Below are 70,161 nucleotides of genomic sequence, written 5' to 3'. Positions count from 1 at the left end.
AAAGTTTATAAACCAAAAAATATTTCACTGTGTATATGAAGGTTTTCTTTTCTTTGTATTTGTAGTTTTTTTTTACCATTAATCACCTGCATTTAATTATGTGATAAAATGGGAATGTCGTCATTAGCTTTACCTTTGCTTCACTGCAGGCTTTTCAGACACCACCTGTTGGCTTCTGAAAATGGCCTCTCAAAGGTCGCTTTCGATAAGAGTCCCTCCCCTTCACCACACCCACCGTGGGTCTGGGCAAAAAAGCCGGCTATGGCTGCGTGGTTAATTCTCACACTGTTGCAACCCTGAGATTATGAGGACTAATAGTCGTGATCTTGTTTGGTCACTGAGAAAGCTTTCATCGGCTTTCCTGCCTGAGATGGGAGCCTAATAGTTCTTGACCTTCTTAAAATGACGCTCGGGTTGGGAGAAGACTGGGTCTCATTGGACACGCCAGTAAAATGAATACAGCCTGTAATGTTGAATAATTGATGGGAACCGGTCATGAAGACATAGACTTGATCATAATATATAATTCATATGCGATTTCCTCAGGCAGTTCTGCGGATTCGCTGTAATTAAAGGGCAGGAACTAGGGAGGTATGTATTTTGTAGGATAATCCTTAAATTATGTTATATAGCCATGCCATTTAAGAGTCTTGATTTGGTCATGTGATCATCTTTTTCTGGGTGGAACATGGTCAGAGTGAGTGCCCGCCCTGCCAGTTTGATTCATATGCTGCTCCGCTGTGTCTAAAAATAAAGCTTCAGTAGAACCAGATGTGAGGTGGGCAGAGGGACGTGGGGAATGACGTTACCTCTACATGGAAGTGGTCTGATTATGTTTCTTAATTTTTTCTTTGTGCATTTTACTCATAAGCTTTAAATTATTTAGTTTTTACACTCATTGTGAAATGTTGATTCATTAATTTTTTTATTAGCATATTCTATTAGTTTGTTTTTAATACTATCTGGGAAAACAGTGTTTGGAGACCACAAGGGGGCGATATACAATCTTCCTCTCTGGTTTTAAAGCTCCATGTGCCATGTCAGTGACCCGGGCAGCTTCAAGTTCATTTACACCTCATTTACATACAAAATCAAGGACATTGGCACCGGTTGAAATGTTTGTGCATAGTCCAAAGAGTAGAGTTTGAAGTTCCCGACCTTCCCACGACAGCAGACATGGTGATAGTGGAGCAGGTCGGAATCACGTATTTATTAAAAAAGACTTTATGTTGGTTATTTCTTGAGCTGTTGGCCTTGCTGATGCTGCGCTTGTGATAGTTTTCCAAACGCTTGGCTGTATAAGATGAATTCAGGGTATGAAAAGTAGAAAACTAGTAAAGCGTGACCAGTTACCAGGGTTACGGCTGATAAACGACTTTTCAGGTCATTCTGCGTGGACAGCAAATGACCGTCCCAGCCTATTATCGTTACGGATGGAACGCGGTATGCAAATTGGCAGCGTTCACCAAATGTTTGTTAGTATCAGCAACACTGGTTCTCATCCTTCACGTTTCGGTATTGATTGATTTGCAGCCTCCACATGATTTAATTTCCCAGTTTTGTGAGAAGTGGGCTGTGGGTTGTGGAACGTCTGGCCCTCCCAGGGCGCCGCTTGTTAGAGGCGTCCGGCGCCATGACAGACGAACTTTGCCGGACTCTGTGCTCGGGCCTCCCCGGTAGAATAACACTTAGCCCTGCCAATACGCAGCCGGCTCACCGCCACTTAATCCCGCCAGCGGCTCAAGCACCCAGAAAATCCCATTAGGAGGCGTTCCATCAGCGGAGCGCCATCGGATCGGCTGGCTCTGTGTATTAGCTTACACATCTCATTATGTCAGCGCCGCGGGTCGGAGGCGCCCAGTGTGTGTGTGTGTGTGTGTGTGTGTGTGTGTGTGTGTGTGTGTGTGTGCGAGTGATACAGAGAGAGATTATCTGAGTGTGTATGTAAGAGAGAGTATTAGAGTGTGTGAGAGCTTGTGTGTCCAGTAGAGTGTGTGTGTTTTTTCACACTCCGTGTGTGTGTGTGTGTGTGTGTGTGTGTGTGTGCGAGTTATATAGAGAGAGATTATCGGAGTGTGTATGTAAGAGAGAGTATTAGAGTGTGTGTGTGTGTGTGTGTGTGAGCTTGTAAGTGTGTCCAGTAGAGTCTGTGTGTGTGTTTTTTACACTCCGTGTGTGTGTGTGTGCGAGTGTGTGTGTGAGCTTGTGTGTCCAGTAGAGTGTGTGTGTGTGTTTGTGTTTTTTACACTCCGTGTGTGTGTGTGTGTGTGTGTGTGTGTGTGCGAGTGATACAGAGAGAGATTATCTGAGTGTGTATGTAAGAGAGAGTATTAGAGTGTGTGTGTGAGAGCTTGTAAGTGTGTCCAGTAGAGTGTGTGTGTGTGTTTTTTCACGCTCCGTGTGTGTGTGTGTGTGTGTGTGTGTGTGTGTGTGTGCGAGTGATACAGAGAGAGATTATCAGAGTGTGTATGTAATAGAGAGTATTAGAGTGTGTGTGTATGAGCTTGTAAATGTGTCCAGTACAGTGTGTGTGTTTTTTTTTTTCCAGTCTGTGTGTGTGTGTGTGTGTGTGTGTGTGTGTGTGTGTGTGGCAGTCTTGCAGTGTTCTCTAATTAACTCCCCATCTCTTGCTGCCTCTGCAGGAACATGTAACCTTGTACTCACTGACACACTACACACACACACACACACACACACACACACACACACACACACAGACGTACTCCATACATGTAACCAGCCGTGTTCCCAGGTGCTGTGTCCGTGTGCTCACTGTACCACACACATTGGGGGGGTGGGGGCGTGTCCTCTGTCAGGCCGCGGCGCCGTAGTGATTTTTATGAAGATCAGCTTCTGCGCTTGTTTCCACACACACATCTTCATTCACGTCGCCTGCGTCCCGTCCTTTATTTATGGGACGCGGCGCTCCGCGGTGCTGGTTTGGGGGGGGCAAAGGAACAGATACGGCAGGTTGATTCGACCCACCGCATTCCTCACATACCCAACCACCGGGCAAATTACACATAATGGCCCCACAGGAAGCGCTGCTGCAGATGGTAAGATGAGCCGTGCGAGTTCCGCACGTGAACTACATCCCGGCCTGGTGTTCTGTCGCAGAACGTGTTCGATAACGCCGACTTCTGAGGGGGGAAGTGGACCAGCTTGTATCTGCCAAGTGAGAGGAAGGAGAGACGGAGCAGAAACATCAAGAGACAATCCTGGATAATGCAGAAACGGATCGATATAATTAAAGTAAAATGTAAGAAAGTCAGAGGAAGTTTTATGAAATGTAACTAATATGAAGTTCTGTGTGAAGGTTGGAGGTTGGATACGTGTGGAGCTGACAGGTGAGCTTCCAGGTTCACACATAACCTGGGGCCTAACGCTCCAGCTGATCCCAGGTCAGTCTCATGCCGCGGCTCACCCTGCAGGTCGGCGGATCGTTCGAAATGTGAAAATTTAAGGCTGTTAGTTCCGAACTGGTCGGGTTGTGAAGAGCTCCCTCTGCTGAAACTCCAGCTGGGAGCCTGGGCAGCACTATTAAAATAAACGGAACTGGAGACGGCCAGTCGGTTGTCCTCGACCATGGATTCGGGTCATTAAAATCCAGGAATCATAAACAGATCAGCTGATTGGATGTAAAATCTCACAATGTTATCGCTTGTGTTATTAACAAATCTGGCGTGCAGTTTCCTGTTAGGAACTCTTTCGGAAGAGCGGAACACAATGTTTTCTTATCCGGGCGGGGAAATGGGGGCTTGCTTATGCTCCAAAAATATGTCCCAAGCAATGAATTTTTCTAGAAAAATCTGAACACGACCAGTTAAAAGTATTCATTGGACCGGCTGCACCACACAAGTCACAAATTTCCAAAATCCCTCCAAATCTTTGAACGCTTGACCCCTGGGAATCACGGAAACCGCGCTGCTTCCTGGTTTTTGCTCCAGCGCTTTCTTCGCGTTTCCTGTACGTTCGGATGAAGGACGAGGGACACCGACTCGAGACGACAGGAATGTTTTAGGAGCTGAGCAGAGAACTGCGGGGGACCAAATTGGCACTTTGGGACCCTCCCCCTCGACCTTGCGCCAAATGGCCGACTCAATGTCCTGTTCTCCTGCCCGCGCTGGCACCTTCGCGGCTCGTGTTGTGCTCGCCTGTGTGTCACAGCGGCAGACACATCCCTCATTGATGTTCCAGGGTTATTTTTAGCTTGCCTTTATGGATCCCTTAATATGCATCTAATAGTTTTGTTATTATATATTGTTTCGTGTGGTTCCTGTCTGTGTTACTTGCTGCAGTGCAATTTTACCTTTAATGTTCTTTAATTGTTTCAGACAACGTTCTTAGATCTTTTGGTGAGAGCCGGAGGACCGGATCTTGCGTCTTAGGTCAAAACAGAAGGAATGCCGTTGTCTAGAGCCCCGAATTCTCTAGATTTCTACTTAAAAGTGTCCTGAAACAGCATTAGACGATTCAGCGTCCATCTCCTTCCTTTCTCCTCCGTCCCCCTCCATCCTTTACACTGCTTGCACACAGGGTATGTCAGTGGACATCACAAACGTGACATCTCAGGACCGAGTCCACTGCCAACACCGACAAACAGATTATCACATCTTTTAATGTGTTGGTGAGAAAATACAGCCCCCTACATTACAGATGAATTTATGTAAAAATCTGAGGCTTTCTACCCTTCAGGCCTGGCCACTGTTAAGATATGAAGTTTTGCTAGGCCTGTCTTAATTTTAGTTTTAGTGTAGTCTTTGCGCCATTTTAGTTTTTACTGGTCTTAGTCACGTCCATACTCATTTTCATCTGAAACTCATCTGAAAGTTTCAGTTGACTAAAAGTCTTGAGTCTTATTTTAGTCAGAATTATCCATTACTGTTTTAGTCTAGTTTTAGTCAATGAAATGTTTTTTAGTTGTAATACATTTCTATTTAACCCAATATAGTACAAGTACCTAGTAAAACAGACAATTTATTCAAACCTATTTTATAATTAAAACAAGGTTATCTTCTTATTATATTATTGTTACATCATAGACTAGAGAATACACTACATCCCATAGTCAAATTTTTCCATGTTTTTTGACCACATATTCTGTTTTCTAAAGAACGTAGAATCTAAAGAACACGTGAAGAGGAATTGAGGAAGTAACGTCATGTTCACAATCAAATGGGAGACACAGGAAACAGAAATACCAAATAATAATAATTATTATAAAAATAAGCGTCATTTTAGTATAGTTTACATATTTAGCCTTGTTTTCATTTGTCAACGATATTATATGATATATGATGTATGAGTAATTGTCACGTCTCATCTTGTATCGTCTTGTTTCCTTCATGTCATAACGGTTCATTGATGAAGATATTTCGTCCAAAATTTTGACGACGAAAACAACAGTAATTTGAAGCCCAGCAGTTGCTCAGCAGTTCACGTTCTTGACCCTTGTGACCTTTGGTGGACTTGTTTGTGTTTATGGGCCATCCAGTAGAACCGCAGTCCTAGTGCCAGGTAAACAGGACCATGTCTGTCAACCGACTGCGACTGCCGCGATTTCTTTTAAACAATCTATTGCCCTCTACCGTGGTTCAGTTCTCATGAAGAACGCGATAATTCAGGGTTACATACCGTTAAAATTAAACAATCCGTCTCTCACCACTAAATTCTACTTTTAGAGTAAATATTTCAGGTGACGTCTGGGAACTCTTTATTACCCTGCATGCCTTAATGGGCACACACACTTTCGAGTGTGTACTTCGCTGCGTGTGTGTCGCCTCTGCGAGCTGATTGACCGCATTGGCTCTTTAATACCGGTGACAGTTAATACACTGCTAAATGATCAGGTATTATGTGCGGGTCCCTGACTCGGGGCGCCCCGCTGTTTGTAAAGGTCATCCCTCTGTCTCCTGTATCGATCGGCAGCTCGCGCTCCCTGGGTCTTAGAGAGCGCGGGGGCCGGGGAGGACGCCGCGCCGCCGCCTTTCTCACGGGAGACGCTTTTAAAAGCCTTTTTTTTTTGCCTCACTGCCATTCAGCACAGAAACGGCACATAAACGCACAAAACCGGCAGTGCTGATGGGCATTGTGCACTCGTCAATATGACTTCATAAATCACATAAATCGTGTTCAGAATAAATAGCTACCACCGATGTCCTGCTGTTTTCCATTATTCACATCCACAAGATGTCATATTCCATACCCACACTTGATGTGTGACTTTTAACAAGAATCACACTAAACCGTTTGAAAATGTGAAAAAGAATCGATGTTATTTAACTAAGATTAATTATCATGCATTTATTATGTTTTGTGGTGTTTTTTTAATGTGATGAAATCTGCAGAAGGAAAGAGCATTACTCTTCGTCCAATTAAATAGTTGGATGGTGTGAGTGGTGCAGTGATAATTTACACAGACCACCTTGGTGTAAGAACAGCGATATTAGGACAGTTCACTCACCATATTCACACTGATGATAACATATGAAAAGAAAGTCGTTTGCATCGGGAACTTAGAACACGATGAAAGTATTTTGATGAGGGGTAAAGCACCGGTCCCTGACAAACCATGTTGCCATCTTGTTTGTGCAGCTGTACGAGTTGGACGATGACGAGAAAGAAAGGAGTTTCTCGACGACCTCTTCAGCTTCATGCAGAAAAGAGGTGAGTGCCACTCTCTGTTCTTTACATTCTTTTACAGATTCATCTATAGTTTCTCAAGGTGATAGCAACTCAAATCACAAGTTTCAGAATCAAGAACCATGATAAACTAACAACTAAACCATGTATCATATTTATTTTTAGTTAGAGACAAAGAGATGCATTGAATTGGATTGTTCACTCAACTGTTGACTTTGTCTGTATTATTTCACAGCGGTTCAGTTAATGCCTAATCTGACCCCCTCGCCTTTCCTTTAGGTCCATGTGGTTTTAAGATATACAGTTTCTAAATGCATCAGGGACGTCTTGAGATTCTACATTAACCGGTGCTCCAGACAAAATTTCTTAACATAGATTTTAATCATAATTATTAACACTCACACATTAATGGATGTACATAGAAAATGATTTCTAATTACTATGTATTCTGGTAATGAGGTTCAAACACCTCTCGTGGATGGTGTGTTGGGGGGCATCCTCCTGCCTCCAGGTTATTGGGGAAGTGGACGGTCCTTGTGCAATGCGAGGAAGCGGTGGGTCTAAGCTGAGAACTCTGGACTGACGTGACTGTTGTTTTTTTGATGATCCTGTGAGGTTTTGTAACATGCTGCCCCGCCCTGAAGGAGCTACCTAACTTTTGGAAGACATCAAGTCGTGCTTGTTTAGCTATATGAAATATCAAGGACATCGAGCATCGGCGCTGACATTGACAGGCTAAAGGTCACGTGGACAATGTGTCCAGTGGGATTCCAGTCGATGTGCACAGCTTCCGATTATCAATCTTCACCCTGACCTGCCCGTTCACTCAACACCAGCGCACTCCTCTATACTTTACTTTCCGCACATCCAGCGCAACACACCAATCCGCTCTCTCCAGCCTGTGGGATCTGATGCATTCTGGGAGTTGGTGGTCTTTAATGGGGCTGATTTATTAGCCACCCGCGCCTCTCCGGTCAGACCCCGGGCGGCTCTGTCACATCTTGTAAAGATTTCTGATCGCTGGAATGCAGCCCTGTTTTATCACGAAAAGCCATGTTGTTGTTTCACCGTCAGCTAATCCGCCAGAGACGCCCGCGGGGGAGACGCACTGTCTGTGACGCAACGGCCTAAATATGCAGGCGGGAGCACGAGCCCGGCTCGCCACCGCCACCCCGCCACCGCACAGGGGTTTGCTTCCAGTTTATAATTATTCGTTTTCACCGCCGCGAGGCCCGGATGGATTAAGGGTCTCTTCATTAAATAATGAGGCATGAGAACCTGCGCAGGCCTGGACATGAAATGAAAACCACCCTCATATTTTACCACACGTTACCACACCGTGGGCGCAACAGATCGAGGCTGAATGCAAGCTGTTAAATACCGTTTGTGTGTGTGTGTGTGTGTGTGTGTGTGAGAGACAGACAAGAGAGAGAGAGAGAGAGAGAGAGATGCATGGCGTTGGATTGTTGACTTAACCTCTCAAACGGCCATATTTTTCTGTTAATATATGATCCATCCCCCTCGCCTTTCCTTTCGGTCCTCCAGTCAAAATAAATATCAACAAATTGTCCGTTCAGTTTTAAGAAACATGCTTTAAAAATGCATCGGGGACGATCTGAGATTATGACAATAATAACAGCGCTCTGTTGGACATTTACCATATTTCAAAACATTATATTGTTCCTAATTATAAACATATTATTAACACTAGCTGTAGTCATTGCTAATAACTGTTATATGTGCAATATTCTCAAACTGGTACACTGAGTCGAGCTTTAGTGTTAGACATTCTAACCATACTGTTATGGATGTTCATATTTCAGTGGTGATATTTAATTGACATACATTCTCATTTATCAGTGTCATGGGGCACTAAACCATCATTGAACGTTGTGGTAAATGTGTTTTAGTTATGACGATTTTTTTTTTTATAATGAATTGCTTTTGTTTGAAATAAATGACCTGAGAAATCCATATATTTAAAATGAATGTTATTCTTTTCGATGACAGGTATTCAGAAGTGCTGAAATCTGCCTTCATACGGAGTGATTCATAATCTTGACCTTTCCCAGCCACGAATCATTGTATTTTCCTGCCTGCAGCGGGCTGTACCTCCGCCATGCGCGATTTTATGAAACCGAGCGTAGGTTCTGCTTTGTTGATATGTTTTATTTGATTGACAGTTCCCATGTCTGCATATTCGGCTGCTCCCGTGTCTGAGTGTCGTCTTTGTCACATTCTGATCGTGTGACTCTGCCTGTGCCCGCCAGCCTGTCGTGTCTCTGATTTGAATGTAACAGATGAAACAAAAGGTGATGTGACACTGACCTGTAATAGAAACCAGCGCACAGGGAGACGCGATACGCTGAACTCCTCACCCCTTGTTAGGGGTTTATTTAACATTTATTTTAAGACAATAATCCAGTGCCTTTGGGACTCAGAATCATGTAGAGGCAGCATATTGCTGATTTCATCAAGTGAAAAGTGCACAACGAAATGTGTCCTCTGCATTTAACCATCACCCTTGGCGAGCAGTGGGCAGCCATGACAGTCACCCGGGGAGCGGCGTGTGGGCACAGTACCTTCTGATTACGGGTCCGCTTCCTTACCCGTTAGGCCACCGCTGCCCCAATGACTTATTATGACATATATCGTCATATTATCCGGCAGTAAATTCTATATTGGTCTTGTGTGATGGGTCAGCTTGAGGTGCCACCCTTCTTTCCACTGTCACATTCGCTCTAATTTAAGCAAGCTTGCAGATGAAAGGTCACTTATCATAGATTCTTCCGGGGATTTTATTTATAACGTGAGAAGCCGAGATCTGACATGTGTCTGGGGTCCCTTGGTACGTGTGATGGGTAGAGGGCCCATTTTTTGAATGGATCAAGGAGAAATAAAATCTAAAAATCCGCTGTTAACACGCATCGTGAATGATATAATTGCCACAGCATTAACAATGATAACAGTTCCTTTATCAATGTAGCGCCCAGCCCGGAACAGAGGCATTAATGACTCAGCAATTACCGCATTAGTCTTATTTTACACTGACGAGGGGAGGACAGTTCACCTTTACACCCTTCACTCCTTTATTAACAGGATTATTTCTGTTTGTGCTGCGGATGCACGCAGAGTAACAGGTTTCAGGACCGGGACTGTCGGCCCCCTCCACAGCGATTAAACTGGTTCCAACAGGCCAGATAGGCCACATGCTGGTGGAGAGAACTGGAGATGTCACGCTATTGTGATAAAGGGCCATTTGGGCCCCGGGGCCCTCTCAGGGTTGAAGGCGCTGCAGAAATTCATACGCGGCCACACCCCGCCATTTCACTGATAAAGATGGAACAATTAGGAGGATAATCTTTCTCCCTGAGACGGGCGGGGCGATAATGCCACTTTGTGGTAGATTCAGGGTCGGGTTACGGGCCCTGGATGTGCTGCTTGTATCACTGAGCCCTTTGTCCTCCTGCTCCGGATTTACACTAAGCCGGACAATAACAGCCGCCTTGTTAGCAGCGGCGCATCAGCTGCCGACGGAGTTTATGGTGTTTTCTGGAGAAACCGGAGGATGTTATTTTTAGTTTTTCCTCACGCGTGCCCACCCACAGAGGGGCTTTACTGGCTGGACCACCAGTTTGCGCCTGGTTACGAGGCTCAGCAGGTACTAAATGTAGCCATATAGTGCAGTAGATCAGGTGACCTCGTAGGCAGTCGTTACCTGATAGGGTTCCACACTGAGCTCTATTTACAGAATTGTTCAGTCGTGACAGACGCGGAGACGTGACGTCGTCATGAACCAGCGTCTCCTCCCCGTACTACAGAGTTGCTGAGCGAAAATCTGAACATTTTTCTGATGAGTCGGGATTATTAGATAAATAAAAGGCCATAAATAAATAGAAGACTTTATTCAGTGTCATGTAAGGAAGCACCACTAGATGGCTCTGCCACGCGCAAGCAAGTTGTCACGTGACCATTGTAACTAGGTATGCAAGGCCTGTGGATTTTATAAATAACATTAAATGGACAGACAGACAACTGATTGGACATGAAAGTGTTCATATTACAGCAATGTTTCAACAGTGGACAGATTTAAACCCTCCTCCTCTTTTGCCAGCTTTCAGTCTTGCACTTCTACCCGTTCAGTGGTAGAAGTGGCTGTTGTCAACAAGCAATTGAAATATGTCTTCCCTTCCTCCCGTTTGCTCCCAGTAGGCCTTAATCACATAACCAACACTGTCTCTGTAGTAGTCAGCTCTGGACTACATCCGCTAATCATGCAGCTTGACTTGCAGATTTATTCTCATTGTCAAGGTGTGACATTGTCAGCTGTCCCACACATACAGCCCAACAAAATATTCCACTTAATCACTATTTCAAATGAATATTCTGTCACCATAGCAACCGAAAGAAAGAAATGATCCCTTTACATTTAAAAACGAAACGTGAGTCGCACCGATCAGAAACATGACGGTTATCACTTTTGTCATCATGGTACTGCTTTGGTGACGAGGGGGTTATTTCATTTCCTGCAGCTGCCGCTCGCTCACCGCGCTCCGCCCGAAAGTGAATTTGTGTGAAGGCTCGGCCGTCCCTGCAGACCTGCCCGGGCCTGAGGGTCGCGACCTTTCTCCCGTGTCCTGCCCTCCGCGATCATTAATCATTCTTTGCCAAGCCGGCACCGTTCGCCACAGGCTTCTTCTTGGGTAGGCCCATAAGAAGGAAAGAAAACAGAAGGCGAGAAAGAAAGAAAGAAAGAAAGAAAGAAAGAAAGAAAGAAAGAGCGACTCGGTGACTCTCAGCAGATTCTGTTCAGTTATTTACTGAAGTGTTTAGTGGGCCCGGTATGGCTTCACCAATAACCGAGATAATTATCTCCCGGTGCTTCCACGTAATTGGGTTCCGCTCCAGCGCCGGGCGCGCTGATTGGCTGACGCCCGGCGCGGAGGGCGGGGCGACAGGAGCCCGCTATCTCCCCATTTAACAAACTGTCTCCCGGAAAGGTGAAGTGACACGCGGGGAGAATTACCATACGGCGAGCGTGAATGGAGTCCCGGGGACTTTAATAGCGCGGCCCTGGCGGCCTTTGTGCGCTGATAAATCTCCCGTTTGATTTATGATTTCCACCCGGCCCGGGCGATAAATTGATTAGCGTCCGGCGGCCGGTCAGCACTTTTCCCGGATCCAGGCAACTTTTGTTCTGGCTTAATTAGCGGCTGGAATAGTGATGAGCGGAGTGAAAGGCTCGTCCGTCACACCTTCTTCACTAAAACACCTCCCCCGGCCCCCCTGCGCCAGCCGTTCAAGTTTTAACGCGAGTTTTTTTTTTTTTTTTTCACGACGATCACGTGACCGGCGCTGCCGTTTCTTTTTACGAATACGATATAATCCTCGTCTGATCTAGATTGACGTGGAAGGCTCTCTGGTGGAACGACTTGCCCTGCTCCATTCGACTAGCCGGGACTACCACCACCTTTAAGAAACATTTGTAAACTCACTTGTTTAAAAAGTATTTCAATTCCCTAGCATGTTCTTTTTCTTGACAAGTTAGGCCTCATCATGGCTCTTAGTAACTCACAATTTATGGAAACCGAATGGGGATTGCTGGTGTCTTCTCCTTGTAAGTCGCTTTGGATGAAAGTAAAGTTAAGGCGCGGACCTGGAGACCCACTGCTCTCCAGCTGCTCCGATTTTGGGGGGGTCTTTTTCACGAATAAACGAAGGACCCCTCCTTCGTCTCACGGTTTGAAAGTCGGAGCGGGCGAGGAGGACCGCCGGTGGCCGCCGGTGGCCGCGCACCGTCCATTACGCGCGCCGTTACGCGCGATCGCTCATTGTCATAATGATCCACGACCCGATCCGACGGGCTCTGGCCACAATGCGGCCTTTATTCCGAATATCTCTTTCACCCGATCGCACGGACAAATCTATCACCGCGGCCATCGTGAGCGCATAAATCTCGCTTTACAGGAACGTGTCCGGGTCCGTGGGCCGAGCTTTATTTATCGCCTCCAGCTCGTTTTCAAGCCTTTGTGCGTCCGGATAAATAGAGCAGACTATGTACAGTCGGTGCACTTTCTTCTTTTTCTATCAACACACAAAAAAGGGATTGAAAAGAAGCGGCCTTTCCTTTCCACGTTACAGTATTAATAACCGACAATATCCACGAAAGACGTCCTCCGTAATGTCGTAAAGCTAGGGTGCTTTTAAACACGCCACGGCATATTATATCACATTTTATAGTTGTATTATATTACGGATTGAACTACTGCGCAGTAATAACAAATAGCAGTAACGTATTTAATCTCAGTTCATTCTCGCAGTAACAGTAAAAAAAAACCCAATAAACTGTCGTATTTGATCAGATGCGAACACGGACGCTGAATTTTAAAAAACGCGCTCACTTTCAGGATCCGCGTTAATTTACCCGGGGGGCCAGAATGCGTAAAGGCGGAGGCCGGTCCCGCGGAGTCGGTGGCGCGCCTGATGGCGATAAATCTCCGCGTTTTAATCGCGCCTCTTGGTGCACATGCCACGCCGCGCAAATGAAGCTGTAATTACGGGACTTAATGCGTGTGTGTGTGTGTGTGTGTGTGTGTGTGCGTGTTGTCGCCTTTCACTGTACCGCGCCGTACTGTCGATTGCTATTATGGCAAATCCGATGGCGCACAATGGAAGTCTATCCGCGAAAACGCGGGTTAATTATCTCAGGGTCAGGCAGGCCGGAACCCACACAAAGACTCGCAGTAAACTGCCGGCGCAAATCGCTCCTTTCTCCTTTTCTCTTTCGGTGATCATTACTCGTGTGAATTAAGGGCTCTTTCCATATTCTGCCCTGTAATAACTTTAATCACCCGCAGCGTGATTTATCAAGTTATTATGCGGGCTTTTTTGTGTTGTGGGAAGGGGGTGGGGAAGTAATATCTGTTTTTCCTGAAGTGGCATGCTGTCAGGCGTTTAACTTATTCCAGATAGATTGGCCTTATAAGCGCCGGAGAAGCCCATCGACGCGCCGCGGCTAATGCCATTGATCGTGGATATTGTGTTTGCTCCTGCAGGAACTCCGGTGAATCGGATTCCTATCATGGCCAAGCAGGTGCTGGATCTGTACACTCTCTACAAGCTCGTCACCGAAAAAGGGGGCTTAGTGGAGGTCATCAATAAGAAAATATGGCGCGAGATCACCAAAGGCCTGAACCTCCCGACCTCCATCACCAGCGCAGCCTTCACCCTGAGGACGCAGTGAGTCTCCCTCGTAGCCGAACTCTTGTCTAATTACGCCACTGATTGGCAGCCTGCCGGTTCGGGCCTGTGAGGCGGAATCTGCGTTTGACCCCGGTCCGACCCCAGTCCGTGTGTCTCCCGCCGCAGGTATATGAAGTACCTGTACCCGTACGAATGTGAAAAGAGGGGGCTGAGCTCCCCCAGCGAGCTCCAGGCAGCTATCGACAGCAACCGCCGCGAGGGGCGGAGGCAGAGCTACGGCTCCGCCCTCTTCAACTACTCTCCCGTGGGCACGCCCACCCTGCTCTCGTCTCCCAAGATACCCATGCCTCACATCGCCATGCCGACCCCGAACGGAGGACACTTGACTCCGGTCCCGGTCATTAAGAAAGGTGAGGGGTTCATTTGCGCTCTTTATGCAAATTAGCATCGTAAACGAGCAGAGATGACGTGATGATGAGCCCGTCACGCAGGGTTTAAAAATACCTCGGCACATGGCTTTATATGGACAGCTATGTGCGAGTATGCGATATTAATAGCAGAATAAGTTCCAGCGGCGGGTCAGGCACGAGAGGAAGCATCTTGCAGGACTTCCTCAATGCCGTCCTGCTTCCTCGGCTGAGGCGGTCTGGAATGTGGCACGGGGAGCCACATAAATTCATAAGATTATTCGCAGATTATGCTTGTGTGCTTGTTTATCATCATGCTGGTCAAATGGCCTTAAATATCACAACATGTTCTGTACCTCATCGTTTATCACTTAACCATTAAATTCATGTGTTTAATGAGCAAGTCTTGTCTAATAATGTTGACAACCCCCCCCCCTTTCAAGACTATAATGTAGGTTGTTGTTTTTAACATAATTTAAATGAAATCAATTTTCTATTTCGTTCACTTTTAGACTAATTTGTCACGTTTAAATTAAGCAACATACATGAATGTGTATTTCATTTATAAAAATCAATATCTGGCACTGGTACGCAAATTATAAGTGAAGTACTTTATTATATACGCATCAATAGGATGTTACACAACGCATCAATAATTTGCTGTATTTCTTCTCTTATTAAACATGTAGCATCAAAACCCTAATAATAATAATTAACTTTTTTTTGCAATCTGATTTATTTAAGAAAAGCTACAACAGAGTGCATAGTGCATGATTTTATTCATATTTGGCATCCTAGTGAACCACAACTGATATATTATTTTCACTAATATGAAGTCGCTCTGGACAAGGGCATCTGCCAAATGGCGTAAATGTAAAAATTGTGGAGACCAGCCAGTAAAGGTCAACAGTTATGACAGTGGTGCTCATACGGGTGACAGTGTGGTCATTTGGTTAGTAGATGAGGTTGTTGACCTTTGACCTACCACCACTTTTCCCTTCCCAGAGGAATCCATGTTGTCCAGCTGTCTGACCAATCGCATGGGGATCCCCGTGTCCCTCCCAGGGCACCATGGGGCGGCGGTGCAGGCCGTGGCGGCTCAGGCCGCCGCAGCCGTGCAGGCAGCCGCCCTGGAGCAGCTGAGGGAGAAGCTGGAGTCGGGCGAGCCGCCGGAGAAGAAGATGATGATGATGGCCGAGGAGCAGCAGAGGCTGATGCAGCACGCGCTCCAGCAGAACCTCTTCGCCATGGCAACGCAGCTGCCTGTCAACATCAAACTCGGCAACAGAGGTGATCATAAATTCAGTTACGATCAAACTCATCTAGACATGGTTGTCCAGAATAAATGTAATTTAAAATGCCTGGACTTCCATCTCTTTTCTGAAATGACGCAGAAGCAGCACCGTTTCTGCTGATAATGATGTCAGCACTGTCATGTTCCCTAATAGAAATGACAGCGTAATACTACCGAATCCTACCGTGAGTCTCACATCCAGGTCAATGTGGTGATTACTGATAATTAGATTGTAGTGAAGAGTGTTGATGACCTCTCCACTGCTTCCGTTTCACCACTTAATAACATGTCTGACCAGGACAGTGAAGGGCTCCGCCTAGTTTTCCATGTATCGGTCATGGAAAATGCAGCACAATGCAGGGATGTGGCTCAGAGGTGATGATGAAAACGTGACCACAGAACCTCAGAACTTTAGAATCTTGTTTGTGTTCAGTCCTTGATTTCCACTGTTCTTTATCCCAGTGGTTCTCCACTGGTTCTGTTGCAGGGGGCAAATTTCAACCCCCGACATCAACTCGCAACAAGCAGCGCTACTATTATAACATATAGTGTGTGTGCGTGTGTGTGTGTGTGTGTGTGTGTGTGTGTATATTCGATTTTCTCAGCCCTGCCATACACTTCGACCCAATCAGAGCCGCCCTGCAGCCCTCCAACAGAGAAGCACTGTAACTGTTGTACACATTGTGTATGTGTGAAAGTCGCTGAAAGAGTGTGTGTAAGTGTGTGATAGCGGAAGAGAACAAATGGATGCTACATCTTTTGACAGTTCCTTTTGCCTTTGAACTCTTTAATAAAGCGGCCATTACCCTGTCACTCCTGAGCGATTGGCGCTGCTCGGCTGCGCCCGCTCACGCTGCCGCCTGCACTCCCTTTATAAATGCTCATATTGAGTTTTTTCTCTCTCTCGCTCTCTGCCTCCTCTCTTGACAGAAGATAGACAAGAGGCCGCATTGAACCTGTCTACCAACGGCATTAGCAGCATCAACATGTCAATAGAAATAAATGGAGTTGTCTACACAGGTAAATAGAGGGCCGTTTGCTGATGTAATTGCAGGCAGGAAATTCAATAAGTTATAGCGCTGCCCCTGCACTTGGTTCTCCACGCAATTTGATGTCTTTGCTATAAAATCCATCGTAATGAAGTGGCAGTCCAATAGAGTTAAAAAAGTTAAATATCTCAAAATTGGGCCTGGTGATTTGAGGTCGATGGGACTTATTGTCTTACGTGTCCGATAGAACGGCCGCCCGCTTTAGCCGGATACAGTGGATGTGCTGGCGAGCGGGATGCCATAATTACCTCTTTTCACCCGAGCACTCGGCACAAAGTTTCTGCCTGTCGCATTTATGAGGGAGAACCAGGGCAGATCAGCGGCTTTTCTCGGACTTTGCGCTCCAGGCAAAATTCAATCAAGCAATTTAGCTGCCAGATACAAGCAGCTAAGTTGTAGAATCATCTGTAGAGTCTTTATGATCAACATTATTATTGTTATATACTTAAAAAAAAAAATTTATACCACTATTTGAGCTACCTTTGTAAATTAGAGTTTGTCTAAACATCAAATGATTACTATTTGAATACCTGGGTTCCTACACATATTATTAAGACTTTTTGATTGTCAGATATTAATGTATTTTTGTAAGTGTGTATAAAGCACAATCATTATAAAAATATTGTTAAACTAGTGTTAATTACCATGTCATATATAACCTTTTCTTAATCTTCATTTCATTCTTTATTATATAAGTATGCATTGTAACATAATATGTTAAGCCACAATAATTAGTTCATATTTTGTAATGTTTTTATTTTAAAAAAATTATATAATTATATTATACCATAGATGATTATTATTAGTAGTAGTTATTAGTATATTATTATTATTATTATTAAACAGATACTAAAAAGAATAATAATGATAAATATGATTAATAGGATGTTTTAAATGGCCTCTGCAGTGAAGAGCAACGCAGATCTCTTATCAGACCCTCGGCCTGGTGGTCTCTCTGTATCAGAAGTGTAATCTGGGATTACAGTTAATGTGTGTTTTGAGGAACCGCCTGTTGCCCAGAGGCTTTGAAGATCTGCGATTCTCAGCGCTGCAGAAATAGAATTCTCCCCTCTGACGTGTGTGTTCTGTCCTCTGCCTTCAGGGGTCCTGTTTGCCAGGAAACCCCCCATCGCCGCGGTGCCTGGGGGGTTCAGGGCCGGCCAGCACGGCTCTCAGGGAAAGGCCAGCCCTGGCCAGCCTGCACACCCGCCCTCTTCATCTTCCTCATCCTCCTCTTCCTCAGCCCACGGCCACGCGTCGGGTGACTCGTCCCCCTGAGTCGAGGCCACGCCCGCCCTCTCTACAGATGTATCATTGGTGGACAGAAGGACTGTGTGTGCAGGTTGCTTCCCTCTCTTTTCTAAACCCCGTTGTCCTAGTGACCCAGTCAGATGCCGTCAGGACATTCTAGAGAAACAGGTCAGTACCCCGGCAGACCAGCTGAGAACCACCCGCTCTGGGAAGGACTTTCGGGCATTCCGGGGACCTTTCTCTGTCGGTATTGATGTCTTCTCCAACCATGCGACAGACAGCTTTACACCAAAGATCTGCAGGAACCAGCAGGTTTCACAATCCCGGGCCTTCCTACATTCATGAAATTCGTTTCGTTTTCTAAAGAACATTACCTTCATGGTGCGACCCGTATCACGATCAAATCAATAACTGCTGTGTGAACCGCGACTCGGAGCCATGTGTGATGATGATAGCCGGTCGGACGATGGCGGGAACCCCATTTACCAAAAAAAAGGCATATTTACAAAAAACTTCAGCAGGAAAGAATGCAAGAGATCCGCAGGGATTCGCAGAACATCTGGAGAACCATCATCATTTTTTTTATCATGCACTTGCATTGAAGAGTTGTCCTCTCTTCCTCCTCCTAATCTTTTACCTATTCTCTTCTCTTCCTTTCTTTTGCTTTTTTATGAGGGAAATGGGTAAAGCAGTTGGAAGATATCTCTGTGTAAATTTTTACGTTTGTTTAACATAGTTTTCCTATTTTATTTATTTTTATCATTAATTTTTTTTTTTTATCTCATGTCAACTCTTGGGCTGTAATGTTGCTTTAAGCTGCACCACTCTGAACTCTGAAGCCAGATACCTCACAAAACTGTACATACATAGATGATGAATATATACCAAAATATACCTCATATTTCATTCTCTCCTTCCTTTTTTTCATGAAGCCACTTGAAAGAGAAAAAAAAATAATGGAAGAAGTCGATGCTTTTGTTTCAACAGATCACTGGATTTTTGTTTTTCCATATTTTGTATTGTTCTACCAAAGAAGGGAATATTTTATGAAGACACATCTACCTCATTTATTATAGACTGTGCCAACGACCACTACCACCAATGCCAGTTTGTACAGTTTAGTCGCCTTTGGGTCCGGTGGACCACGGGCCGGAAGGGATGATGACTGTGTTTGTGTCCTTCGCCCGTTGGTCCTGCATGAACCCAAAAATCCAGCAGGCAGCACCGGCCCAATCGATTCTGTACTTTTTATCGTTTACTTGAACGGCGTTTAGATCTGTTTCCCAGCTGGACCAGTCAGCTGGGATCATATTGTAATTTCTCTCAGTCCACCTCCCAGAGTTCCTTTCGGGAAGAGCGGTGGACGCCGCAGCCGCACCGCTGTCCGGCTGAATAATGATGCAGAGAAAGACAGTCTGCAGCGCGAAGCTCGGTTATCAACATCATCACCATTGTCGTCGTCGTCGTCGTCTTCATCGTATCACACGTCCTGCCGCACGGGACCTTCTCCTGCAGAGCCGCACACCGACATCACGTCCCTCCCTCACTCCTGAGTTCAGCCGTCACGGGCGGACAGAGATGCCAAGCAACAGTGTTTTCTGACTGTGAAAGGAGAACATGGAATCGCTGTCGCTCCTGTAACCAAAGACTGGAGAACCGCGGTTCTCCGGCTCACTGTTGGCATGATGACAATGTTGTTGACAAGAAGCATTAACTAAAGAAACGACTCTTTTACTGAAACCATGTTGTTTACCTTGTTTTTAATGAATTTGCTATGCTATGCCGGTAGAGTTTAGATCTTATTAAGGCTTTATTCGTGGTGTATGAAGCTGAGAACATTTCTATTCATTCTTTTTTGTTTGTTTTGTTCAATTTGGATAAATCCAGTGCATTATGAAAAATCTGGATTGTGGTGCTCAGGGGATTAAAAAAAAGAAAGAAAAAAAACAGGCGAAAAAAAAAAACAGTTTTATTTCCTTCATTTTGCCATTGACTCGTAGTATTTAGAAATAAATTACTGCTCTAAAGATCAGACATCTCTTGTGGTTTTTGAATCCTTGTGAGTGATTGTTGGGACCCAAACAGCATTTCAGCACTTTTTCACAGCCACTGAATCAACTGGTTAGAGTCACTGAATCAACTGTAAATTTGAAGTTGTAAATCTCAAATAATTTTTACTGCTTCTGAATTTTGACTATATTAAAGAATTATGGTTTAATCATGAATTACAATTAACTGTGAATCAGGACTGAATTAAGACTGAATCATGACTTGTTCAACTTTGAATCACTACTGAATCAATTAAGGAATCAATACAGATTTCTTGCCTTGGGTCAATACATACACACATAATTATGCTTTTAAAGGGGTCAATTGATTCAAATATTAAATGCAAATAATATAATAAAATCTATTTCTAATCATAATTTTAAAGATTCTCACATCAGTTCTCACCTCAGGCCAGCTGGGCAGAATGAGAAGAATGTAGAGAGGAAACCACGGTGATTTCACTGCACTGGCATGCAGGATGCAGCTTATTGGTTGTAAACCAGACAAAAGGCCAGGGGCACCAGAGTCAGAATGTGCGTCAGGTCCACTGTTCCTAAAAAAAAAGTGGACGGTGGTTGTGGACATTTCTGGATCGGTGACCAGTGAAAACGTGCACCCGGCAGGCTCTGCGCCCCGATGCAGGCAAGATCAGACCCGGTTTGGACAGCAAATGCCTGGTAATTAAGCCAAAATCTGCAATTAGTTTAAGCCGATGGCAACGACAGCAAAAAATGTTGACGATTGCAGGACAAAGGTCAAAGTGCCGCTCTGCAAATGCAAGCAATTAAACTAATGATGCTGGGGTGTGGGCTGCATTAAGCGTCCAAAATGGAGTAAAGATTGGTTAATTAAGGCAGAAGAAGCTGATGTAATTAGGGGGAGTTAAGATTAGTGCCTGTCAATGCCGGGCCAGGTAATAGAGTTATTATTGGGCTCAGGCAGTGTTACATTACACTTCTGAATAAACACAAACAAATTAGCAGCGCCGCCCAATAATGGGTTATCTTGTCAGAGTCGGACAGAAATCCATGCCCTATAACACTGTGTTAATTTTATGCACCACCGACAAGCGGCGGCGGGATCGATGGCGGCGCTATAAAGCGAGGAGAGGCATCAATCCGGCTGAGGGGCTTCAGCTGCTGCCTCTGGGTAAACTTCCCCTAAAGGTTAATTTTTCAGCAGATTTACAGTAACCTTTGGGGCAATTACTCCCTCCCAATCACCGCTCCTTCTAATGAACCAAATACTTCAACCAGGACGCCAGCGCTGAGGCATGAGGTCAGCTGACTGGGCAGGTACGAGGATGACCCCGAATACCTGCAGGCGCCTGAGGGGTCACTCCCAGCTTCTTATCCGATCAGGGGAGATGCGTCTGTAACGTGAGAAGAGATTGTAGCTGGAACTTCAGCCTTCATCGGGTGTCTGGTGGCAAAAAATTATTTGTGTGTGTGTGTGTGTGTGTGTATATATATATATATATATATATATCTCACACACACACACACAGTGGGGCAAAAAAGTATTTAGTCAGCCACCAATTGTGCAAGTTCTCCCACTTAAAAAGATGAGAGAGGCCTGTAATTTTCATCATAGGTATACTGAGAGACAAAATGAGAAAAGAAATCCAGAAAATCACATCCTCTGATTTTTAAATAATTTATTTGCAAATTATGGTGGAAAATTAGTATTTGGTCACTAACAAACAAGTAAGATTTCTGACTCTCACAGACCTATATCTCCTCTATCCTGCACTCATTACCTGTATTAATGGCACCTGTTTGAACTCATTATCAGTATAAAAGTCACCGTCCACAACCTCAAACAGTCACAGTCCAAACTCCACTATGGCCAAGACCAAAGAGCTGTGTGAGGACACCTGCACAAGGCTGGGAAGACTGAATCTGCAATAGATAAGCAGCTTGGTGTGAAGAAATCAACTGTGGGAGCAATTATTAGAAAATGGAAGACATACAAGATGACTGTTAATCTCCATCGATCTGGGGCTCCACGCAAGATCTCACCCCGTAGGGTCAAAATGATTACAAGAACGGTGATCAAAAATCCCAGAACCACATGGAGGGACCTAGTGAATGACCTGCAGCTGGGACCAAAGTAACAAAGGCTACCATCAGTAACACACTACGTTGCCAGGGACTCAAATCCTGCAGTGCCAGACGTGTTCCCCTGCTTAAGCCAGTACATGTCCAGGCCCGTCTGAAGTTTGCTAGAGAGCATCTGGATGTGGCCTAGCCAGTCTCCAGATCTCAACCCCATAGAAAATCTTTGGAGGGAGTTGAAAGTCCGTGTTACCCAGCGACAGCCCCAAAACATCACTGCTCTAGAGGAGATCTGCAAGAATGGGCCAAGATACCAGCAACAGTGTGTGAAAACCTTGTGAAGACTTACAGAAAACGTTTTGACCTTCGTCATTGCCAACAAAGGGTATATAACAAAGTATTGAGATGAACTGTTGTTAGTGACCAAATTCTAATTTTCCACCATAATTTAAAAATCAGAGGATGTTATTTTGTCTCTCATATTTGAGGTATACCTATGATGAAAATTACAGGCCTCTCTCATCTTTTTAAGTGGGAGAACTTGCACAATTGGTGGCTGACTAAATACTTTTTTGGCCCACTGTATATATGTGTATATATATATATATATATTCAAAGGTAACCCCAAGCAACTATTAATCTCTGATTTTCATCTGCCAAAACCAACATAAAACATACACATTTTACTTTTTTTTATGATAAATTTGTATGATAAATCCAATTATTATTATGGATATAATTGGATATATGGATATAAATCCTCCTGTCCCACAGTGGATAAAGATTAATTAGGGGCTTTCATTTCTCCCCTCCTCATGTACAACAGAGACCAGCACCAACACTCCACATGTTCACTAGCCATTGATTTGACGCTGAACTTTGACCCTGCCAGTGAAACTGTCAGGGGTGATTAGCTGGGATAATGTGCGCTACTGGTTTGCACAAATTAGCAACTTCAGCATCTGCCTGTGGATCCGGATGCCTGTCACGCCTTCATCATCCATCCTTTCACTCCATTCTACACACTCTGGAACTCAGGAGCCTGTATCGTGTAACTGAGTGGTGGGGCAGTGGTGGCCTATCGGAAGGTTGCCGCCAAGGTGCCACTGTGGTGCCACAGAGTAAAGTACCGTCCCCACACACTGCTGCCCGGGCACGTGGCATGGCTGCCCACTGCTCACCAAGGGTGATGGTTAAATGCAGAGGACACATTTCACTGTGTCACCGTGCGTTGTGCTGTAGTGTATCACAATGACAATCACTTCACTTTCCGTTTTTTTTAGCACTCCGTTCTCTGCCGCACAATACTCAGCACTCTGGAACTCAATTCTCTGTACTGCCTGCTGCTGCTGTATTTAGAAATTATGGGTAAAAATGGGTCACATGACTCACATGAAGTTTAGAAGTTGTGTCTGTTCAGTTCTTCAGAGATAACGGAACCCGTTAAAAAACCCTATCATGTGCTCATGTGCGTCATTCCACACCCTTGTATATTATTGGCATATATTTAGCACGCTTTTCATTCAGGCGGCCTGTGTTAGGAGTCACGGCAGGTGTGTCCTGTGGGACGTCTTCTCGGGGTGAAGATAAATGATAGTTTCAGTCTACTGCACAACTGGTTGTTGACGTTTCTTTGTCCCTCCTCACCACCTTTTATCTGCCATTCTTTTGCCTCTGGGTGGGGGCAGGATGAAATTTATTGGGTCTGTTCAGGGGCCCGGAGGGTGGGGCCATGGGACTTCAAAGGCAACCTGAGAGCCCTATCCATCACACCCCATGTCTAAAATTCCTCACCTAAACCCATTCAGAACGGGGCTCAGGGCAGATTTACCTGAGACATGTTTACATTTTTCCATTAAATCTGCATGAGTGCCTGAAGCCACTTTTATATTTTTAATTAAAAAAAACATAATTTGAGGATCTGCATATCGCACTACACATCATTTCATGAAACTTGCACGCTGGACAAAGAGACTCAAACACATAAGGTCCCCCCCTGAGATGCATTTCTCTTAATAATGGGGGTTAGGAACAGGCTAATGCAGCGTGATGGGATTACTTCCTCCAGACGCTTATCTGGGTCACACTTTACATCTAAAACATCACCAGGGCACTGGGCAATAAAGCATCATTAGAGCCTGAGTGTGACATTTCACCCCATTACACCCCTCAGTCCTAGTCTCGCTTGCCGTTTAACATTTATTACTTCAGATTTCTTCTGTAAAATAACCTCCAATGATCCTGTGGCTGTGAAGCAGCAACACAAATAGTCAGGTTCTGACAATGGGGATTGTGGCTAATGGGGTGAAAGGTCAGAATAATTGTAGGGGCTCACAGCTGGACAGGAGCATATCAGAAACAGGCTGCTAGGAGGCTTCACTTCATTTTCAGACCTGATCTCGGAGATCAGAACTGATCCTGAATGGATCCGGCTGGAGTGGAGACTGCATTTCCACTGCCACTCATGCGTGCCTATGGTTGCCAAGGTGGGGGGTACTATAGCAACAAAACAAGCAAGTAGTTGCAATGGATCCCATTTGTTGTGGAGGGAGATGGATGGACCCTACATCTGAGCTCTTATAACCCTGGTCTGTGGGTCAGAATACAGCCCATGTTTATTGCACTGATTAACAATAACAGTGTTATTAAAACCAGATGAATATGTCTTTATATATTTATATATAACCAAACGGCGAGATGGAGTTCATCTGTAGAATCACCAGTTCCGTTCGCTCGTTAAAGCTGAACGCAGCGCTTCGCCCGACAGGTTTTCAGAGGGATTCGGCGCCAGATCCCAGAGTGCACCTGCTTTCATGTTGATATGAAACATTTAGGATGCAAATTGTCCCGAACGCACAAAAGGCCATGGCTGCTGATGAACCGTCGCTGGATCTGATGTCTTGGCAAACACAGCTGTGGCCGAGTCGTGCTCACGTTTCTTTGTTTGATGACCTATTACCTGACCGATTAATTATTTATCATGCCTACATTTTAAGCTAAAACGGAAGGGCGCTAACCTTTGTCCAAGTTTCTAAAAAGGGCAACTCTGGAAGTTGTGCACAAGTTGCAAGGTGGCTCTGTCTTCTAACAGCTTTCACTGGAACACATAAAGCCTAAACTTAATCTTCTCGAAAGAAGGAAAAAGTTTGGCAGCTCCACCGCGGCATCCAGCGAGTTCGATTTCCCTCTCAGGGGGAATGGTGTAAAGATAGGAAGAGGCTGATATTCGGAGACGGGAATCCCAGAGGAGCCATGGCTAAGCGGCCTAACAAGCCCTGCTGTCCACATGACTGCAGAGCTCACATTGAGAGGAGCAGGAGTCTTATCTCACACATAATTGGAATCACACTTCTGTCTATTTATGGTTCCTAATGCACATTTTTAGTGCCTGTTTCAGTATGCACCTAAACTCTAAACCAATTAAAATTTTGTTAACTTGGGAAATGTGCACCAAACAAATCTTTAATTTTAGTTTTTTTTTTACTTCAAATAAGTAAAAAAAAATTATAATGCTAGAAAATCTTCATTTCTGATAACTGCGACCCTGCGCTGCTCTTCAGAATTGATCAAACATCAAACGGCGCCCCCAAGTGGCTAAGCAGGTTCGCCAGGTTCGGCTGTTTTAAAAGAGGAAGAAGAATAAGATAAAAACTGGACTTGATGGAAAGCAGTTGTTTCCCAAAGAAATTAAATTAAATGCAAATATAATTATTTAATGTATATATAGTACAAATGCCATAAATAAATACGACATAAGAACAACTGTCAAAATTAATGAAAGTGAAGTGATTGTCATACACTGCAGCACAGCACACGGTGACAGAACGAAATGTGTCCTCTGCTTTTAAACCATCACCCTTGGTGAGCACTGGGCAGCCATGACAGGCACCCGGGGAGCAGTGTGTGGGGACGGTGCGTTGTTCAGTGGCACTTCAGTGGGTTTCGAACCGGCAACCTTCTTATTACCGGGCCGCTTACTTAACCCACTAGGGCCACCATCAAAAACAGATTATAATTGTTGACCGTGTTGCCAGAGAAATGTTAGTCGTCAATCCGTTAAAGTGACGACGAGACCATCGGATTTAGAATAAGCGGACATGGCAACATTATGCAATTCGTGTTACATCCAGCAGAGGGCAGAAAAGTCCCAACACTCAGTGGGGCACGTTCATGCAGACCCGAACAACGGAGCATTCATTAAAAGTGTCGATTTAATAGGCGTTTTCCATACAGTCTGCAGATTTAAACATTTCTTCATGCTTGGCCTTTGTCTATGAACTAGACCTATGTAGACGTTTAATATCGAGCTTTTCATTCGAAAAATGTGCCGTAGCCGCCTTTTCGTCGCCTGATCCTATGGAACACGGCCAAGGAACATTTGAAGATGGCGCGGAAGTGTCGGTGGAGTCAGCTGTCGTGAGAGACGTGGAGGATTTCTGACAGTTCTGGAGAAAAATCCTGCGCTTTCTTCTCACAAACCACAGGTTCGCCGACGTGCTGTTTAACTCTTGTGACCTTTGTGCCTGTAACAGATGAATAAATGATCACGTTGGCCTGTTGTTTCTGCTCTGGACGCACCGTGTTCTTGCATTCTTTTTTGTTCATGTAGCCGTTTTATTGCGATTTAATGACTATGCGTGTTTCACAGTATTTTGAGGTCGTATTTGCTCTGCTTTGGTCAGCTTTGTGTCGACTGGAGTCCCTGATAATAACAGTATTACCAGGAAGGCGCTGGGAATATTGGTCTGGAGTGTGTGGGGTTAAGAGTTGCTTCTTTTCTACCTGAAGGTGAAGAATGGGGGACGCTGGACCAGGCTCCGCCGCTGGCCCCGCCGAGGACGGGCTCCTGTCCCGGATGGCCCTCAACGACAACAAGGCGGGGATGGAGGGGCTGGACAGGGAAAAAATTAACAAGATTATTCTGGAGGCGTCCAAGGTATCTTCTCAAGCTTCTCTGGCTGAGAAATGCTCTTTTTGAAGAAAGACACCGACCAAGCACAACACAGAAACAACTTGAACGCGATCTTCTCTTTATCACGCTGATCAGGGCTCAAGGTTTTACGAGAACGAGCTGAAGAAGGAGAGGCAGGTGAACCAGCGCGTCGAGAAGATGTTGCAGCAGAAGGGCCGGGTCGCCGAGGAGCATCTAAGGACGGCACAGGTTCAGGTACATCATCGCCGCGAAAGTGTCTGCCATGGTCTGCTGGAGGTCAAGAGGTCACGTGGCTGAATCCCACCCTGGGACAGGTGGACAAGATGATCTCCGAGCTGGAGCGAAGTCGGGAGCTGAGCCGAGTGATCGTCCACGTGGACATGGACGCCTTCTATGCCGCCGTGGAGATGAGGGACCGGCCGGAGCTGAAGGACCAGCCCATGGCTGTGGGGTCCATGAGCATGCTGGTAAGGTTTACGTCTGTCTGGACTGTTTAAACTGAGGAACGATGAACTGGATTGTCTTTCTTTCGTTAGTCCACCTCCAACTACCATGCCCGGAGGTTTGGGGTCCGTGCGGCCATGCCTGGGTTCATCGCAAAGAAGCTCTGCCCCAATCTGGTCATTGTCCCCCTGAACTTTGACAAATACAAAGCTGTGAGCTCACAGGTAATGTTGCTGTGGTCTCTTCTCATGTTTCACGTGTTTCGTTTCCTCGAACTGTTCCTAACCTGTTCTGAAAGGTGCGGGAGGTGTTTTCAGACTATGATCAGAACTTCTTGCCCATGAGCCTGGATGAGGCCTACCTGGACATCACTGCCCATCTGGAGATGAGGCGCAACTGGCCCGAGTGTCAGCGCTCCTACAGGGTCTGCGCCGAGACCCTGGCTTCCTCAGACGAAGGTTGTTCTCCTCATTAAACCAGTTTACTGGGTGCTGTAGTAGAAACGGTCATTGCCAGGTTCACGTGACCGGGCTTCATTCTGAATATCACTGAGATGGTTATGTGAATAATTAAATGGTCAGATGTTTGTCACCATCTTAGTGGTCATCTTTACCCTCTAGAGAATCCAAGCTGAACCTCTCTCGCTGAACACTAGGTGGGAGTGCAGAGTTGCCAGAGGCTGGTGAGAAGGAGGAGAGTCTGTCCCCAGTTCTGTTTGACGAGAGTCCTGGGACAACTTCGTCCTTCCAGGACCCCCCTGGCAGGGTGGAGGTTTTTGGGACCACCGCCGAGGAGGCGGTCAGGGAGATGCGCTTCAGAATCGAGCACAAGACATCCCTCACTGCCAGTGCTGGTGAGTTGTCTTGGCTACGTTACTTGTTTGGTTTTTAGGTTGTTTCCCTGCACAATCTCGTAAATTTGACATGAATTCCATAATTTCTTGACTTTTATTTTATGTAATATGTATTTGTTGAACAAATCAACATATGTTATAATCATATATATCATGCATATTATAGAATCTTTTTAAAATTATTAATATTATTAATTATATTGTTATTAATATTATTATTATGAATAAAGTTAATATGTTGATGTTTATAGGCCTACAGTCTAACATGAAATGACATGTTTTTATGGTTGTAATTGAAGAAGCTGGTGACTGTGGTAGTTGCCTAGTGAGTAACACGCTCGCCTATGAACCAGAAGACCCAGGTTCAAATCCCACTTACTACCATTGTGTCTCTGAACAACACGCTTAACCCTAAGTTGTTCCGGGGGGGGGACTGTCCCTGTAACTACTGATTGTAAGTCGCTCTGGATAAGGGCGTCTGATAAATGCTGTAAATGTAAATATAAGCTGGTCTTGCAATTTAATATTCTCTTTTTACTTGGTGGTTTTATGTAAGTTTCGGTGCCAGAATGCCGCTGGTTTAACAGAGTTGTCTTTTGTTTGGCAGGAATTGCCCCCAACATGATGCTTGCGAAGGTCTGCAGCGATAAAAATAAGCCCAACGGCCAGTACAGAATCCCGCCTGAGCGGCGGGAGGTGATGGACTTCATTCTGGACCTGCCTGTCCGTAAGGTGGGTCATTTGGGTGACCGGGACTGCAAATAAATATACAAATAATAATAATAAAAAAAAAAACACCATGCCACAGTGAAACAACTTCCTTACAGATTCAGTGCCATTTGAGGGCTGCTGTTCAGGGTTGCAGTGGAAGTAGAATGAAGTGTGTCTGTGTGTGTTTGTTCTCTCTGCAGGTGCCCGGCATAGGAAAAGTGACAGAGAAGATGCTTGCTGCTCTGGGCATCAACTGTTGCTCCCAGCTCGGCCAGAAGATGGCACTACTCTCCCTGCTGTTTTCTGAGACATCGTGGCATCACTTCCTGCAGATCTCCCTGGGCCTCGGCTCCACCCACATTGTCAGGTGCGTTAAGACCCTTCAGATCTTTCCATTTTTGTGCATTACAACTGTAATGTTTGTTCGTAACTATGTTTGTTCATTTACCTTTTGATTGACAGAAACAGCGAAAGAAAAAGCATGAGCACAGAAAGGTAATTTTTTCCCCCATCCCTTCTTCACCGGTGTTTGTGAGCAGAGCATGTTGATTTTATCCCGACTGCTCTTCTCTCAGGACGTTTGGGGAGATGAGTGTTGCTGAGGAGCAGCTGACTCTGTGTAAAGAGCTATGTGAGGACCTGGCCCAGGAGCTGTTGAAAGAAGGACTGAAGGTACACACACACACACACACACGCATGCAAACATCATACCATGGGCTGGCTCTTCTGTCGCTCACTCACTTCTGCTTTAATCCAGGAGTCGATCATTTTATTTCCTTTCAGGGGGAATTCGTTTGAGCGGTTATTAGTATTATTAATTATTAGTAGTCAAGGAGAATCATGCTGTCAAAACCCAATGATGTTGAGACATTTTTCATCTCTCTTTTCATCTCTTCAGGCAGAAATGGAAAGAAATGAATAAAATACACATGTATAGTACAATAGTTGAATATTATCAGTGAATATATGTAGGGATAAACGTTTTCATTAATTTAACGTCCGAATGGAAAGTGTGAGTAATTTTTTTTTGTCGTGATGTCATAATTGCCGGCTCTGTAATACCATAAAGGAAGTTTGCTTACTGCCAAACTCTTAACTCCATTTTATCCACAATCCCACCACTACAGCACCCCGACCTTCACACAATATTGTCTCAGGCTCTCGTTAATGCTGAGCGCCAACACGCTGCCGTGGAGCTAACGCTCACAATCCCACTGACATGCAATGTGTGTTTTCTACTGTTGGTCTTGGTATTAAGGCCAGCATTACAGTGTTACCAAAAAACAACAAAGGAAATACATTTCTTTACCTTGCATATTGCTGGAAGAGTGTGTGAAGCTGTGAAGAATGTTTGTGGCTATTGGTTTAGTGATCGTTGTGAGATGGTGTGTTTTCTCTCCCCTGAGTTATCTGTTTGGGTGGCTTGTATAAATATATATATATGAAACAATATAATGTAGTTATCTGACAAATGTTCAAGTTGATGTTTACATGTCCACACAGATGCATTTACATGCATATGACCTAATAAGGAAATTATACTGCTACTTATACTCAGTCGTCATGACAACTATCTGTCCCATCCAGGGCAAGACAGTCACTCTGAAGGTGAAGAATGTGAAGTTTGAGGTGAAGACCAGGGCGCTGACACTGCCCTACTCTGTCTCCTCGGCCAACGAGATCTACACGTCAGCACGGGATCTTCTGAGGGCGGAGCTTGACCATGTTAGCCCGGAGCCGCTGAGACTGAGGCTCATGGGTAAGGCCTGTAGTTGACATTGAATAGGTTCCTCTCATATATAATCACCCTGTGCCTGACACTCTAATAAAGTGGCCTTGTGTGTGTGTTTGTGACTTATTTGAGCTTCATTTATCACAGGAGTTCGTGTCTCTGGTTTTGCGTCTGTGGATGAAAAGAGGCCGCAGCAGAGGAGCATCATGGGATTTCTCCAGTCAGGGGGAAGTGATGTCATCAAGGCCAGTGAGACGACCCCTCCCATACCGCTCTCTACTTCCTGCCCCCAACCAGAGCAAAAGGCCATTCCCAGAACCTTTAGCAGCAGTGGCCCTCAACAAATGTCCTTCTTTCAGAGGATCCAGGCGGAGAGGCTACAGCAGGCAGAGCTAGCAGGGGGAGGAGCTAAAGATTTGTGTGAAATCCAGGCAGGATTTGTTTCCAGACCCTTCACCCCTCCGCCCATACACACTCCTCCAACCATTTCATCATCGTCCGCAACACTGAAAACACACACAGTTACCAGCACCTCACTACACACCGACTCTGTGCTCACACACTCACCCCCCTGCACATCAGCGCCCGTCTCACTAATGCCCCACCCCCTCACCTGCCCAGTATGTTTCAAGGACATGGAGACGTCCGACCTGACTGCCTTCAACATGCACATAGACGAGTGTCTGAAGTGTAGCGCCGCACAGAAGGGAGATGAGGGGTCGCTGTCGGGTTCCAGAGTTCTGGAGACGGTAACAGCCGGTGAGCTGCAGCCAGCTGGAGAAAAAGACAAGCCAGGTGACGTCAGCGTGACATCGGGTGTGTGCGGCCACACCCCCCTGGTGTGCCCAGTGTGTGGCCAGATGCAGGAGACCGCTGACCTGACCACCTTTAACCACCATGTCGACGAGTGCCTGAACCACAACGTTCTGCTGGAGCTCCGGGAAACGGGAATCCAGACAGTCCACGAGGGTACTGTGTCCACGCACACACTCACATGGTTTCCTAACACTCAAGATACACGCTGAATTCAGTTTAAATAACGTTTATGAATATATAAGCATGTCATAATGTATTTATTTCTGTATGTCAGTAAGTATCACCCCTTAAACCAGTCCTGCTTTTGGACCAGCCACTTATGCCATTAATGGATTGTGCACCATTGTGCAATTGTGCAATGCAGATTTTAGCACAGACTAAAGGCATTCAGTTAATAGCAAACGAGCTTGTGGATTGGCATGCCAGATGGAGTTTTCATGTTGCTCTTTTCTGCTCCAGCAGGGAAAAGTCAGAGAGAGGGTGGCTCCGGGGGGAAGAAGAAGAGGTGAGGACCTGCAGTGGAGTAATGATTAAAGCATTTAGCACCTTAGCCTTGTAACTGCCATTTTGGAATTAAGCAATTCCAGACAAAGTGTTTTGTTTTGTTTGTTTGTTTGTTTGTTTGTTTGTGTGTGTGTGTGTGTGTGTGTGTGTGTGTCTAGACAAGGTTCTTCTCCACCTCCACCATCAAAGAAAGCCAAAGCTGCAGCTCCCAAAAACACCATTGACCGGTTCTTCAGGTGATACTTAAACCAGGATCCACCTGAACCTGAGGGCGACCCACAGCGTCGGGGTGTGTGTGTCTGTTTTTAATAGACTGAAGGAAGGATGTCCTCTGCGGGTTTTTATACTGTCTACACATGCCCCGTTTTAATATCCACATTCAGTGCCATAAATTATGAATTTTGTGTTTGAAAAATACACCAATTGTAATATATATATGTGTGTGTGTGTGTGTGGTTAATTGTGAAGAATAAGTTTGACTGTAAATTATTCTATGCATTAAGGAATATCTCAGTGTCGTAATATCTTACTGAATGAATAAAATATATTTTTATGATGATTTCCAGTCTGTTGTGAGTCTTGCTTTCGAAAGTAACAGCTATTGAGTTGCAGTACTGTTATCATGATTATAACTGTGATGTTGAAAGGTAGACCGTTGCGCCACCGGCAGGGAAGCCTGCTGATCCAGAGCAGGTTAGCGCTGGGCGGGTGCTGCTGAGTAAACAGCAGTTAATGCCGACGGGGTTGATGTAGCATTCTTGCTCACTGAAGAACATGGAAAGGCGAGCGCAGGCACTCCGGGACCGGATCCTCCAGAGCCCCGTTCTGAAGACTGAGAACCTCAACCCCAAGAAATGGCTGAAATCCCAACAGGTCAAGGGCTTCACCGACTTTGTGCTGCAGAGGGACGCAGACGAGGACAACAGCGGGTACGACAATGTGGAGATGTGTGAGTATAGCTGTGTGTGTGTTGCATGGTCATTTTTATAAAGACCCACATGAATTCTCGCTTGAATGCTTCAGTGTGGCCTAGGCTGTTCAGTTGACCCCTGACCTCAAATGAAAAGCTTCAGCTCCGAGGTGTTGAGAAGGTGCTGATGGTCTTATTACGGTATATGTTATCTAACTATAGGATCATTTTTGTCAGATATTCTGGGCTGAATAGCCTGATTTCTGTAACTGTTCCTATTTTTTGAGATCAGATCTTATCTCTCGACACACAAAGGGCCCACTTCAACTCGGGTGAACACCCAGAGCGCCGCCTTGTTTGTGTACGGAAGGGCATATTTGCCAATGACTTCAAACGTGGGCACGTTTCCTCCAGAAAATGAAATGTTTGTGTGTGTGTGTGTTTTTACCTGGTGCTGCTCCGTTTCAGTGCTAGATGTGGAGAAGGAGTACATCGAAGCGGCAAAGCGAAATGATCTGGCCACCATAAAGCAGCTGGGCAAAGGGGTCAACATCAACGCCAAGAATGTGGTGCGGTTTCCATAAAAAATAACATAAACAATGTATTCATTAATTGTTAGAATCATTTATTAATAGTTGAATCAATGCACTGATTACGTTTTTATTGGCCTTTAACTACATTTTATTGAAATGGTATGATTTGTGTGTCTGAATTGTATTATTAAGCATGACACCCCACAGTTTAGAGTGAAATCCCACTGGCTTCTCGAGATTTTTTATTGTGAAAGATTTTATCTATAGAGTTCAGTCCTCATTTTTGTTGTTTGCTATCAGCATCACCGAACGGCTCTTCACTACGCTGTGGCTCATAAGAATGTGGAGGTGGTAGATCTGCTTCTGAGGAGACGGGCCAAGCTGGACCTGCAGGACAAGGTCTGGACAAGGAACCGGTTTTAAATAAATCAATAAAACAGGGCACATATGAATAAATGTATTTCCTCGCCAGCATGGAGTCACTGCTATCCACCTGGCAGCCTGGTTCGGCAGCCTAGAGATCCTCAAACTGCTGGTACAGGCAGGGGCCGACCAGAGTGTCTTGAACAATGTGAGTCTGTGGTCTGGCTGCTTTAAATTGCTTTACTGAATTTGTCAGTAATATTTAAGCATGCTGAAGTGTGTGTGTGTGTGTGTGTATAGGAGGGCATGAACATGATGCACTGTGCTGCAATCAACAACCACACAGAGATCATGAGTTACATCATCAACGACCTGCAGATGAAGGAGCTTGACAAGGAGGACCAGGTGGGAAGTGACATCTTCAGGCCTCATGCCAGTCTGTTTTAGTGATGCTCAGGCTGCTTTGTGGTCCTGCACATGGTTCTTTGTGTTTTTTTTTTTGTTGCTGTTCAGAGCCTCTGTTTTCACTTTTTTGGTGTCTGTCTGTCTTTCTGTCAGCGGGGGAACAGACCGTTTGCGGCGGCTGCAGAGCACGGCTGTGTGGCGATGATGCACATGCTGATGGAAGAACAGTACAACATGGCCACCATGGAGCCAAATTTGGTACAACAGTGCGCGTGTGAGAGTGAGAGAGGGAGGGAGAGGCACAGTGTGCTTCAGCATGCGTTTCTCTGTTTCAGAGCGGCGACACACCTCTCCACCTGGCAGCCAGGAGTGGTCAGATGGAAGCTCTTCAGCTCCTCCTGGACAGCTTTGATGTCCGTGACGAAGTGAACCATGTAATTTATCACATCTCTCGTTATAACACCCACCTGCTGACCCCTGACCTCTCTAGGAGGTCCAGTCTTCCATTCCTGCCTTTACTCTTACAGTGAAACCTGGACCTTCAGCAGATTTCTGTGTGTAAAGTTCTCCACAGTCCATAGTTTTTGATGTTCGGATTGCTGGGAAATGTTAAAATTCGGAATATTTTTTCAGGAAAATTGAGGAGGATGAATAAATTTGCCACCGAGAGAATGTGTGTTTATGTTTCCTGCTCTCTGTCCTCCAGGCTGGGCAGACCGTACTATATCTGGCTGCGGTAGAGACCCACGAGGACTGTGTGCAGGTTCTGCTGAGCGCAGGGTGCGACCCAAACATCCCCACCATCGTACGTACCGCAGCCAGACGTGTATTACGCTTGTATTAGTGTCCTGTAATGTGATTGGAATTGTAGAGGAATCACAAACTCCCATCAGAAGCTGTAAATGCAACTCAACCAAACAGAAATGTGGGGCTCTCTATGACAAGGTTGATTGTCTCCTCGACCTGGCTGGTTTAAGTTGAGTCCTGAGTGATTGTATCTGACACTTGGATAAGAAAAAATAAATAAATATGCGCATCACAATGTCCCCTCATGTCAGGCCAACACCTTCCCCCTACACCCCATCAATCAGAGAGGACACACGCAACTTGTGAAGCTTCTCATTGGGAATGGAGCCCACATCAATGCCCAGGACCAGGTGAGGCTGATGCACACTGCCCTTTCATATATGAATTCGACTGATGTTATACAGGATTCTGTGTGAATATAAAAAGTGTACACACCTATTTAAATGACAGGTTTTGTGATTTAAGAAAACAAGACAAGACAGCTAATTTCAAAACTTTTCTATTCAGTTGATTAGTATAATAAATATTTTTAAAAAATACAATAGGATGGTTTCATTCGTCTGCATACCCTTAGAACTTGATCTCACCTCAAAGATTTTCTATTGGATTTATGTCTGGGCTCTGGCTGGACTGGGCTCTTTGCAAACATAGTTTCATGCTATTTTCTTGTTCAGCACCAACGGTCTCCACTGCACCTGGCGGTGAAGAACTGCCACCTCCCCGTCATACACACCTTGCTGGAGTCTGAATGCAACGTCAACCTCACCGATCATGTGCGTACATCTTGATGAAATGATTTTCTTGAGCCCTTCGGTTTGGTGTAAAATGGTCTTGTGTGTAGATGGGACAGACGCCACTGCACATTGCTGCAGAATTTGGCCGGGTGGACGTGGTGGAAATGATCTTGAAGGCCGACGTGGCCCTCGAGATCAAGGACAAGGCGAGTTGGCTGTGGCATCTTAGTTCCACTTAAAAAGTGGAACAGAATCATGAATAAAATATCATATCACCCTCCTCGGCAGCAAGGTAAAACTGCCCTGGGCGTGGCGGCCCGAGCGGACGCTGTGGTTATTGTGGACATGATCATCAAAGCAGAGCGCTACTTCACATGGAGGAAGGTGAGTGCCGCCACAACAGCGTCTTTATTCAGAGTGACAGGTAATAACAGAGATAATGCAATCAAAGGGACGCTCTCATTTCACCTCGAAATGTCAGCATGTTTACGCCGAGTCAGACAAGTCATGTAGTCATCTCGCAATTATAATAATTGCTCATTTCAGCGTGGGTGACGTTTATTGGCATTTGTGGATGATATTCATCCAGCAGAACAATCATGTGCCAGATGGGTTCCTGCACAACGAATTCCCACTGACCTTCAAACTAGACCACCGCATGGACACCAAAGAGATCCGAACCACCATCTGGAACCTGGCCTACAAGTCCTTCAAGAGGAATGACTGGAAGAAGCTGGCAGAGCACTGGACATTCACTGAGGAGCAGGTGGCTGCTATTGAAGAGCAGTGGACTGGTATGCAAAAAAAAAACCAAACAATTTCAACACCAATTTTCACTACAAATACAGAGAGTGCAGAATTATTAGGCAAGTTGTATTTGAGGAATAATTTTATTATTGAACCACTATGTTCTCAATGAACCCCAAAAAAAAAAAAAAAAAAAAAAAAAAAAAAAAAAACATATCAAAGCTGAATGTTTTTGGAAGTAGTTTTTATTTTTAGCTATTTTAGGGGGATATCGGTATGTGCAGGTGACTATTACTGTGCATAATTATTAGGCAACTTAAATGGTATATTTTTTTTTATTATTATTTATTTTTACCAGTGAAACCAATATAACATCTCCACATTCACAAATATACATTTCTGACATTCAAAAACAAAACAGCGACCAATATAGCCACCTTTCTTTGCAAGGACACTCAAAAGCCTGCCGTCCATGGTTTGCCATCCATGAAATCAACATTGCGTGCAGCAGCAACCACAGCCTCCCAGACACTGTTCAGAGAGGTGTACTGTTTTACCTCCTTGTAAATCTCACATTTGATGGACCACAGGTTCTCAATGGGGTTCAGATCAGGTGAACAAGGAGGCCATGTCATTAGTTTTTCTTTTATACCCTCTTGCCAGCCACGCTGTGGAGTACTTGGACGCATGTGACTGAGCATTGTCCTGCATGAAAACCATGTTTTTCTTGAAGAATGCAGACTTACCACTGCTTGAAGAAGGTGTCTTCCAGAAACTGGCAGTAGGACTGGGAGTTGAGCTTGACTCCATACTCAACCTGAAAAGGCCCCACAAGCTCATCTTTGATGATACCAGCCCAAACCAGTACTCCAGTCGGACTGGAGCTCTCTGCCCTTTACCAATCCAGCCACGGGCCCATCCATCTGGCCCATCAAGACTCACTCATTTAATCAGTCCATAAAACCTTAGAAAAATCAGTCTTGAGATATTTCTTGGCCCAGTCTTGACGTTTCAGCTTGTGTGTCTTGTTCAGTGGTGGTCGTCTTTCAGCCTTTCTTACCTTGGCCATGTCTCTGAGTATTGCACATCTTGTGCTTTTGGGCACTCCAGTGATGTTGCAGCTCTGAAATATGGCAGCTGCACGCTTGACTTTTCTCAGTTCATGGGCAGTTATTTTGTGCCTTGGTTTTTCCACACGCTTCTTGCGACCCTGTTGACTATTTTGAATGAAACGCTTGATTGTTCAATGATCACGCTTCAGAAGCTTTGCAATTTTAAGAGTGCTACATCCCTCTGCAAGATATCTCACTATTTTGACTTTTCTGAGCCTGTCAAGTCCTTCTTTTGACCCATTTTGCCAAAGGAAAGGAAGTTGCCTAATAATTATGCACACCTGATATAGGGTGTTGATGCCATTAGACCACACCCCTTCTCATTACAGAGATGCACATCACCTAATATGCTTAATTGGTAGTAGGCTTTCGAGCCTATACAGCTTGGAGTAAGACAACATGCATGAAGAGGATGATGTGGACAAAATACTCATTTGCCTAATAATTCTGCACTCCCTGTATGTGTCTAATAAATGAAGAGAAGTAAGCACTGCACTTTCAATGACCAGTACCAAAATTCCAAAAAAATATTGGTTGTTCTTCAACAAAATTGGTTTATGTTCCCTGTTTGTTTTCCTTATAAATTCATATTTAGCATTTACCACCAGTAGGAATACTGTCAGACATGCCCGTCCATGACAGATTCATAGAGGAGGCTGATATTTGTGGCGAATTCTAGTATGGAACACCAGGGTTGCTCAGAGAAGGCTGCCGTGGATAAGTGGATATCTCTCTCTCAGGTCCACAGAGCTACCAGGAACACGGGAATCGGATGATGCTGATCTGGCTGCATGGAGCAACGTCCACTCAGAGAAGCCCGGCTAAAGAGCTGTATGAGGGACTCCTGTCCATTGGTAATAAGAAGGTGGCAGGTATGAGGGTTTTGCATCTTCTTAAGCCACTTAAAGTACTTGCAGTTCCTCTAGGGTGTAATATGAAGGGGGGGGGTTGCTGTAGAATGTGAGAAGCTTGACATTAATCTTTCTGGCTTTACTGTAGTTAAAGACTTTAGTAAGAACAGCATTTGCAGTATTAATAACAGTTCCTGGATACATGCAGTCCTGCATGTTGTATATTTTTTAAAACGATAGGCCATTTAGCAGAGATGTAAAGATTACACTCATTATAGGGACTGTCTACATCATGGCTTTGTCTGCATTTTACGCTTTTTCTGTGCCAGCGGTGAGAAAGATGATGGCTTTGCTTTTCAACAAGTGTAATACTCACATTTACAAATTTGTTGGGTTTCAGTTTTTATAATATTTAGTGGCATATATATTATTTGTTTGATTATTTCCAGAGCATAATAAGTTAATTCTCATCTTGACAGAAAAAATAAGGATGGAAGCCAATGAGGATGAAATGAGGAGATGCATCATATCTTGACTTGAGGCTGAAGGACAGACAGAAATATTCCTCGTCTTCACTCAGCTGTGATCGGAGAGATGAAACGCTGGCAGAACTAGTGAACGTCTCCACGGGGTTACCGTAAAGACGCCTGACGCTGGAAACTTCACAAAAAGACAGGAGCTTTAGTGCTAAAGGTCCCAGTAAAATCAGATTATCATTTACTCGTGCATCTCCCTGCACCTCAAATGGGTTTACATTTACATTATTTATCAGACGCCCTTATCCAGAGCGACTTACAATCAGCAGTTACAGGGACAGTCCCCCCCCTGGAGCAACTTAGGGTTAAGTGGGATTACCACCCTGCACCCTGGGTTTAGACTAATTTGTTTTATTTAGGAAGGAAATGTGTCACTGACAACAGATTTCAAGTAAGAGCCCAGTACACAACATTGTTCATTATTAAAATAAAAAAAAATGTGCTTTAAAATAAATAATGGCATTATAGAAATAACTCTAGCTATAAGCACCATGTCAACTTTTCATCCAAATTAAGGAGATTCCAGAGGTAATTTATTAAAACAGTTTAAAAAAGGGTATGGCTGTAAAAATCACTGTTTCTGTGCACTGCTGTACTTCACTAATATGGCTCGTCTTTGCACACGTGTGTACATGTTGTGTTCAGTCCACTACTTTGATGGGGTGTATGGATTGAGGCGGTCCGTGGGGATCTCTGGTGCTCCTGCTGCCTGGCCGGGCCTGCGCCTGATTCGTCACGCGCGGGAATTTGGATGCGGTGGCCTGGCCCACAGTCAGCTGCGTCACACACACACACACACACACACACACACACACACACACACACACACACACACACACACGAGAGAGAATAAAATGAATGAATGTGGATGTTCCTCACTATGTGGCTTCTGCTACAAAAAAAATTCTATTTAGCCAAACAATAAGAATTGTAGTCAATATGGTTCTGGGATTTTATTTGTGTTTTGCAAACCCTGCAAAATTAAAAATGTTGATGAAGCGAAATTGTGTTGGGGCTCATGTTATGAGACAGAAACCTGAGACCAACCTGGGTAACAGGGTGGTGTCGCTCAACAACGACTGAACTCATTGGAGGGGTGACACCCATGACCTGCAGGTTGCTTGGCATCCTACTGCCCTTGGTGACCTCAGGGCGTCCAGTGAGGCGGGCGGTGACCACCCGGACGGGTTTCTGTTGACCGGCGGTAATGTTTCGAGAGCTGGACTGAAAAAGGGAAGTGCAGCGGGGAAAATAAGTAGTTGATACACTGCCGATTTTTCCACTTACAAAGAATGGAGAGATGTAATTTTCATCATAGGTACACCTTAACTGTGAGAGACCGTATCCCCCCCAAAAAATCCAGAAAAACCACATTGTAAGATTTTAACATAATTATTAGGCAGTACCTGTCTAAAGGAGGAAGCTCCGCCTCCAGGAGGCAGAGCACCACTCAGCACAGATGTGGAGGGAAGTGGTTGAGCACTGAAGATGCCCGGCCCCTGAAGATGCAGAGAAAGAACACACCCAAATATAAGACCAGATAGGGGGTAGGTGTTTATATTATATTTATGCCCATTTGGTAATTATGCAAAAAATGTGGGACATTTTATGAAACCAGCCATGATTTAAAAACAGAATTTAGTAAGTTAAAATGTTTGTGTTCAGTACAGTCTCACCACACTGTCAATCTCGCTGCTGGATTGGCCCTGGGGTGGAGGGGTCTCCGTAACGACCGGACTGGTGGACCGGCCCACAGTGGGGCGGGCCTGCACATCGGCCAATAATCTGGAGCATTGTTCGTCAGGAGGGAGAGGGGCATCTGAGGACACGCCAATAACTGCTGGTGATGATCAATAATCTAACCCTTCTGACAAAGCTTTACTTCCAGTGTACTTCACTGTACACGTTTCTTTAAAACAGGACCCACTTTCTGAACATATGAATAAATTAAGCCACACATAGCCAATGAAACAGATGGAAAGAAATCCCAAGCTCTTGTCAGTTCTACCACCAGCTTCCCAAATCCCTACTGACAGGGAGTGAGTGGAACCCAACATGAAAGAGATGGCACCGCCGCGCTCATCCGCGCTGGGATTTGTCCGTGTGCAGGTACATGTATGATAATCCATAGACTGATATTCAAATTTATCACATGAAGAGCATTTTCTACTGTACCCATCACCTACTCACCCTCATGTTTTTCATGTATATTTTGTGCCCATCCTGACAGCTGGTGCCAAATTCCTTATGTGTGGAAGACAATTTGGATTTTCATCACACATCGTAGACTGAATCATTTAAAGGAATGACTAGCTGAAAATTAACATGTACCTAGTTTGGTCATGCTGCTCCAGTCAAATACTTAATCAATAATATCAGGACTTACTACCGTTTTAAAACTGTGCTGATTGTTGATCCACTGGGCAACGCTATATTGGTAATGCAATAAACACCCATCAGCCATAACGGTTGAAGTGAATAGTGTTGATTATCCCGTTACTCTACTCAGTAGGTGAGATTTATTATGCAGCAAGGGGACATTTTGTCCTTGAAGTGATGGAAGCAGAACAAAAACGACAAGTGTAAGGATTTGAGCGACTTGCTGGTGATCCCGACAACAGGGTCAAGGCTCACTGTTTCACACATGGAGCGCAGGCTGCCGACGTGATTTTCACTCAAGATGCGAACCAAGTTTTATGGTTCCCTGTCGCCCTGGCGACTCACCATTGTCCAGCTGGCCGTCCCCACCCTGGAACATGCTGAGAGCCTCCATATTGAGAGCACAGACTCCACGCATAAAGGCTTTCTTCATGGAGTCTTCGTAATGCTCCCGCTGCTGCTGCAGACGAACGATCTCAGTCTGGGCCTTCTGCAGAGCCCGCACATGCTGAAAAGACACACACACACACACACACCTCAATTAAAAAGCTTTAATGGTCACCATTATTCCTTCAGTTTCCTTTACAGTCTCCCTTTCTGTCCCAACACCATTAATGTCGCCTGTGCTACGAATTAGCATCAGTCAGGATTAATTTGGAATCTAATGATGACCACCATTAACCTTCCAGGCTAATGGAGTCTTACAAAGACTAACCCCCCTAAACTCAAAGAGTCTGTAGTAGGCAATGCGGCAATGTCCAGAGTAGTGAAGAGGTCATGTGATTCAGACACTTGGAGTTGGGTTCTTCTGTGACTACCTGTGATTCCAAGATCATTAGAGAACTCACCTCCGCCATTCTGGCCTCATAGTCGTAAGACAGCTGCACGCAGACCTCTTCGGCCCGGAGGCGACACGCCCGCTCCACCTGCTCCTTCCAATGGCGGGAGATGAGCGAGTGCCAGGCGAGCCACACCTTCCTCTTCAGCCGCAGCTGGTAGTGCTGCTCTGCCATGTGGGTGCCCTGAGCCTTCAGCGAGACCACAGCAGTGGGGGCATGGGTGAGTGACCACAACTCTTACTCAGAGGTCACGCAGAGTTAAAGTTGTTTAAAACTACTGATGCTGAGCATGAATTGGAAAATGTGACTGTCACACTGTGCCCCTCACCTCCTCTAGACTGCTGCAGCGCTGCAGTCGCCAGTGGGTGAACGACCTCATGAGTTCCAGACGCTCCCGCTGTCTGTCAATGGCGCGGCTCAGGTTCCTGATGACCTACAGGACAACAGCACATCTGACTGATCAGTCTCTCAACGGAAACATTCACCTAGATTTCATACATGCTGACTTCCACATCTATCGTTCACATTCAGGTTAGGATTATTCAGCAGAACTGACATCCTAACACCCAAAATCTCACGATACATGGCCCCATTCATTTCCTCAATACAGATCAGTCGTCCTGACCCCATTACAGTAATGCATAATGTTTCCACTTCCATGCTTCACAGTGGATATGGTGTTATTTGGAGGCAACTCAGTATTCTTCCCCTCAAAGAGTTCTGTTTTGGTCTCATCTGACCACATGACATTCTCACAATCCTCCTCAGGATCATCCAGATGGTATCTAGTAAACTTTAGACTGGTTTGGCTCAATCAGGGGACCTTTCAAATCCTGCAGTGTTTTAATCCATGATGACTAACAGTAATCTTTGTTACTGTGGTCCCAGCTCTCTTCCCGCTATTGACCAGTTTCCCCAGTGTAGTTCTGGACTGTTTCCTCATCGTTCTCAAGATTGTTTGGGGTACAATCAATCTTGACATCTTGCGTGAAGCCCCAGGTCGAGCGAGATTGTTACTGATTTCAACAGTTGATCTCTTATCACCAAGCTTCTTGCCTATTGTAGATTGTACACCAGCACAAGACTGGGATGAGCCAATCTTGTCCCTGGTGTCCAGAGACTCTCTTGGCCATGGTGGAGGCTGGAGTCTGACTGTTTGAAGGTGTGGACAGGCATCTTTTATACAGATAACGAGTTCAAACAGGTTCCATTAATACAGGTAATGAGTGAAAGATAGAAGAGCTTCTTTAAGGTACCCTGACAATTTTGTTTTTGCTTTTGTATAGGCCGTAAGTGGTCCCATATCTATATCAGCCTTGGTGCAGAATTACAGCCACTTTTAGCCAATGAGATTTCCCCAGGACTCGCTGTTTTGGTGTCTGTAGCTTTAAATGATAATATGGAGGAGAGCGGCCTATAGAAGTTGTGGGGGTCATTCGCAGAAATGGCGTCATCAAGACCATTCACCAACCACAATGTTTGTTGCGGACAGGACGTTGTGTAGGCATTTTTCCAGAAATTGCCAGACTTCTTGCTTGTTTGTAGGTGCTAAATACTTACTTTCTGCACCATTATACAAATAAATTCTTTAAAATCATAAAATGTGATTTCTGGATCTTTTTTTACATTCTGTCTCTCTCAGTTAAAGTGTACCTATGATAAATTAAAGACCTCACTCATCTAAGCATCCATATCCTCACTTTGCCTCTGTGCTATTAGCATTAATGAACACACTTAACATTTTATGTCTTATATAACACCAGGAAAACTCCAGCCTATGAGCAGTAGTGATAAACTAAAACATTCAGATCAATTGACTGGCCAGACTGGTTTTACTGAATAGCCGGCGGCATCACCAGCCCATTCCCTGCGCGTGCGAAGGTGTGACTTTGCACCTCATCCTTCCTCTGGTTGGAGATCTCATAGGTATGTAACAGGTCCTTCAGACTGCACATCTCTGTCCTGAGTTCCGCGGCCTGTGCCTCGTGCCTCTCCCTCTCCTTCCGCAGCTCCAGCCGATGTTGCTCCATAAACGCCAGTTTCCACTTCCTCAGCTCTGTCAGCACATTGGCCTGGAATCACAATGAAAACTCACCTAAAGCAGCTCAGAAAGAGGCAGGCAGCTCACAGAGGTGCAAAGGTTTGATGGGAAAGTGCTGGCCTAGCGGGTAAGGAAGCAGGTATTCGGAAGGTTGCGCGTTCAAATCCCGAATTGCCAAAATGCCACTGAGTACCGCCCCACGCACCTTTCGTGACTGCTCACTAAGAGTGATGGGTGAAATGCAGAGGACACATTTCAATGGGTGCAGCGTGTACGGGTGTATCGTGCTGCAGTGTATCACAATGATAATCACTTCAATAGTTTACATATGCGGTTGTTTCTTTCACAAGACCGTTGTACTTTGTATAAATACCTTAAGGCTGTCGCTCCATGTGTCCAGTATGTTCTCCATTTTGTTCATCTTCTCCTCAGAAGCAAAGATCTCAGTTACTACAGCGATAGTTGGACTGGTGTTGATCTGCCTGGACGTCTCAGATGCAGCCTGCGGCCTCTGTGCCTCTCCCAGAGCAACTGGAGGCCTGGTCAACGTTTCTTCAGCTGAAAGAACAAATGCAAATTTCCCCGGACAATTCACTCTTCCTGTTGGTCAAAAGGATGACAGAGCACAAGAGACAGTATCTGGCTGAACCCAAGTCCTAAAAAACAAAGTACCTCGTACTTGAGCAGGTGATTCCTGGATCAGAGGGCTGGCCCTGGCAGAGGTTGCCTCAGCTTCTGCAGGAAAAAAGAAATAAAAGATGGGCAGGTACAGATAAAAAGGTTTGGTTCAAATGCCATATAAGAATAAGGTCTGCAGTGGAGGGGCTTTTGTTTGTTCCTCCTATTCACTCCATGCAAACCCCCCCTGAAAAGTAACATGTTAAGCATTATGTTTAGTAACATGTTAAACATTGTGCTTAGTAAATTTTGAACACTACTACCTTCTGGAGGCAGAGATTTCTGGGAAGTTCCCCCTGCTGGTCTTGAGAGCTGGGACAGGCGAAGCAGCTGGGATGGGTCGCTGAGCTCAAACCTGGGAGTGACAACAGCACACCTGAGGAGCTCCTCATACTCATCCTGTCAATCAAAAAAGCAAGGGTCAAGCCTTTAGAACGTTTTCGCAGACTTCCCACGGGCTACAGAGATCTTAAAGGATGTTTACCTGCAGCTCAGAGGACACAGAACTGCCCCGGTCTGAGTCCCTCGGTAAAACGGGACTGCAATGCTCACAATCATCTGAGGACATCTAAAGCATGAACCGAGAAAACGTGTCACCCAGGCATATCATCACTGAATAAATTACAGAGTCATCTTTGGGTATTAACTTTGCATGGCATTCAGCTGACACCCCTTTTTCCAGGAGGAATTATATTCTTGGAACGCCCTGTAAAGATAAAGTGAATGTCACTTGTAGCAGCTCGGGGGAGGGTTAAGGGTCCTGCTAATTTTACATTTACATTATTTATCAGACGCCCTTATCCAGAGCGACTTACAATCAATAGTTACAGGGACAGTCCCCCCCTGGAGACACTCAGGGTTAAGTGTCTTGCTCAGGGACACAATGGTAGTAATTGGGGTTTTAACCTGGGTCTTCTGGTTCATAGGCGCTAGGCTACTAGGCTACTACCACCACATGGACACAGCTGTAGCAGGCCGGGTTCAGGCCTGTGAATTTGTGGTCATCGGGTTCAAGGCTGTAAGTTAACTAGCTCAGTTTCGGTGATACATCAGGGACTGTTTTACTGTGTTTTGGATGAGGCTTCATTCGTGATAATGAAACACTGCGGTTTACACACTCCAAGAGAATCCGAATGACGTCTTCAGCATAAAAAATATGAACAGATCTCAGACATGATTTCCTGGGCTCCAACTGCAATACAGCTCCTTTTCCGACAGTATTTACACGACTACACCAATAACCCATAAAACAAAAGAGAGATGTAGAATTGCAGGGTCTAATGAAGTGTTCGGCTTTACGTGACAAAGCTAGCACAAATTAGCAAGATAGCCTGGTACTCGGATGACATTGTCGAGCGTCACTTTACCTTTCAGTCCTTTTTATTAATCGCGCGAAAACACCTTCTTTATTGCAGGCTCCCTCTAATGTTTACGCTTCCCTTCCGTGTCTAAGAGCCCGACAGCCACAACACCTCCGTCGAGCCGTTTCAAACCAAAGTACGGGCCACAAACGAGAGATTTCATTGGTCCGCGTTTCCACTGAGCGACTATCTGGAAACCTGATTGGACATCGGCCCCCAAACTGCTTCCCAACTTGTGATTGGACCACACGTTGCCGTGGGAACCGTCCGAGACTAAGATTAATTCATAATCCAACCCTACAACGTGAATTAAAATACATTTAGATCTGCGATAAAAACGCTATACAAGATTATGCTAAAGAAAATGTAAAAAAGTAACTCGTGTCGACCCCGTGGTTGAGATCTCCAAGGATAAATAAATGTAAATCTCGGTGGGACCTTAACTTAATGTCAAAAAGCAGTTTGTTTAAATGCATGTGTTTTGGTAGGTGGTAGTAGCCTAGTGGGTAAGACACTCGCCTGTGAACCAGAAGACCCGGGTTCAAATTGTGTCCCTGAGCAAGACACTTAACCTTAAGTTGCTCCAGGGGGGACTGTCCCTGTAAATACTGATTGTAAGTCGCTCTGGATAAGGGCGTCTGATAAATGCTGTAAATGTAATGTAAATGTAACATACTAAAAAAAAAAATCCTCTCTTTCTGTTATGAGTACATTGAATAAATAGGTGCGTCTATGTTGGGTTGTCATTTTATGCACTTTTTGCAGTAAACATTGCTTTTAATCAAACAGCAGGCCCAAGGCTGCCGATCCAGATTGAGAAATTTTGTGCGCTAAAAATCTAATGTAACAGCATGATAAAAGGAATACCTGCGCTTTTTTTTTCTTGTTTAAAAGCAGTCGGCATATATGGCTACAAGACGTTCTATGCACTCCAGGGCATTGGGCCCATTCCATTAAAGCTCCTACCCTATGGCGTCTCGGCTCACATCCATACTCGACGCTGCCAGGCAGAGAACAAATGAGAGGAAAGGTTGAGCTTTAAGGCTAATTGAATAAGGAGGGGGACGGTAGGTGGAGAACGTGCTATTTCCAAGGCCTGATCTTTTGCCTTTTGAACTCAGAAACAAACTAAATGTAGGCGCACAAAGTGTATTGTAAGTAATTCATAATTCTGGACACAAACGCCATATTCTACATAAAAAAGAATAATTGAATGTTGCTATACCAGTTCCCCAAGCAGTTTGGTGTTTTTCATGGCACCTATAAAAGCTGTAAGATCATGTGTTTATACAGAGCATATATTTCACCACTGGTAATCAGTACATTTGGATCAGGCTGAAAGGGCGGAGCCACTGCAAATGAAATAGGGGAGAACACTGTGCCGCGGCCACTCATTAAGATAAGTGCCTCTTTGCCCTCCATCATTTCTGCCGTAAAATGTGGCTCCCTTGCCAGGGGTCGCCCGTTCCGTGAATCATCACATTTAGAGGATGAAAAGGGCGTGGCTGCTGCCTTATGGGTTCTTGTGTGCCTTTGTGCATTTCGGGTTTTGGCGTACACATGTGCTGGTGGAGGGTCATTATTACCGAGAGAACATAAGGAACCCAAAGAGAAAAAAAAAAACTCTAGCGCTCTAAAACGTGAACAGGCCCTGCCCTGCAAGTCACTACCAATCATCATTTTGCCCACACTTTATTAATGGGACCCTTAATAACCTTAAATAAAGCCTGGAATTCGGCACCAGTGGCGAATTCGACTCCTCACAGTCCAGAGATCTGTGGAGGGTTCAGGAATTATCTTACAAGATACATTAGCATCATTAGCATTAAATCACACTTAATAATAAGCACAACAGGCATAACATGTTCAGTGACTGCTTTTATTCCTTTATTCATCCCAAAATTTTATAATTGAAAATAATATTTGGTGGCTCACACCTTTCCTTTTATTCGCATGCAAACCCAGGGGTTTTTCACTTCATTTCACGGACCATTTTTCACCTCGGAAAAAAAAAGTGCAGCTTTTTTGACAGATCCAGAGCAGCGCTCACTTCTCTTCGCCAATCTGCGGAGCCTTGACTACTTGTCTCCAGTTACATAATTATTGAAACAATTACATAAATTGCATTGAGAGATATAACATTAAAAAACGAGAGAGAAAAAAAGCTGCATCATGTACAGTGTTGAATTACAGTTGCTCTAATATTGGGTGTTTGTGAGTTGAGCTCTTGCATTTTATTTCCGAAATTAGCATTCTATTGAACCACGCCCACATTGTCAATAACTAATTAGCCTCCGTCCTTTCTACCCTGTTTGCATTGCTGTAGTCATGCTTTATCCATTAAAGCATTGAGAAGCTGCGCGTGAGGAGCAGCACAGGCCTCTCTCTCTCTCTCTCTCTCTCTCTCTCTCCCCCCTCTCCCTCCTCCTCCTCTCTCTCTCCCTCACTGCAGAGACTCAGCTGCACCAGCAGCATCTACCTCAGCTCCCGGCTCGAGCGCAACTACACACCGGTGTCGCTTCTCCTCCAATGGCTTTTCCAGTCGGCAGGGCACCTTAAACGGTAAGAAACATCCTTCCTCCACTCCCACCCACTTTTCAGCGGCTTGTTTCACACCGAAGCCTTTTTCCTGCAGGCGTGCAGAAGAGCAGCACTGAACTGGTTTCTTATGGTTTTTACTGTTTGCTTTGTGCTTTAGTGTCACAGCCAACTCCAGAAATGTCTTTCAGCATATGCTGAAACACACGAAAGTGTCGCGGACAATTTGGTTCCAGTTTTTCATTCGCGATGAGATTTTATTTCATTTCTGCTTTATTTAATGAGCTCTGACAGCGGTAAATGTGACTCCATCAGCCCTGGGGCAGTGGTGGCTCTGCAGTCGGCCCACAGGTCACCTGGAGAGAAAAGCACCATTCTTTTCTGTGGTTCTATTCATGGTTCTGGGCCCGCATGTATGTGACATTTCGGCACGGACGTTCTGCATTCATGCCCCGTGCACGCTCCTACATAAAACTCCCAGCTTCAATGCATTTCAGCTCACATTTTTGCAAATTGCATATTGCAAATCCCTGGTTTAGTGGGTGGTATAGTTCATTTTCATAACCGCTGCAAAAGAACTGATATATTTTTAATAGCCCAGTGGTCAACTTTTACACTGATACAAGCACAACGTGTTCTAGAAAGAGGAGCTTAGAGCCTGTGACTCCACGCTTATTCCGAGGGTGAAAACATTCCGTGTGGTCCATCAGAAATCATTTTTAAAAATCTGTTCTTATTTCGGCGGAGGAGTGAAGGTTGTACCGTCCGGCTGCAGACTGCGGTGACTGGGAAGCGGCAACCTGCATATGAGTCACGCTCATTAGCCATCAGAGGACTTAAAGCAAAGGGACAATACCGACGTAAATCTTGTACCGGAGGAATGAGTCACCGTCCGCTTCCGGTACTTTAAAGGATGATTTCTCATGTGCTTTTCCTTTTTTTTGGGGATCCCGTTCTGCAGGATTCGTAAAGTGTAGATCTTTGTGCGCATCGTAGCTGTGGTGTTGGATGCACCTGATGGTTCCGCTCAGTCTGCCGTTCTCTCTGCGGTGCTCTCTGGCACGGCTGGGTGAACATATGTCGGGTGCTGAGAACAGACCAGCTCTCATTGTTCGTGTGAGAGGCCCTGCAGCACTTTGTGTGTGTGTGTGTGTGTGTGTGTGTGTGTGTGAGTGTGGGTGCAGGAAGCTCCGGTCCTGCCGCTCTCTCACTGCCCATTGAAGAAAATTCTTTATTGAATTACCTGCGGGCCAGGCGAGGGCAGGGCAGCCGGCCGAGGCCTGATGCGCACTGACAGCTTCAATGCCGGCCAGCTCAACCACTCACCCTCCCGCCTCCACAGACGCATTATGCACACGCGTGGCGCACGAGGGTCGGCTCGGCCAGCGAGACCCGCGCCGCAGCAGATCGAATGTGGGTTCAGAACCTTCCAGAACCGGTTTCCGGTTCTTTTTCACTGATCTTTTGGCTTCAGCTTTCCGCAGCCTGCTCAGATCGGGAAGAGAGCAAACACGTAACCCCATAAATGGTGACAGTAAAACCGGAGAAACTGGCATGCGGCCGTCTTCATGACGCTCTTCTAATGACGTCCTTCTTGCAAGCATGGAGGCAAAGGGCGGGTTCGATCTTGAAACATGCCATGTCTTCTCTCCGCCTCCCTGCCTGGGTAATGGCATCAGAGGCTGATGAAATCTCTTAACACAAGACGTCCCGGGCGCTCTCTCCGAGATGAGCCTGCGCGCTTTTAGCTCTGATTTGATTACGTCCAGCTCTGCCCATTAGGAGATTGGACTGGACTGATCTGCGCTGTCTGACACTAATGAAACAAACGGGCCCTCCAAACCGAGCTTGGTCTCTGCCATTCAGGGGGCTTGGCGGCTCACTGATGTCACTGAGAGTCAATTATGTACATGTATGTAGCATGTAGCGCTCTAACAACACACCACAATTGTACTTATGCAATATCAATAGTTTGGTTCATTTAAATTCATAAATCTTATTAATGAATGTTAATATTCCATATTTAATTTGACATATTTTAGGACTGTAAAATGGACCTGATACATTCACTTTGACGGTTTTGGCGCATGAATGTCTGGGGGAGGGTTAAAGAGGGGTCACCAGCATGTCAAAATGAACCAAAACAGGGAGGAAATACACTCAGCCGACCCCCCTGTCACATCCGACATGACGAGAACCTTCTGGAGTCTGAGACCCCCGGGTAGTAGCAAGTCTGCTCACGAACGCATTTCTGCATCAGGTATACTGAAAATGTTCAAATCATATTAAATAATAATTAAAGTAAATGCTACTTCACACAAAAAAATGTATTTAATTAGGAAAGCACATAATGACAATTCATTGAATTTATGATCGTTGCCATGATCAATTTCTATCGGCCAAGTGGTTCACTCCCTTTAATGCCGTTGATCTCAGCTAACGCACTGGCGCAACGTGCATGACCTGCTGCTGCAGTTTCTCCCGGCAGGCATCATGTGGACAAGGCCTGACGGCCAGTTCCAGTTTATTTGATCAGAACACATGGATAGAACTGTCTCACAAGTATAATCCTTTATTGAGCCACGTGCAAAATGTGAAGTCCTCGCTTGAAAGTTATTTGCATAATATTCAATATTTGAGACAGATACAAACTGAGTCACCTTGGGTAATTTCTAAGCAGAGTGGTTGGCGGAGAGTCTTCCCGACAGGCCTTCAGCCTTCATTAGACCTGCCTTGGACACCCCGGAGACGGGGAGAGACAAGAGGACACGGTGACATCAGCACCAGTGACATCATCACTGCTGTCCGTCAGAAGCCACTTAACACATATAAAGAAATCGCTCACATTGCTGGTGAGATCCATTTTTCATTTGAGAAGTTTGATTAGATTCAGTACCACAAAATGTATGAATAATGTATCATGTGTGTTTAAAATTCTTTTGGTGGGAGTTTCTAAATTTAGGGAAATCTGCACTCTCCCCTCACATTTTTCATGAATAATATTAACATTTGAGTTATTGTAAAAAAGACAAAAAAACAACAACAATGGGGCATGTTTCTCATGTTGACGCTCTGAGGCAGTGGTTAAGGAAGCGGCCCTGTAATCAGAAGATTGCCGGTTCAAATCCTGACCCGCCAAGGTGCCACTGAGGTGCCACTGAGCAAAGCACCGTCCCCACACACTGCTCCCCGGGCGCCATGGCAGCCCACTGCTCACTCAGGGTGATGGGTTAAATGCAGAGGACAAATTTCACTGGCTGTGCTGCTGTGTATCACATGTGAAAATCACTTCCCTTTCACTTCACTTATTTTATTGTATAAAAGGAAGTGAATTTAATGTGGAGGATTGCTTATTAGGCGACCCCTGCTCTCGTTCTCAGATCGGATTTAGTCTGAACTTTCCAGGGGGGCCAGGATGGATTTCATTTAAAATGAATTCATTGAAATGAAGACAGGGGTGGCGAATAACGACATCGGCAAGGGCCGCTGACAGGGTCGCTGTTTTAAAAGCGCATTAAAACAAGGGAGGAAACGTGATTTCAAGCGACTTACTCAAATTGTTAAAATAAATCCGCGTTTGGTTCCAGTGTTCAGTGTTTCACACACACATCCACACACACATCATCCCCCCGTCCTGGTCCTTAACCTGCCTCTGTTCCAGACACACACATCTGAGCCCCGCCCTCTCCCTCTGTCTTCCCCAGGGTTATGGATGATTGCTGCAGTGGGAGTTGAGAGGCTTGAGCGCTAACTACAGTCCGCCTGGTGTCTCCCCGCTGCGTCTCTGCACCTCCCTGAGCATCCCCTCCCCAGCCGTGGGCAGAACATGGACGAACCAGACAGCAACAGGACTTCCCTGATTCGAGGGGCCAAGGACCTGGCCAAGGAGGCCAAGCGGCACACAGTCAAAAAGGTCAACAAGGCGGTGGACCGGGCGTCGGATGAGTACGCCCAGCGCTCCTACCACCGCTTCCAAGACGAGCAGGACGAGGACGAGGACTTCTACAACCGCAGCAACTACGTGACCCAGCAGCCCGCCAACGACGAGGAGGGCTCCAGCGACGCCACGGAGGGCCACGACGATGAGGACGAGATCTACGAGGGCGAGTACCAGGGCATCCCCTCTGATGGACACCAACGTGACGGGCAGGTAGCCATTGGTCAACCTGTGCCGGACCGGTTGAAGGACCGCCGGGAGCTGGAGAACGAGAGGCAGGCGGACGAGGAGGAGCTGGCGCAGCAGTATGAGCTGATCATCCAGGAGTGTGGCCACGGACGCTTCCAGTGGCAGCTGTTCCTCACCCTGGGCATGGCGCTCATGTCTGACGGGGTGGAGGTGTTCGTGGTGGGGTTTGTTCTGCCCAGCGCTGAGACGGACATGTGTGTGCCGGACTCCAGGTCCGGTTGGCTAGGTAAGGCCTTCAATCTATAAATTCCATGACGGTGTTTTAGAATCGAATTTCTAAGAATGGATGAGGATACTGATCTGGATCAGGATATTTTGTTTAAATCCATCTGCTATTAAAAAATGAATGTGAATAAATGTCATGTCATGTCAAACGTGTGAGGAAAGGGGCGTGTGCACCCTGCAGTGGGTTGGTGTACCGCCCCAGGTGAGTCCCTGCTCTCTGCCCAATGTCCCGGCATAAGCGGTCATAGATGCTGAGTGAGAGAGTGAAGTTAACATGCTAACCAGCATGCAGCGGCATGTCCTTAAAGGTCTTATTGGTCCCCTAATACTGTATCTGATGTCTCTTAGCGAAATTCAGCCGTGGTACAGAATTAAAGCCACTTCGATCCAGTCCCACAATGAGATTTCCCCAGTACGTGCTGTTTCGGTGTCTGTACCTTTAAATTATAATGAGGACGAGAGAGGCGGGAGGAGGAGGAGAGCGGCCTATAGAAGTGAGCGGACATTCACCGAAATGACGTCATTAACACCATTCACCAACCACAATGTTTGGCACAGACAGGAAGTCGTGTAGGCATTTTTCCAGCAAAGATTTAATTAACCCACTGAGTCTCACGTCACGGAACTAAAAAAATGCATTTGTGCTCATTTTTACATCCAATCACAGAGAAACTGCAATGCTTTGCATGTTTGTAAGCCATGACAGTCCGTGGAGCTACTTATGTCAACATAAGGGGACAAATTCCAGATCCGACCGACTGAACTGCCGCTCTATGAATGGCGAAGCAGAATGACCAAAGCACGCTTTATACACATCGCCATATCTGGCCACTGCAGGACCATAAACAGGCTGGGGGAAGTTGTATTATTCATATTATCTCACAAAGTGAATTTTTCATGTCATGGGACCTTTAAAAAACACACCTCTGCAAAGTAATGAGAACATGGGGTCTGCCAGTAGCCACCCATTCTTGTTCCTCGAACCATTAAATCAAATGATTGTATATAATTGCATTTGAGTGCATTTATTACCCATTACAGATCTGGCGATAGATTAATCCATCACTGTTGCTGGTCCCGCTCCCTCTTTTTCCCACCCACCTCTCTGTTCCTGAGGAGCCTATAGGGCATTGTGTGTCACACTTCACCACGCTCTGTTTCGCCTCTTTCATCCTTCGTCTGCCTTTTTTGTCCTTCCTCTGTCCTGGCTTTTAAAGCGCAGCCGCACGTGTCCCACTGCTGAGGCAGCTCTTTCACGCCATTGATCTGAGAGGATTTTCCTACTGTGGCCTTCAAATGGAAACATCTTCAGGAGAAACATGGTGTCTTCGGGGGGGGGCTGACAGGATTCCCGGTGATCCAGCAGGTTTTCTCATTTATCTCAGAGAACCTCTCATTTGCTGCGGCTCTCGTTTGGCTTAAAACCATAGGCCTGGTGATGAAACAATAAAGAATTTTCTTTTCCTTGATATGTTTTAAGGAAGTCGTTTGATGGAAGTCGTTTTCATAACTTTTATAACTATAATTAAAAAAATATTCATTTATGTCCATTTATGCCATTATGGCCAATATGCCATAAATTAACAGGACATGTTCAGTGTTTTCCACTCTGATCCTAAATGTCAAAGGACACAGGAACAGAATTATAGAACAAGCAGGATTTGAATTTCATTGTGCAGCATGATTGAAAGGCTGATCGAATCAGAGGAATTGAATTAGGGCGATAACAGGATTCCATGGGAATGTGGGAGGAGACAGAGGCGGAAAAGACATGCAGAACAACAAGCGCTGGAAGTCAGACAGGGATCACTGCAAGAAAGCCAAAAGTAGCTGACACTACTATACTATAAAAATCAGCATGTGCACAACTGTGGACTTTTAGAGTGTTATCTTGCAGTCTCTTTGTTCTCCTCTGCCCTCTCATGTTTAATGTTGTTGTATAATTTCTCAGTTAATCATATGGTGAAAGACACAGAGCTCTTTCTTTCTTTCTTAAGACCTTATCTCCCTTCATCCCGCCCACTTTCTCTGCAAACTGGGATGCAGCTGGTAACCCATGCATATCAGCAGCTAGGAAATTCAGCACTGCAGAGACTCCGGCAGCCCTGTGTGTGTGTGTGTGTGTGTGTGTGTGTGTGTGCAGCAGTATACCCACTGCCTTAATTAGAGATAAAAACCAGCTCACCAGTTAGCACAGGGATAGTGTGTATTTATGAGCGTGCTCACCGGAGCTGTGTGCGTATCCGAGTGTGCTCAGGCACTGCACGCTGTTATGTAGCTCTCCAGTCAGGGGGAAAAAAAAGACAAAGGAGCATCAGGGCGTGAAATCAGAAAGGAAACTCAGCGTTTCCGCTGTTCTCTGGGGTGTCCTCACACAATCCGACAGCACAGGGAGAAATAAGAATGATGGAAATACGTAAACCGCGACCCTCGTGAGCCCCCCCCTCATCATCAGTAATATCAGGGGTGGAGAAAAAGCAGCCAGACCATGAGGAGATCGGGGGTGAGTCTATTAAAAACCCTTAACCTCAGTCATCGTCACCCTTATGTTGAAGTAGTCTGAATGGGACGTGTTTGTTGAAATGCCACGTGCATCCAGCCCCAAACTTCACACATAACCAAAGGCATGACTGCATCAGTCCTTCTGCTAACACCTTCATCCATCTTTTTAGCCCTCTGTGGCATTTATGGACCTGAGCATTCCAATAGGTCAACGTTTCAGCTGGTTAAAGTGAAGTGATTGTCATTGTGATACACAGCAGCACAGCACATGGTGCACACAGTGAAATGTGTCCTCTGCTTTTAACCATCACCCTTAGTTAGCAGTGGGCAGCCATGACAGGTGTCCAAGGATCGGTGTGTGGGGACGGTGCTTTGCTCAGTGGCACCTCGGTGGCACCTTGGTGGATTGGGATTCGAAACGGCAACCTTCCTTAACCGCTAGGCCACCACTGATCCACTGGTTTAAGCTATGATGCTTTAACACCTCCCATCCACGCTCATTGTCATGCCGCATCAGCCCAGGGACAGCAGAGCATGTGGTCAAGGTCCCCTGATTAAATCAGGCAGGATGTCGTCATCAGTCTTCTCTGGCCACCATCTCTCTTCAGCAGTTAAAAACTGTACAGTCCTCGTGGAGATGGTGAATGGTCAAAATGGGCCGATGCTTATGCTTAGAAGCTCAGTTTTCCTCCTGCAGTGGAAGTGCTTTTTTTTTTAAAAAGATGACTGCACCTCCCTTGGTTTGTACAGCGCAGTGCTGTAAGAATCTGATTAACGAAATGAAAGTCCACACTGAAAGGGTGAGAAATCATTGTTTCTGACAACACCCTGGATTGGACCTGAGGGACTGCACGTTCACGCTGAGAGACCTGTCACCATCGCTGTCAAAAACGTGCCCAGTCTGATGCAGATGAAGCATGCAGTTCCAAACATTAGTTACTCTGATAGACTGAGTGTATGGCTGTGCTGTAATATACAAAGTGCTTGGGGAGTGTTTGCTGATGTCGCATCAATTATGTCTTCTGGGTTTTAAGAATTAAGCAGACATGAAAAGAGAAACCAGCCACCCACTCAGCCCTTTTTGTTGGCATGTAGTTCATTTTAAGATGCCTTTGTGGACGATTTAAACCCCCTCCTGACTATAAGTTACACAAGAAAGTGTAGCCAACACACACACAGACCTGCTGAAGCCATCTTGCTACTTGAGAGAGAACCGAATTCCTCATTGTGCAGCTCCTCTGTGCTTACATACCAGTTTAAACCCAACTTACTACCATTGTGAGATATTTAACCCCGAGTGTCTCCATGGGGACTGTCCCTGTAACTACTGATTGTAAGTAGCTCTGGATAATGGTGTCCGATAAATGCCAAGAATGGCATGTAAACTGTTCTTTAAAAGTCTATAGGACTTTTCAGAATCTTGGAAAGACCAATTTGAAGAACATGTCTTGGAACAGGTTTGGAGAGTGTTTAGGTATTCCATCCTCTGAAGGATGGACTTGGAAGGATCCTAGATATCGAAACAGTGCTTTGATGGCAATGGAGACTTGAACTGTTCTGTGTTAAAAAATCTTTCCATGACTTTGAGATGCATCTGTGAAGGACTTCCAAATTCTAATGAATCAACCATGAAGTTGTCAGGACTTCAGCTAAAGCCAATAGATTCCAGCATTTAAGACACTGCTTAGAACGCAGAGAAAATCAATGCCTCCTCCGCTAAATACATGTAAATTCTGATCTGATTCTTTTTTTATTAGCTCTGACAATTGCTCCGAAATGTAGAGAATGAATATGATTTTTTCTCTTTCCTTTACTCCTGCAGGCAGCATAGTCTACCTTGGCATGATGGTGGGGGCGTTCTTCTGGGGTGGCATGGCAGATAAAGTTGGCCGCCGGCAGTGCCTGCTCATATGCATGTCCTTGAACGGCTTCTTCGCCTTCCTGTCCTCCTTTGTGCAGGGATACGGACTCTTCCTCTTCTGCCGCATGGTTGCCGGCTTCGGGTGAGTCAGCAGGTCTCATAAATACTTTTCCATCTACATTTCTGGGACATTATGGGCCATTTATCCTGCGACATGGAGCTAATATATTTGAAAATTACAAATACACTGACTACAAGACACCTATTGGACTGTATAGGCTTTGTTGATTCCACAGGTACGCTGTGGCAATTGTTGGTTTGTTAAGGCAGGAAAAATTCAAAGCAGAAACATCAGAGAAGAAGAATGTGAATAAGGATGCAAGATTGTAAGGGCGGTAGTAGCCTAGTGGGTAACACACTCGCCTATGAACCAGAAGACCCGGGTTCAAATTCCACTTACTACCATTGTGTCCCTGAGCAAGTCACTTAACCCTAAGTTGCTCCAGGGGGGGACTGTCCCTGTAACTACTGATTGTAAGTCGCTCTGGATAAGGGCGTCTGGTAAATGCCGTAAATGTAAATGTAAATGTAACAATGGCCATGTTTCAACCTCAGTCAGTTAAACGTAAGACCATTGTTTCGCTGTTTAGAAGTCGGGACACTGTCACGACTGTAATTTTTTGTCTGGACTACCTTATGTTTACTGGGAGTTATCAGGAATAGTTCCCACAGTGGGTTCTAAGGATCTGCATTCTCTATAAGCTCCTGAGTAATTGTGCAGCTTCATCTTTCAGACGCAGCTGTTCTTAACCGTCCTGTGAATGAAAGTGGATCCCACAAAAAGCATTACAGGATGTTGTAAATGTGATAAGTGAACCGGCGTTTAATAAAAGTTCCCCAACCGGTGCTCAGATTCTCCCCCAACACCCACAGCGGCTGGTGTCAGGAGTCGGCTTTGATGAATGACACACGGCCCCTTCTCTATCACGAAAATGTCTGCCTTCCGCCCAACATAATAGACTTTTTTTTTTTTACCCTTGGACAGACAGTGCATTACATCGGGTCCGATCAATAGCCACTGCAGTGCTGTTCGCTTCACTCCCGCTGTGCGATGGTGCCTCTGGGATGCTAATTAAATAACTAGTTGCTGGAATGAAGATATTGGTGTTGCTGGCCCGTGTGAATGCTTGCCTTCCGTCCATAGGTTCAGACTCACAGGTCTCGTTTTTTTTTCTAATGCCAGCTCCAGGGACAGCTGTGCCGTGAAGGTGATTCATTAACTCGAGTCCATCAAAAAAGTGGGGGACGCATTTTTATCAAGAAAACCAAATTCTGTACACTTTCTTCAGAAATCTGTGGGAATAAAAAGGAAAAAGGACCCATCAATTTTAAACAAACGTTACTGTGTAGCTAAGGTTGGGTGGTAGTAGCCTAGTGGGTAACACACTCGCCTATGGACCAGAAGACCCAGGTTCAAACCCCACTTACTACCATTGTGTCCCTGAGCAAGACACTTAACCCTAAGTTGCTCCAGGGGGGGACTGTCCCTGTACCGATTGTAAGTCGCTCTGGATAAGGGCGTAAATGTAAATGTGCCCCTTTGTTGCCCCCTACAGGATTGGAGGGGCAGTGCCCATTGTCTTCTCCTACTTTGCGGAGACACTGGCTCGAGAGAAGCGAGGGGAGCACCTGAGTTGGCTCTGTATGTTCTGGATGATCGGGGAGATCTATGCCTCAGCGATGGCGTGGGCCATCATCCCTCACTACGGTCAGTATAAACACATAAACTGATTCTGCAGATGTACACACCTTCTACACTGGCTGCAGCCACACACACCTGGTGAAGTTGCACAGCTGTGAATGAGCAGTGCAGGCCAAAAGTTTGGACACACCTTCTGATTCAATGTGTTTTCTTTATTTTCATGACCATTTACGTTGGTAGATTCTCACTGAAGGCATCAAAACTATGAATGAACACATGTGGAGTTATGTACTTAACTAAAAAAGGTGAAATAACTGAAAACTTGTTTTATATTCTAGTGTCTTCAAAATAGCTGCCCTTTGCTCTGATTACTGCTTTGCACAATCTTGGCATTCTCTCAATGAGCTTCAAGAGGTCGTCACCTGAAATGGTTCTCCAACAGTCTTGAAGGAGTTCTTGCACTTGTTGGCCCCTTTGCCTTCACTCTGCGGTCCAGCTCACCCCAAACCATCTCGACTGGGTTCAGGTCCGGTGACTGTGGAGTCCAGGTCTCCACTTTTTGTTAAGTACATAACTCCACATGTGTTCATTCATAGTTTTGATGCCTTCAGTGAGAATCAATGTACATGGTCATGAATATAAAGAAAACACATTGAATGAGAAGGTGTGTCCAAACTTTTGGCCTGTATTGTATGCATTAGTAAAATGCATCTTTTGGAGCAGTTTTAACATTCAGTGACATTTTAGTCACTGAATTTAATGCACGCATTTAATATCCACAGCCAGCAGAGATTATAGCAGGAGGGAAAGTGAAAAATGCTGCCATGTCCCAGTCCTGGTCAAGGTGCCACTTGTGCTGGTCTGCAGGGAGCCGTCCTGTGCCGGTGCTCTGAGTGGGGTTAAGTGATTAATGCAGGGATATTTAAAGGATGAAGGCGTGCCGCTGGGAGACGGGACTCAGTGATTTATGACACCTCATCACCAGGAATGAGCCGCACTCATCAATAAAGGGTGGAGTGGAGGGGGGAAGACGTGCTGCTTGTAATGGATGTTAACGGGATTTACCGTAATGCCACCGTGGAATCGGTGGGTTGCTCTCTCTCTCCCTCTTTCTGTGGTTATGACACAAAGCCAGGTCGAGTGATTTATGAGCGGGCGGACTCTCGCTATCTGAATCATGGATGCTTTGCTGCAGCTGTGAAATCGATAGGAAACAATCAGGGCTGCAACAAAAGGAGGAGTGAGTTCCACAGCACGCTCACGCTCCGACAAACCCACCCCTCCTCCTGCTGATGAGTGGCTGCCACCGAGATTTCCAATTTACTGTGGCTGGGACTTCACATGCATGCAAACAGCCACACACACACACACACACACACACACACACACACACATATATACATACATTTATATATTCCTGCACACCGACACACTAATGCATTCACAATGAACACACAAAAATGTTCCTACCTACCCATACGTAAAATTGGTAGATGGACACAGAGATATATAATAAATATATAATAGAATATATAAAATAGAATATGCTTTTCCACACACATAAATACTGTAAACACACTGTGTACATATACACACATACACATACAAATAGACAAATGTCAGAATTTCTCCCTGCATCTTTGATTATTGTTCATTTTCAAAAAAGAATGTCCTTACAACATGCTGAATCTGCTCGGCGGCTCTTTGAGTGGTAGCTCATTTATGGCTGTCATTTGCCCTCTTGGGGCTGCGGGACCTGGGGACAGGTGTGTATCGATTTCACAATAAGGAGTTGTGGCCAGCGAATGAAGGACTGATGGCAGAACCAACTCCCACTTTCTCCAGTTGTCATCCCACCACCCTTTATTTTTCCAACCATAACAGCAATGAATCATTTTACACCATTTCTGTGCCCGGGTCTAAACCCGCCACTACCAATGAAATATATTTTTACCCATCTCCTGCCAGTGGTAGACAAAGCTCAAAACTGTGCTATGTTATTATGGTTATTGTTATAACCATCTAAATAAATTGCTTCAATTTAGAATGACTTTGCGCTTCAGTTGTAACATAAGCTAGACCAGACGGATGGATTCTGGAGTTCACATTATCCTCCCACCGGGCTCATTTAACACTGCGGCGGCAACAGTGCGGTAATGAAAAGGCCTCAGTTTCCATGTTTCCCCTGAGCTCGTCAGTTAATCCCAGCATCCCAAGCTGCCATCAGAGCTTCTGTCTGAAATCCCGTTTCGCGGCAACTCCGACCCCTGATGTCCATACCCCACTGCCATCTACGTCTTAAAACACAATTGCTCCCCAGGCGAGAGTAGGAGGTCACATGATGGCTCCCCACTCTGCATATAAACATCAGTGTGTCCAGTTTATGGGACTGGATTAATAACAAAATAATTTTTCTCCTGAGGATTTATCTGAGTCCCCGCTGGAGATGAATGCAGCATCATTGGATGTGCAACTGGCATCACTGGCAAGTCATCAAAAAGCCTTCATTCCATTACAAAGGGAGCTATTAAGTGGAAGCACAATGGATTGTGGGAAAGCAGCGTGCAGAGCAACATAGGCTCCTCCTTCCTCTGCTCTCAGCGCATGACTTTGTCATCCTTACTTCCTTACTACTTCTTAGTTCCAGGAGGTCAGGTTCAGGCCCTTCTGTCCCATAGACTTATTAGCTGCTGTGTGAGCCAGTTCGTTTCCTTCACCATCAAGAGGTGGAAACCATCAAGGATCATCTTCACTAAGATGGGAGGACAGCAGAAGATAATTCTCCACCGGCTCTGCATTGCTGATATATATCATATTCAGACCTGACCCTTGCCTGAAAGCAAATAAAATTAATTATCACAATATCTTGGAAAATCTAAGCACATAAAAGTACTTTTAGGGAGAACTCTCCAAAGCATTGTTATTTCCAAAAAGGGTGAGTCAAAAATCTAATTTTTGAATAAATAGATCTGGGTTTCAGTTCTTCCTGCTTCTTATCGGTCAGCGTCTCTTCTACCCATCCAGCAAGTGTCTTTTAAACTAGTTCCATTTTTAATACATTGCTCCCCCTGTTGGGAGGTTTTGCAGAGACACACCATCAGAGCTGGGCTCATATATGACGTGTCAGTTACTTTTCTGAATGCTCTTTGAGAAGCTCATTTGTGTCTCTCTCCATTACCTCCCCTCTTAGCTCGTGCACTGATGCTTTAGCATCTCGGCTTAATTAAAACGTGGTGGCAAACCGCCATCCCAGCACTCAGCTGAATTAAAACAGTCAATTGCCTGTCTGAGGGGAACCTGCCATAAAATGCAGCCTTTCCAGAACCCTGCAGGTTCGCAGCAGAGGAAAAGGAACTGATCCAAGCAGATCTGAGAATGTGTTTTTTTTTTTTGCCATTTTGTGGAGCAGCCCCCAGCAGTCCTCGCCATAGACAATGCTGTTTCTTTGTTTCGGGTGGGAAGAAAAAGAGGAAATTAATGAGTTTAGCCACCAGGACTGAACTGATGGAATCAGCCACGACAAGAAAAATAGCATTGTGCATCCCTCACTGCAGCCGTGTGGTGTGTAATCTATTTCACCAATGAGAGCAAACAACCAATGATCTCATCAAATGATTGCACAACCATGTAAAAGGTTCTATATGAAAGTGCCATTGTAAGCATTCATCTATTTAATGCTTGATTATGGAGCTGTAGAGCCTCTGGAATGAGACAATGTGTTCTTATTTATCTGCAAGCATTTGTAATGTATGTCTTTGAAGGTGTGTGTTAAGTACAGCTATTTTCTTTTTTTCAATTTTTTTTATTGATTTGGAGTGTGGTTGTCTGATGTGTATATGTTCCTGTGTGCAGGCTGGAGCTTCAGCATGGGATCAGCCTACCAGTTCCACAGGTGGCGAGTCTTCGTGGTGGTGTGTGCCCTGCCCTGCGTCTGCTCCGTTGTTGCTCTTACCTTCATGCCTGAGAGCCCCCGTTTTTACCTTGAGGTAAACAAGAACATGAAGGATAGGCGGAGTCACTACAGGTCCAATGCTTTTTACTGTTTTGTTAAGACAATGAAACTGTCTTAATAAAAGTAATATTATTTAGATAATCTCTAGAATCAGCATCTTTATCTAGTAAATCTGTATACAGAGAAAGGGAATCATTATGATTACTAATCATCTTCCTTGAATTTAATAAGAAATGATAACCCCATTGACTCTTGCCTGCTTTTCAAGGTGGGGAAGCACGATGAGGCCTGGATGATCCTCAAACAAATCCATGACACCAACATGCGAGCTCGTGGACAGCCTGAGAAAGTCTTTACTGTGAGTCCCCACAAAAATATCGTCCCAAAAAAGATCTCCCATTCATAATAAGAATCCCATTTGTGTTAATCGACTAACCAAACAAGCAATTCATTTGCGACCAAACAGAGAAATCACAACCACCACCATATGATACAGTAGCTCAGTACTGTTGTGATGTTTCAGGCATTTATATATGAGCATTGATTCATAGTATTTTATTTATGTATTATACGTCTAGTTTGGTTAACTCTGAATGGACCATAAAATGTGTCTTTACTTCTAGGTGAACAGAATCAAGATCCCCAAACAGCTTGATGAATTGGTGGAAATGGAGTCAGAGTCTGCCAGTGTCTTCTCCAAAATCATCTTCAGGGTGAAGGCCGAACTGTATGGGGTGAGTCTAGACTGTGCAGACATTAGTATCACCATGCATTATGAAAATCAGGAACAAAATTAATCCACGTCACTTCAGTGCTTGAGGGTGGGCCTGTCTGCCATGCAGGGAGCACAGGAGCTGCAATCAGTTGTTGTTTCTCACTCGAGAACATAACCTGCAAAAAATGCATCTGAATTGCTATACCAATTGGTTCAGGAAATTTGAATAAATGGATTTTATTGGCTGGCGCTTGCTCTCTGCAAGAAAAGTTCAGTATTATTTTCTGGTGCCAGCCCCACATGCAACGTGGACCAACAATTTAGTGGCATTATCCCTATCAAAGTGAACAGGAAGCGCCTTCTTGGACGCCTTTAGCAAAACGCTTGACAGTCCTAATTGTATGTGATGAACAACATGTGCTGCATCTTCTGACAAGTATTTGAATTTACAATCTCTTTTCAGATTTGGTTGAACTTACTGAAGTGTTTCAACTATCCGGTTAAAGACAACACTGTAAAGCTCGCCATTGTATGGTTCACACTGTCGTTTGGGTAAGTGTTTTTTTACAATGCTACTAATTACATATTTATTGTATACATGTACAGCATTTATCAGACTCTTTCAGAGCAATTTACAATCAGTTGTTACAGGGACAGTCGCCCTGGAGACAACTCAGGGACACAATGGTAGTAAGTGTTGTTTGAACCTGTGACTTGGTGGTCTTCTGGACTCGATTACTACCACCCACAAGACACATATGTCTTATACTACATACGTGTGAAGTACATGTTTACATACGTATATACTGTATGTGTAAAACTCTAACATCATACTATCCCTTATGGTAACACTTTGTATAGATGTGACTGTGTTCACTTGATGGTGTATTATATATATATATAAGAGTGGTAGTAGCCAAGTGTATAACAGGGTCTGTCCCTGTAACTACTGATTGTAAGTCGCCATGGATAAATGCTGTATTCCTGTTGGAATACTTCCTGTATGCAGATATGTCTGCACAATGAGGGCAGTGGTGGCCTAGCTGGTAAGGATTGCGGCTGGCCGGTTCAAATCCCGATCTGCCACTGAGGTGCCACTGAGCAAAGTACTGTCCCCACACACTGCTCCTGGGCGCCTGTCATGGCTGCCCACTGTTTACCAAGGGTGATGGTTAAAAGCAGAGGACACATTTCATTGTGTCACTGTGTGCTGTGTTGCAGTGTTTCCCAAAGACAATCACGTCACTTTCACTTTCATGTACAGGTACTATGGTCTCTCTGTCTGGTTCCCTGATGTCATCAAGCACCTCCAGGCTTATGAATATGCATCCAAAGTGAAGGTCCACACCAATGAACGAATAGAAGACTTTACTTTCAACTTCACCTTAGAGAACCAAATACACACAAATGGCATGTTCATTAATGACAGGTACAGTAATGTTATAAAATAAATCTGTCTATGTAGCTATAAGGCTTCTGTTTAATATTAACTGGAATAGTAGATTTAGGAGAGTGGAAGAAGGCAATATGAACTCTAAAGGCCTTGTACTTTGATTACCTGAAAACTTGCTTACATGTTCACAATCAGTCAGCTTCTGCCTATTGATGCTTCGATACATCACACAAAATACTGATGAGCCTTTGCAGCTTAGATAAAGAAATGCATGTACCTTTAGTTAATGAATGTAATGCATGCATGTAAGAGCAACAATTATCAGCAACTATTAATGTTGAGTTGAACCAGTAATGCAAGTCTGTCATTTTAAAAGCCTCATTGATTATTACACTTACCCCAACAAACTGATAGTATTCCCAAGATCTACCAAGCTGTAATTGCTGCACATGCATGATTCTTTGACCACGTAAAAAAACAATGTGCAAACACCCTAAACGTTTGACAGGTTGTGTACATTGATGTATGTTGTGCTGTTTATGCAGGTTTATGAATATGAAGTTGAAGTCTGTCGCCTTCGTCGACTCTACCTTTCGTGACTGCCACTTTGAAGATGTTACATCTGTGGGTTCATTCTTCAAAAACTGCACCTTTATTCACTCATTTTTCTACAACACGGGTGGGTTGTGTAATTTAATCTAACTTCTTTGAGATATTCTGCACATCACATTCATGGTTCGGGTTGACTTACTGGAATGTAATGGCAGATATTGATGACTCCAAACTGATTGGGACGGAGGTCATAAATAGCACGTTCATCCACAACAAGACGGGCTGTCAGGTCACCTTCGAGGACGACTACAGTGCCTACTGGGTGTACTTTGTAAACTTCCTGGGGACGCTGGCGGTGCTACCAGGCAACATTGTGTCTGCTCTGCTCATGGATAAAACTGGGCGCCTGTCCATGCTGGGTAAGGTGTCCTTCCTCAGGAAGGATTTTTTTGGGGATTTGCTTGGTAAGTGAAGACTGCAACAGTCCTCTGAGTTCTTCTGGGTGATTCCACCTGCAGGCTTCTCCATGATCCTTTCTGGGATCAGCTGCTTCTTCTTGTGGTTTGGGACCAGCGAGGCCATGATGATCGGGATGCTGTGTCTCTACAATGGCCTCAGCATTTCAGCCTGGAACTCACTGGACGTGGTCACGGTGGAGCTTTACCCCACAGACAGAAGGTGCATCTGAAATAAGTGATATATGTTCACAATTACTACGATTTTATTATATTAATGGATATTTTAGGACTTGATTGAGGAGGAACGTATGGTCATGACTCTCTGGTTCTCCCCCTGTTGCAGATGTACTGGCTTCGGCTTCTGCAACGCTCTGTGCAAACTGGCGGCTGTGCTGGGGAACCTGATTTTCGGCTCGCTGGTGGGCATCACCAAGGCCATCCCCATCCTCCTGGCTTCCTCGGTGCTGGTCGGAGGGGGTCTGGTGGGACTCCGCCTGCCAGACACGCGCTCCAACGTGCTCATGTAACCTCCCGGTCCGCTTCGGAGGGCTGCGGCACTGGACACGAGGCTTAACTCTGCACCCGCTGGCGTTCCATAGCCACGGACAATAGCTGCTGCTGATCTTTGTTCACGTTAAGAAGACCAGTTTTACGTGCATTTTTAGCCCAATGCACGAGATCAAACTGGCAGTGGTCAATGAAGGATCACGTCCTCCTTATTGGTGATGATTTTTCTTCAACACACTAAGAAGTTATGTAAGGCATAGATAGAAGTGTTAGATAAGATATGAGGAAGCAATCAATCCCCCTCCATGAAAAATGTCACAATGTTAAGATATGGTGAGATTTATTTTCTTACAACATGCAGATGTACAGAATGCTGCACATACTGCATGCATGTATGTATAGATGTGTATATATTTGTATATTTTTGGCAAATTGTTGTGTTCATTATTGCAAGGATAAGGACCATTATGTCACAAATTAACAAGCGATTGGCATGGGTGTGCAGTCAGGGTCCTAATGAGCAGACATGGCCGACTGTGTCATGCTGCGCCTCGGCCGCATAGGAACAAGGTGGGCAGAAGATCACACAGCGAGGCTGGACCACCCAGACGCTGCACATCTGTCCCACCGGCTGCCGAGAGACAACCAGACGGCAGCTGAACATCTGCATCACCTGCCTCACAATCCTGACAGCTTTAGAATACATAAAAAAAAAAAAACATGCTTCCTGTAGGTTTCCATAGAATCATTTTCTGTTTCATCTGGATCCCGTGGGGCCACCAGTCAAGATAGCAATGATATCAGTGATCCAGCTTGCTGAAAGGAGTTAAGCCTCATGCACCAGTGTCCTGCCCATTGACACCCAGGCCATAAAATTACTGCTTTGGGGACATAATATGTGTACATATCAAAAGTAGCATTATGCTAACCCTTACCTGTCAACATGTTATCATATGTCCTGCTGTTACTTGGTCTTATTCTGCTTGTGTGTGTGTGTGTGTGTGTGTGTGTGTGTGTGTTAATTTGAATGCCTGTTCTGTGAAGTGTGCTGCAGCAACTCTCTGTACATACATTTGTGTCATGCTGCTTCCTCTCGGAAACACTGAATGGCCTTTGTTTTAATAACGTGCCTCTCCGTCACTGGAGTTTTCTCATCCGTCGGCAAGAGGAAGTGGGTTGCGTGTCCTGCTCTGGGCCTGCAGACATGCAGAGAGCTTTCCTGGCACCTGCTCCAAAAAAAAAAAAACAGGTCAAAAGAGGCTCGGAATTCGTGAAAACTAAATCTGTCCTTCTCCATGATAGTCTGGAGGCTTGCAAGATTTCATTCTGCAGACTTTGGAGGACCACACTTTGGTTTGAGTGGGAGGGAGGGGTGTTGGTCCCACCCGGATGGCACCATACAGTAGCAGCGTAAAGGGATGGAGGTCCATATCCGAGCTGCAGTTTATTTAATAGGGAAACTCATACAAATGCTGTCAACTCTGATGGTTTCAACGTAACTCTCACCAAACATGCATAAACAGCATCACGCGCAATAAGAAGCCAGTGGTTTGGTTTAGTTTAGTGATGGTGTTCCAGGGGTCTCCAAATCCAGTCCTGGTTTTTTAAATATCCTAGTATTCACACTTGAAAGGTGTGCTGGAGAATAATTAATACCTTATTTTAAAATCAGCAATATACTTTTCTGACCTATAATAATAATAGAACTAATAATAATAATAATAATAATAAGTTGACCATTAATTTGACATTGTTCTATATGCCTAGTAGGATCCTGAACACTGATATTGTAATTTAATCTTACAGTTCACCCTTTGGTTGCATTAATTTAATATATTTGTGTAGTGTGCATTTTTAACAATTATTAACAGCTAGCATGACAAGTGATGCCAAGCAATATCATATGTACTAAATAACAAAAAATATTTTCTTACACTCTGTATTTAATGTAGGACATTCTAAAACAAAAGGTTTTCCTTTACAGAGATATATGATGATAATTAAGGGTCCATTGAAAGGATGTGAACCATGGGTCTGCTTTGTGTTGCCTATAGGCAAGGTTTATTCATGTGTGTGAGTATTTATTTATTTAATGTGTGTGTGTGTGTGTGTTGTGCTCGGGCCATGTGGTGAAACTGTATGCATATTTAGGCTATTTATTTATTTATTGTTCTGTTTACTAGTGAAGAGCAGCCAATCATAGAGAATATTCCAGAGATAATCATTTAAAATACATTTTTTGAATGGGCGTATGACGTGCCAAAGTTGTATTTTGCTGTCACAGTCTCAGCAGAGCTATGCATTTGTCTTCTCTCTTTATTTTGTCTGCTCAGCTCTGAGATTCCAGTACTGGATGCTTAGGTGCAGCGCATCTTGTGTACATAACCACTGTGCGTCGGTGTACATGTTTACGTGTCCGTGTGAGTGGGTGTGTACGTGATGTATATAATTTCAGTGTAACTGCCTCAAATGGTCCCGGCTGACTGAACCGTCTCAGTGTGAATAAAGTGACTTGCGTTTGTTCTTCAGCCCCTCCAAACCCTAGTCAAAATGCATGAGTCAGCGTCTCATTTGGGCTTATGTTCTTCCAGACAGGCTGTAAATATCGGCCTCATTCGAAGTAAAATGTGAATGTACTCACCATTTATCATTTTATTTGAGTGGACATAGAGAGACATTTAAAGGGAAGAGGATGCGCCAGTACCTGGGTGGATGTAAGAATAAAAAGACTATAGCCTGTGTGTGTGTGTGTGTGTGGTTGTGTGTGTGTCGGTATATGTAAAAGTATTTGCCAAATAAATATTGTTTACTACGGTGTGAATTCTGAGTGTGAGTCCTTTTTGAGGCTTCTGCTTTATTCTGAATTGCTCAAAATAAAAATACTAGAATGGCTTTTAAAATAAGCCAATTTGCAATGATTCATCAAATAAGTAACCTTTTGTAATTGTATGTTTTTCTTGTGATTCCCTGTGGTTTTGGTTACGGTGGAGAGTTGCATTTGCTTTACATTTTGAGTACCAAGAAACGTGAAAATGTCATAATGAAAAACTAGAATATGAAAGAATTGAAAATTCTAAACAACAGTTTTCAATAATAAAAACTGTATGTTCTGTATTCCAAACTTGTTCAGCACTGATTTCTAATCAATTCGCCAAAAGTTTTAATTGTTGTACTTTTGTCCTATAAAATGAGATGCCAAAAACATACGCAAAAGTGATGTTATTGAGTTGTCTTAAAAGAATGTGATCTTACGTGACGTGCATGAGCACAAATGTTAATATTATAAATATACCATTGTTCATCTATTTCCCAAATCCATTACAGAGTAC

The 70,161-nt window shown here is 44.9% G+C and overlaps 5 protein-coding genes across 8 annotated transcripts in view; 4 read left to right on the top strand and 1 right to left on the bottom strand.

Moving 5' to 3' along the window:
- arid3c (AT rich interactive domain 3C (BRIGHT-like)) overlaps positions 1–19,878 on the top strand; it is a 40,201-nt gene extending 20,323 nt beyond the window's left edge. Inside the window, 7 exon segments of the mRNA XM_028995767.1 lie at positions 6,595–6,616; positions 6,619–6,666; positions 13,698–13,881; positions 14,011–14,255; positions 15,258–15,542; positions 16,477–16,566; positions 17,698–19,878. Of these exon segments, the coding sequence (XP_028851600.1) occupies positions 6,595–6,616; positions 6,619–6,666; positions 13,698–13,881; positions 14,011–14,255; positions 15,258–15,542; positions 16,477–16,566; positions 17,698–17,873 (1,050 nt within the window). The 3' untranslated portion in view covers positions 17,874–19,878.
- A 6,242-nt stretch (positions 19,879–26,120) lies between these two features.
- polk (polymerase (DNA directed) kappa) lies at positions 26,121–32,504 on the top strand. Of its 2 annotated transcripts, none has more exons than XM_028995756.1 (15): positions 26,121–26,436; positions 26,741–26,888; positions 27,000–27,119; positions 27,200–27,352; positions 27,422–27,553; positions 27,628–27,787; positions 27,985–28,182; positions 28,790–28,914; positions 29,094–29,260; positions 29,356–29,388; positions 29,469–29,565; positions 30,481–30,652; positions 30,773–31,594; positions 31,904–31,946; positions 32,104–32,504. In XM_028995756.1, exons 2-15 carry the CDS (start codon positions 26,748–26,750, stop codon positions 32,183–32,185), a joined length of 2,445 nt encoding a protein of 814 aa, XP_028851589.1. In that variant the 5' UTR covers positions 26,121–26,436; positions 26,741–26,747; the 3' UTR covers positions 32,186–32,504. The 2 variants fall into 2 exon arrangements, with proteins under 2 accessions (XP_028851589.1, XP_028851587.1); XM_028995754.1 differs by having other exon boundaries at positions 31,901–31,946.
- A 189-nt stretch (positions 32,505–32,693) lies between these two features.
- On the top strand, positions 32,694–39,778 carry ankdd1b (ankyrin repeat and death domain containing 1B). 2 transcript variants are annotated; one of them, XM_028995770.1, is made up of 15 exons: positions 32,694–32,894; positions 33,324–33,424; positions 33,689–33,787; positions 33,861–33,959; positions 34,052–34,156; positions 34,310–34,414; positions 34,492–34,590; positions 34,863–34,961; positions 35,215–35,313; positions 35,638–35,736; positions 35,805–35,903; positions 35,986–36,081; positions 36,290–36,491; positions 38,297–38,428; positions 38,887–39,778. In XM_028995770.1, the coding sequence occupies exons 1-15, from the start codon at positions 32,720–32,722 to the stop codon at positions 38,940–38,942; spliced, it is 1,665 nt and encodes a 554-aa protein (XP_028851603.1). In that variant the 5' UTR covers positions 32,694–32,719; the 3' UTR covers positions 38,943–39,778. The 2 variants fall into 2 exon arrangements, with proteins under 2 accessions (XP_028851603.1, XP_028851602.1); XM_028995769.1 differs by having other exon boundaries at positions 36,287–36,491.
- Positions 39,281–46,384, bottom strand: poc5 (POC5 centriolar protein homolog (Chlamydomonas)). The gene is made up of 13 exons (XM_028995771.1): positions 46,248–46,384; positions 45,365–45,448; positions 45,144–45,279; positions 44,875–44,937; positions 44,576–44,760; positions 44,057–44,233; positions 42,490–42,594; positions 42,171–42,350; positions 41,668–41,830; positions 40,620–40,762; positions 40,350–40,442; positions 39,991–40,167; positions 39,281–39,719 (listed from the first exon to the last, which is right to left on the bottom strand). Exons 2-13 carry the CDS (start codon positions 45,446–45,448, stop codon positions 39,585–39,587), a joined length of 1,641 nt encoding a protein of 546 aa, XP_028851604.1. The 5' UTR covers positions 46,248–46,384; the 3' UTR covers positions 39,281–39,584.
- Positions 46,385–48,689: 2,305 nt separating this feature from the next.
- Positions 48,690–69,855, top strand: sv2ca (synaptic vesicle glycoprotein 2Ca). Of its 2 annotated transcripts, none has more exons than XM_028995759.1 (13): positions 48,690–48,803; positions 52,484–53,191; positions 57,515–57,695; positions 59,170–59,321; positions 63,108–63,241; positions 63,476–63,565; positions 63,831–63,941; positions 64,386–64,474; positions 65,187–65,351; positions 65,861–65,994; positions 66,083–66,286; positions 66,386–66,545; positions 66,669–69,855. In XM_028995759.1, exons 2-13 carry the CDS (start codon positions 52,606–52,608, stop codon positions 66,850–66,852), a joined length of 2,190 nt encoding a protein of 729 aa, XP_028851592.1. In that variant the 5' UTR covers positions 48,690–48,803; positions 52,484–52,605; the 3' UTR covers positions 66,853–69,855. The 2 variants fall into 2 exon arrangements, with proteins under 2 accessions (XP_028851592.1, XP_028851593.1); XM_028995760.1 differs by lacking the exon at positions 48,690–48,803 and adding an exon at positions 51,501–51,631 and having other exon boundaries at positions 66,669–66,852.
- The last annotated feature ends 306 nt before the right edge of the window (positions 69,856–70,161 follow it).

The sequence above is a fragment of the Denticeps clupeoides genome, chromosome 11 (assembly GCF_900700375.1).
Source record: "Denticeps clupeoides chromosome 11, fDenClu1.1, whole genome shotgun sequence".
NCBI lineage: Eukaryota > Metazoa > Chordata > Actinopteri > Clupeiformes > Denticipitidae > Denticeps > Denticeps clupeoides.
This window is presented reverse-complemented; position numbering and strand designations above follow the sequence as displayed.

Excerpts from the sequence above, each read along its gene's own strand:
- polk (XM_028995754.1), top strand. The coding sequence starts at position 26,748 with ATGGGGGACGCTGGACCAGGCTCCGCCGCTGGCCCCGCCGAGGACGGG. Across the intron at positions 26,889-26,999 it reads TTATTCTGGAGGCGTCCAAG|GGCTCAAGGTTTTACGAGAA; the intron begins GTATCTTCTCAA and ends CACGCTGATCAG. Across the intron at positions 31,595-31,900 it reads AATCCAGACAGTCCACGAGG|CAGGGAAAAGTCAGAGAGAG; the intron begins GTACTGTGTCCA and ends TTTCTGCTCCAG.
- sv2ca (XM_028995759.1), top strand. The coding sequence starts at position 52,606 with ATGGACGAACCAGACAGCAACAGGACTTCCCTGATTCGAGGGGCCAAG. Across the intron at positions 59,322-63,107 it reads GGCCATCATCCCTCACTACG|GCTGGAGCTTCAGCATGGGA; the intron begins GTCAGTATAAAC and ends TCCTGTGTGCAG. Across the intron at positions 66,287-66,385 it reads TGGGCGCCTGTCCATGCTGG|GCTTCTCCATGATCCTTTCT; the intron begins GTAAGGTGTCCT and ends TTCCACCTGCAG.
- ankdd1b (XM_028995769.1), top strand. The coding sequence starts at position 32,720 with ATGGAAAGGCGAGCGCAGGCACTCCGGGACCGGATCCTCCAGAGCCCC. Across the intron at positions 34,962-35,214 it reads ACCCAAACATCCCCACCATC|GCCAACACCTTCCCCCTACA; the intron begins GTACGTACCGCA and ends CCCTCATGTCAG. Across the intron at positions 38,429-38,886 it reads TGGTAATAAGAAGGTGGCAG|AAAAAATAAGGATGGAAGCC; the intron begins GTATGAGGGTTT and ends TCATCTTGACAG.
- poc5 (XM_028995771.1), bottom strand. The coding sequence starts at position 45,448 with ATGTCCTCAGATGATTGTGAGCATTGCAGTCCCGTTTTACCGAGGGAC. Across the intron at positions 40,443-40,619 it reads GCAGCGAGATTGACAGTGTG|GGGCCGGGCATCTTCAGTGC; the intron begins GTGAGACTGTAC and ends CTGCATCTTCAG. Across the intron at positions 39,720-39,990 it reads GACACCACCCTGTTACCCAG|CTGACTGTGGGCCAGGCCAC; the intron begins GTTGGTCTCAGG and ends TGTGTGACGCAG.